This window comes from Ailuropoda melanoleuca, chromosome 9 (genome assembly GCF_002007445.2).
Source record: "Ailuropoda melanoleuca isolate Jingjing chromosome 9, ASM200744v2, whole genome shotgun sequence".
Classification (NCBI taxonomy): domain Eukaryota; kingdom Metazoa; phylum Chordata; class Mammalia; order Carnivora; family Ursidae; genus Ailuropoda; species Ailuropoda melanoleuca.
In genome coordinates, this window is record NC_048226.1 from 59183941 (window position 1) to 59256029 (window position 72089).

General features: G+C 37.5%; 2 protein-coding genes and 1 long non-coding RNA gene across 4 annotated transcripts in view; 2 read left to right on the forward strand and 1 right to left on the reverse strand.

Annotated features, from left to right (window-relative positions):
* The first annotated feature begins 7988 nt into the window (after window positions 1-7988).
* Window positions 7989-52309, forward strand: DECR1 (2,4-dienoyl-CoA reductase 1). Of its 2 annotated transcripts, none has more exons than XM_002923301.4 (10): window positions 7989-8091; window positions 24362-24564; window positions 26942-26999; window positions 27125-27211; window positions 28178-28325; window positions 44673-44772; window positions 49026-49098; window positions 51394-51540; window positions 51989-52051; window positions 52154-52309. In XM_002923301.4, the coding sequence occupies exons 1-10, from the start codon at window positions 8041-8043 to the stop codon at window positions 52211-52213; spliced, it is 990 nt and encodes a 329-aa protein (XP_002923347.3). In that variant the 5' UTR covers window positions 7989-8040; the 3' UTR covers window positions 52214-52309. The 2 variants fall into 2 exon arrangements, with proteins under 2 accessions (XP_002923347.3, XP_034524174.1); XM_034668283.1 differs by lacking the exon at window positions 7989-8091 and adding an exon at window positions 21719-21737.
* Window positions 16862-19000, forward strand: LOC117803766. Its single transcript, XR_004627837.1, has 2 exons — window positions 16862-17016; window positions 17336-19000. It is a non-coding gene; the product is annotated as an uncharacterized LOC117803766 (long non-coding RNA).
* A 6172-nt stretch (window positions 52310-58481) lies between the features above and the next one.
* CALB1 (calbindin 1) overlaps window positions 58482-72089 on the reverse strand; it is a 21936-nt gene continuing 8328 nt past the window's right edge. Inside the window, exons 4-11 of the mRNA XM_002923296.4 lie at window positions 67375-67458; window positions 67205-67261; window positions 63794-63871; window positions 61341-61396; window positions 61220-61259; window positions 61038-61091; window positions 60463-60534; window positions 58482-60136 (exon numbers count right to left, since the gene is read on the reverse strand). Coding sequence (XP_002923342.1) covers window positions 60023-60136; window positions 60463-60534; window positions 61038-61091; window positions 61220-61259; window positions 61341-61396; window positions 63794-63871; window positions 67205-67261; window positions 67375-67458 — 555 coding nt within the window. The 3' untranslated portion in view covers window positions 58482-60022. The remainder of the gene's footprint in view (window positions 60137-60462; window positions 60535-61037; window positions 61092-61219; window positions 61260-61340; window positions 61397-63793; window positions 63872-67204; window positions 67262-67374; window positions 67459-72089) is intronic.

A 72089-nucleotide genomic window follows, 5' to 3' on the forward strand; every position in this document is an offset into this window, starting at 1 on the left:
TTACTAGAATAAAAAAATTAACTTCTATGTGTCTTAATTGTTTTATCTTTATATGGGAGTAAAACAGTATATATCAAGTTAATCTATAAATTATTAGTAGAGTTACCTGAAGCATCAGTGGATTACTGGAATCAAATTGGTTGGTTAAGTATAGTTTACTTTTTCAATTGAAAAATAAATGAATGTGAGATCTCAAATTGCAAAGTATAAGACTTGCCTTTACAGTATGAGAAAAAAATAAGCCTTTGTTTGGGATCATGGGTAAGCCTTCCTTCCAGAGGTCATTCAAGAAGCTAATTAATGATTGTAAAGCACTTTAAAATATGAAGCTTAATATTCACCTAAAATATGTAAAATTAGATGAGGTACTCGAACACCAGAGATACACATGAGTTAATATGCTAAAGAAAGAATATTACCAGTTTTTTTTTTTATCTTAATTGCATTTCACAATGACCTTCTTAGTACCACACCAGGTGGCCTATAATTACTCTGCCAAATCTAATTTATTTGTAATCACAGATTTTTAGAACTACAAGCGATTTTAGAGATAGTTTACACTAACACCCAGTTTTATGATGAGGAAAATAAAGCTGATGAAAGTTTACTTGCCCAGTAGCAGAAAGCCAGTCTGTAGCAGAGTCATGACAATCATATCTTCCGCTTCTTGGTGCAGAATCTCTGTAGATCCCTTCAGGAGCAGCCTGGACCAAGTTCTCTGAGCCCTAACTGTGCACTAAAACTGCAGTAGGTGAGTGATATCAGCCTCCCGTGACCCTTTCAAATGAGCTCCAGGAGAAACCAAAAACAAGAAGAATCAGAAAATCAGTCAAGTGGAGGCATGTGAGCAATATTTTTATCAGATATGATAGAAATGTAATGAATGTATTAAGATGACCTAACGGTCTCCCATGTGTCTATGTGGAAATAATAAACCTTAAGTTTAACAACTGAACAAATTATACCTTGTGACATGCAGACCTTGGAGAACTGCTTGCAAGCACATCCACCCTCTCCCCCTTTTATATATAATCCCCTGTAAACTGACAAGCTTTGGAGCAATTCTTTCAGACCAATCAGAAATACTGTCTCCTGGGCTATAGTCCTCAGTAAGATGATGAATAAAGCATTTACTAACCTACTTTGAGGCTGGCTTTTCTTTCCAGCTGATACTATAGTTTAGCAATCCCCCCTCACTGTGCAGCCAGAAGTGAATGCTGGATCGAAAACCCGAGGCAGGAACAATATCAATTGTTGTTCCCTTTTCTCAGACTCAGATCTGTACCTTTAAGAATATTACTGGTCCCATGGCCAGTACCTCCCACCTAAAGTACTCATGAGGTCCCCCTTTCAAGGACCCTTCCTCCTATTCTTCAGGAGTGAAACAGAAACCAGTCAAAGGACTGCTCATGCCCTCTCCAAGACAATGCTAAACAACTCTCTGGCCTTTTCTGGAAGACATGGTTCTTTATTACCCTGGCAGTCAGGCCTGAGCTGATGTAAACTATGTGACTTTAGACCTGGGCACCAAAGGGTTTGCTGCAGGTTGAAGTTCATTGCTATTGGGAAAACATAATTAAAACAAAATCTTCTGACACCCCAATCTAGAAGAGAAAGGAACTGTTTTATTATTGAATAAGCATAAACCAGAATCACAGGCAATCTGCTAAGGAGATTGCTGAGAGAAATCTCACCCTTTTAAGTAGGTAAGCAGATAAAACCCATTCCATACATGTTCTCAAGGTAAACAATGGCTAGTCCTTGAATAAGAGGCTAGTCCTTAAATAAGAGGACTTGACATCGTCATTTGTCACACATAGTTCATCCTAAATTCACTTGGCAGTTGGAGTGCCTGTTGTGTTAGCTAATTGCCTTTATTCAAAGGACAAATAAACTTCTCAAATCTTTATGACAGGAGATAGTTTTGCAGGTTGAAGTAGGAAATGGCCCTATCTTCCTTGATGGTTACATTTCAAGGAGATGGCCCCAGGTCCTTGAGAAAGACATTGCTGGGTTGTAAAGGTGGCAGAACTTTATTTACCCTTTTAAAAAGGATTTATATACACTTCAAGAAAGAATTTATAATGACAAGTTTTCTGAAGTAAATGTTCCAAAAAAGGGGAGTCTTTTCCCTTATTTTCAATAGGAAGGATTGTCTCTTGTTTTAATGTGTATCCCAAGTTAGGGAATGTGATCGAAAATGATATGACCACCAATTGACCCGTGAGCTGGATCAGGGCACTTCGAAGGCTCCTCACCCCCTTCCCTGCCCTTGGAATGTGGGTTTGACTTGCTTTCCTGCTCCCAGCAGCTGCTCTGAGGACATAGCCTTGAGAGGTGACGTGATGCTGAAAACGCCGGCACGGTATACATGACTGAACCCAGTTAAGGCCTATTTATAAGCTTTTAAGATTTGGAGGGCAGGTGCAGGGATCCATCTGTCCTGCTGTCCATTTGCCCAAGACAAGCTTCATATATAAGCTCCTTTTGCTATTATTAAAATTGCTACCTACCAACATGGAGTAGCCTGTCTCTTTCTTCAGTCTCGCCCTGCCTCTGCGACAGGGGGCTGGTTTCTGATCCACCATGAAAGCTCCCTGGGTGGTTGAGAACCTACACTGCTTAAATTGCCAAGCTGATTGAAACTGATGATCACCCTTTTCAACCTCCTCCCCTGGGGCAGAAGCTGTAGGCCTCAATTTCATCAAAATACAACTTTGTAAACTTATTTTGGACACTTCCTATTAGGTGTCTGTAGAACTCTCTAACAAAAATATGAAAGAGCACTGAGTGTAATTTCTAGACAACGCTTGAGCAAGGCATTTTGTAGGTCTTTCCTTTTTTTTCTTCCACAGGTAGTTTATCTTCTGGGTAATAATCTTGTTGAATTTGGGGTGCCTGGGTAGCTCAGTTAGTTAAGTGTCTGATTTCAGCTCAGGTCATGATCTCAGGGTCTTGGGACAGAGCCTTGCATAGCACTCCTGCTCAACGGGGGGTCTGCTTATCCCTCTTCCCTTGCCCTGCCCCCTGCTCATGCTCTCTCTTTCTGTCTCTCAAATAAATAAAATCTCGGAAAAAAAAATCTTGTTGAATTTGCTTAGTAGTTATAGCCTGTGGTTCCATGAGAAAAAAAAAACAACACCCATTATATAGTGATTTCAGAGGTTTCCCTTAACTCTGGGTTACCTACTGCTCAGTCTCTAAGTGCAAGATAATAGTGAGCATTTTCTGCTGGTTTGTTATGTGCCAGGCCCTGTTGCAAGTGCTTTAAATATATTATTTGGTTCAAAACTGAGTAAAACCGTTTGAGGTTAGCATTCTTAATACCTGCACTTCACAGATAAGGAAATGAAACAGAAAAACTTCTTAATTGGCTAACTGTGACACATCTAGTGAGCCTTATAGCTCTGCCTGAGGCCTAGCAGTCTGACTCCCACGTGGAGCCCCACTAACACAGAGAACAATGCAGTGGCTGAAAGCCGGAGCCCCAGAGGCAGCCTGGGCTGGCTCAAACTCCATCATTGTTAGTTATTAGCTTTGCAGTTTGCCTAATTGTTCTGTGCCTCAGTTTCCAAATGGGGATAATAATAGTATACCACAGATGCTTGTGAGGACTAGGACACATGTTGGGTGCTGAGCACTGCCTGGCACACAGAAAAAGTTGAGAAATATTAGCTTTCAGGAGTAATATATCCTCAGGCATGGAAGTCGAACCCCATGGAGCCTGCCTAATTGAAGTAACTCCTTACATGTGGAGTGGCCTCTTTTTTTTCATGTCCCCAGTCTATTCTTTAGTCATGCCTAACAGTGCTACAAGTTCTCTAAATTGTATTTGTGGTACTGCCTTTAGAAGATGGCAACGGCCTCAGTGCTTATTCATTCAGCAAATATTTGTGGAGGGCTCACTACGTACCAAGCTTTTGTTAGATGTGGGGGATAGAAGGCTTAAAAAAAAGACACTTTCCCCACACCCTAGTATATAAAAGAGAGATGCTACTGCAATTGTATTATGAGCTACAACAGGAGAATTTGGAGCTCTGTGAAAACGTGTAGTAAGGGTAGAGGTGGATGTACCTGAGGCTGGTAAACTTCGGTGCCCCTTAAGTGTACAGCCCTTCCAAGGTGCCAGGGCCGTGTATTTTTCAGTAAAATTTGCAAAAGTAAGATATCGTACCATTAGTGGTTAAAATAACCGTTTTCATTCCTACTTTTTTTTATTCATCTTTGTGCCCTGCTCTCTCCTTCCCTCTCAAAATCATGAGAAGGGCCCCAGGTTTTACACAAGCCTTTGGGGAGACCTCTCTAGTGTTCAGTTCACAGTGATTATTTTTTCCCTCGCTGGCTTGTTTTCTGCCAAGGTGTACCAAGCTTGGTGCAGAAACAGTTAAGCCAAGTGCCCAGTGCCTAGCCTGCCTGAGTGTATCTTACAGCTCTTCTCCTCTGACTGGTGGTAAAGTGTGGGTTTACCTAAAATGTGTGCAATTGCCTTTCCTTCCCATGTATGGCATAGTAGTTGTAGTAGGCAGAATTTTAGGAGGTCCCCATAATCCTTAGTACCTGGTATTCACCCCAGATATAATCCCCTCCCCTTGAATATGGATGGGACTTGTGACTTGACTCTAGCCTACAGAATGCAGAAAAGGTGAAGGGACTTTACAGATGTAAGTGAGGTCCTAAGTCACCTGATTTTTAGTTAATCAAAGGAGATTGCGATTATTCTGGGCGGGCCTCACTTAGTCAACTGTTTATCCTTAAAAGAGGGACTGGATCCTCTCTGAGATGAGAGATTCTCCCTGCAAGCTTGGTAAAATAAGCAGTCACACTGAGGAAGCTCATATAGAAAAGAATTGTAAGTGACTTCTAGAAGCTGAGGGTGGCCAACAGCCAGCAAAAGCTGGGGCCTCAGTCACATGGGCACAAGGAAATGAATTCTGCCAACAACCTCAATGAGCTCAGTAGCAGATTCCTCTCCAGTTGAGTTTCCAGATGAAAACATGGCCTACTGGACAACTGAATTACAGTCTTTTGAGAGCCTGAGCATACCTGGATACTCCTAGAGTCTGTCTAGGACTGTCAAGGACCATGCCTGGATTTCTGACCCATTCAAAATGTGACACAATGAATATATATGGTTTTAAGACACTTGTGTTGTAATATCTCTGTGGAAACAAGATGGATTCCTACCCAAAATTTAGTTTGGATGTCAAGACTGATGATGCCCCCCCCCCACCAAGACACATACACCCCACAAGGTATAAAAATGTTTATTATTTATGTAGTGAGACTGTTTGGGAGGACAGAGCAGGCCTCCTGAGCTGATCTAAAAATGCTTTGAGAGAGTAAGTATTATGGGCTAAATTGTGTCCCCTTCAAATTCATATGTTGAGGTCCTAACCCCTAATACCTTAGAATTTGATCAATAGATCAAATCATCTATTCTAGAGATAGGGCTCCCGCCAACATCTTGATACCAGATTTCTAGCCTCCAGAAATTGTGAAAAAAATAGATTTCTGGTGTTGAAGCCACTGAGTCTGTGCTGCTTAACTATGGCAGCCCTGGAAAATTAATATACAGTGAGGAAAAAAGAATGGCCACGGGGGGTGCTTTATTGTGGTTAGGGGCTGCTTAGGGGTTAGAGTGCGGGTATCCATGTGTGAGAAGGGGCTTGGCTGCCGTGCCAAAGGAGAGAGCTTCTGGGCTTTCCTCTCTGCTTGCCCAGCTGACCCAAGACATAAGAGAAGGTGGGGGGGGGGCAGTGAGGCTTAAAAGCTACCAGCAGTCAAACATTAACAAATGAGGACAGATTTTTGTTACAGCTAAGTTGGTGGTAATTTGCTACATTCTAACAGGAAAAAAATACAGTGGTAAACAGCACAGGCTCTAGCGCTGGACTGCTGGAATCACATACCAGCCCTATCACATAAAGGCTGTGGAGCTTGAGGCAAGCTCCTCAGCTACTCTGGTATATGCTTCTGGGAAGTAGGGAAAAGAATAATATAAGCCTTACAGAGTTGTGAGATTAAATGAGGGTGGTTGACAATGGGGCATCCCACTATTAGATCCCTTGGGCCTTACCACTTCAACGCAGCATGTATACCAACTACAGTGCCTGCATTTCTTTTCTTGAGGTCTTTCACTGAAGCCCTGATGCCAAGGCCACAGGAGAGAAGGGTTGGAGAATCAATATCTATACCTAGCAACCCTCAGTCATTGAAAAAGGAGTGGTGTGTAAATACTCCAGCTCCCTCATTTCTCAGGTGAGATTTCTCTGAGGCAAGTCTGTTAGTCTGTTCAGGCTGCTATAACAAAATACCATAGACTGGGTGACTCATAGTCAGCGGAAATTTATTGCTCGAAGTTGCAGAAGCAGGAAGTCTGATGCTAGCATGGTCAAGTTCTGGTGACAGCCCTCTTCCGGGTTGCAGACTGCCGAATTCTCGAATTCTCGTGGCAGAGAGGGATGAGCGAGCTCTCTGGGACCACTTTTATTAAGGGCACTCATCTAATCACTTCCCAAAGGCCCCACCGCCTAATACCATTACCTTGAGGGTTCGGGCTTCAAATTATGACTATTCAGTCCATAGCAGCATGTTTTCTCATCTTCTCCAGTTTCCTCTGTAGCGTTAGCTCTAGTTGCCCACAGTGTTAGCTAGCTGAATAACTTACCCTCTATTGGCTGCCTCTCTTTCTTACTGGTGATTCCCAAAGTTCCCAAATGAGTCACTTGCACCGGATCCTTGTTTTCTGATCTGCTTTTGGGGGAACCTAAGATGAGACAACCAGTTAACACTGTAAAGGCGTTGTCAAAGCCCTCCAGCCAGAGTCCACCAGGGACACACCTACAATTGAACCAATTAGGTTCATTATTTTTTGCAGCAAGGAAGGACACACCCCATGGCAAACCATGGGGTGTCTAAGTAAAGGGTGTTAGAAAGAACCTGTTACAGATTTGGACTTTGGTTGGATGATTAGAGAGATGGTCTAAGGAAGTAGGCAGTTCACTCTAGGTTGGATGCTGTCAGAAAGTAAGGGTAATTCTATGAAGGAAGATCTCAGTAAATCTTTAGAGTGAGGGGATACTAGAATGAAGTAAAAGCTGATATTGGTAAAGAAATAGTCACTCATTTTAGCCAAGAGACAGGTCGTTAGGTATTTTGTGGGTAACTACCGTGATCTTCTTTGTGCTTAGACAAAATTAAAAAGTTGGCTTGCTTTGTCTCACCTTCCGATTCGTTGTACAGTTGTGAGGCTGGTAGATGGTTTATATTTAAAACATAGCATGGACTACTTGTGAGTGCCAGGCCAGGTTCTGAATGTCTGCTTTTTGTTTTTCTTTTTCACCACTTTGTAAACTCTCAGGGTCACCGACCATCAGCCTGAGCGTGGGGCTTCACATCCATCCTCTTTCGATTTTCACAATAATGCTGAGTCAGGTGTGAAAAGTCACATTTTAGAAGTGAGGGAGAAAATTGTGATCTGAGTTATGCGGCGTGCCAACAGGAACACGACATTGAGATGGAGAATGATCAACTAAAGATACGCCTTGGCTTCTAACGTGTGTATTAACTCCCTTTGCGGGGGGGGGGGACAAAGGTGGGACCCCAGGTCAAAGCCCCGCTGCCTCTAGGCGATAGGGGGCAGCGTGTCCTGAAAAGTCAAAGCCCCCCGAAGGCAGTAGCTTTTGTGATTTCAAGCGGTTCGCCCCTGGACAAGGGAGGCTGAGTTTTAAATCCAAGATGTTCCTACTCTGATGATTCAGCGCCACACCAACCACGAATTAGACTAGGGGTAAAGGGCGTGGGGCGTCGCAGACACCGAAGCCCGTGCCGGCTCCTCTCTCCCGGCTCCAGCTCGGGCCGCCCCGGCTTCCTTCACGCGGCTCCAGCCCCGGCCTCGCCCTCTGCGTCCAGCTCCCCTTTTCGCCCCGCCCCCGCTCCCGGCCCCGCTCCGGCCCCCGCCCCGGCCAGCCCTGCTCCCTACAGAGCCCCGCCCTGCCCCCGAGCCCCGCGGGTTTCCGGACCGAGTTCTAGAGGTCCAAGATGGCGCTGTTAGGCCGGGTTTTCCTTGTTCTGGGCCACGGTCCTCGGCGGGTAAGGCGACGCTGGAGGGGCTGAGGGCTCGGTTCGCCCGCAGCGAGCGCCCTGCCCGTGCAGGTCTCCGGGACGGCGACCAGGGGCGCGCACAGCGAAGATCCGGATCCCGGGATGCGGGGAGCCAGGACGGGATTCCGGGGCGCGGGGACACGCGGGGGGAGCGGGAGCCGGGGGTTGGGGTTAGGAAGGAGCAAAGTCACATTCTGCCGTCAGAGAAGGTGCGTGTGTGAAGGGCATGCTGTGGTTCTCAAAGTTTTCATGTCCCTGGAAACTTGAAAATTGTGTGTAAATAGGTAGAAAGACTGGAGGACACTGCATACGTTGGCCCTTTGAGGGATGGGAGAGGAACTGGGCTGGGAGTGGGGTCCGGAGGGAGCACTGACCTTGTATGAGTCCTTGTTTATGAGGAAAATCCATTCATGTGTTAGCTGTGCAAATTAAACATTAATACAAACATATTCACTTAAAAATTTTTATAAGAAGAAAAAACCCAAACCCAGCTATCTGGACTCCCCTTCCTCGAGATTAAGCTGGGAGAGATGTATCTTAGGCTGGCTTCCACCTCTATCTCCCTCATGCTTTGGGAGAGAGAACTTTTTGTTTGTTTTGTCAACTTAGGTATGTCCACCGGACCCATAGTCCAAATAAAAAATGCAAGTGAAGACAGCTGGAGAGGGTAAGAAAGAGAAGGGAAGAGAGAAGAAAAAAGCAGTAATAGCTAAGACAGACCCTTACCCCAAGCAAATTAAAAAATCTTATAAACTAAACTAAACCAAAAAGTTCACTTTCCTTAGCCAGGTAGAAAAATTATTCTGCCAGCTGTGAAAATAACCTTTTTTAGTCCAACGGAATGGGCAGCAATGGCATTCTTTTTTGAAAAAGTGGGACAGTAGTTCCAAATGTGAACATGAGGAAATAATATGTATGGTAAGTCTCTCAAGTAAGAGAACTTTCTTTAAAAAGTGATATTTGTTCAACACTAACGTTTTGTCAATACTGTTTTCCTGTAAAGATTTTGATTATAAGTCATTGTGGAAGAAGCCTGTGTTTTCTGGCGTCTTCTTGAACTATTTGTGCAACAGCTCTGTGTGGTAGAAGGTCTTCAGAGGTCGTTCCCTCCCCCCTCCAACAATACATTAGGACTGTAGTAATAAGGTCACACAGACCATATCCCAACACTTCTGACACCATTAGACAATACAGTTAGGGAGAAAATGAACTCATTTAAAAATTAATTGTAATCTGACAATTTTGAAATTCTTTTGCTTAAGAAAATTAGAAGTTTTGAGGATCAGGGTTCACACCCAATAGAGGCCCCTTTTGGTGTGTTTTGTTTTCCTGGCACATGCAGCCTTGGGTTTGAATTCCTGGGAGAAGCATTTTCACATCTGTGAAGTGGGAGGTTGTTCCAGGGAACAACATGTTTTTGTGGGCAAATACTAGTTATTATAATTAAAACTCCTAATTTGAGTATTTTTGTTACCAAGAACCAAGAGAAATGTTTCATTTGTTAAACGTTGTATTTATGAAGTGTTCTATTAAAATTGTGCTGTTTAGCTAGTAGGCCTCAATTCAGTGCAACAAACATTGATTTTGATCTCCACAAAGATAATTATAAAACAGTTTACAGAACTGGCTCTGTGCCCCGCTCTGGGGTTGCAAAAATTTNTCAATTCAGTGCAACAAACATTGATTTTGATCTCCACAAAGATAATTATAAAACAGTTTACAGAACTGGCTCTGTGCCCCGCTCTGGGGTTGCAAAGATTAAAAAAAAAAAATGACCTTTGTTCTAAAGTTGCTCTCAGTTAGGAAAATGTGCACACATTCAGTTGTTTATCAGGAAATGCTAATTAAGTGCCTATTAAATATTGGGTATTCTTTGGAGATACTTGGTTGAAAAGGTATCTGTACCATCATTAAGCCTCATACATATTTTTAAGCTTTGGATAATCATGAGTGGACATGGAAATCAATTTTGTGGAGCAAAATGAGTTTAAGAAAAATAAATTAGAATAGAATATGAAATATGAGAATTCATCTTATATAGTAAGGTTAAGTTTACTTTGTGAAACCTGGTTTTTTTTTTATTATTTACCATTCATCCTTTTGTGGATTAATTATTAGATATCTGCAGTGCACATTGCCATACTTTCCTTTTGTTTTTATCAAGAAAAATAACTTTAGGATTTTTATAAAAATGTTATCTGACCATTATGAATTCAGTTAATATAGTTTAAAAAAATGTAACCCAAGACCCTAAACTGACCACCCAGAAATAACCAGGCTTGATGTTTGGTGAACATCATTCCAGGTGTCTGTGCTGGTAAAAAGGATGGGTGCATAGGCATAATTTTGTTTGGATGTATTATGTTTATTTTCCCCTTAGAACTGAATCAACATTGTTTTCATTGTCTTCTAATTCTGAATATTGTCAGGGAAAAATGGAAGTCCAGTGAATTTTTTTTCCTTGTATGTTTTGAGTTTTCTTTCTTTCTGAGCTTTCCTATCTGGAAAGCTTCAGAAATCTTTCTGTACCCAACCTAAAATTCCGGAATATAAGCTTCTTGGAGGCAAGGATTTATATCTTGTTTGTTCACTGCTCTGTTTCTAGGCCTAGAAGAGTGAGTAGCATAGAGTAAACATGTAATAAATATCTGTTACATGAATGAATGTGTGTACTGTGTTGCAATATAAAGTGTATTTCTTGCTATGCTTTATAGAATATATAAATGTCTGAAAAAACTAGTAGATCACACAGGATATGAGTAGACTGAAGATGCAGAGGTATGTTAGAATGCATAGATAAACAAAATGGTGTGTGTGTAGAGGAGGCAGGGAAGGCTTCATGGAGGAGGTGGCTTCCAGGGCTGACTTTTAAAGGAGGAGTTGGAATATATGGGGCCTCAAATGTGATCTAGACCTAAGGAATAGCATATATCAAGAAGTGAGGGAGCGTAGCCTATTTCTAAAAAAAGTGGTATTGTGGAGTTTAAAATACAGGGTCAGAGAAAAGTCCTTGGAAATGAGACTGGAGAGGTTGCTGGGGTCAGGGCATGGTGGGCTTCACTCACTCATATGGCAAATTGGGCATTTACTGTGTGCTAGGCAGTGTACTAGGGTTATGAGGATGAGAAAGAGCTGAATCCTGCTCTCAGGAAGCTTATAATCTAATGACATTATGGTATACTATGGTAAGTATTACGATGAGTGTTCTTGACCTCAGAAGAAGTCCCAAAATAAAGCATCTCTCTTCTGTTTGAAAAACAAGAGTAAAGACGGAGGCCAAAGTATCACTTATTACCATTCCACGTGAGAGCCAACTGGCCCTGTTAACTGGACTTCCTGAATTAGACAGACTTGCTGCCTCAGAAGGATAGTAGAATTGCTCTCTGAGGGCAGCTAACTCTCAAGAGGAGGAAGGCTAAAGGACTATTCGTGCTCACTTATTCTTTCAAAATTTACCAGTCAGATAAACTGTCTCTGGAGACTGGGAAACTAAGGGTGTGGAAAGAAGCCCAGAGTTACACGAACTGAGCTCCCCTCTGGGAAGGAAACATTGGGATTGGGGAAGCAGCATTTCCCATTCCCAGTGGGAGGAGTGTACAATTTAATGGGAATATATTTTGGGGTACACATCTAGGCTGAGACTTGAAGGATAAATAGGAGTTAGCCAAGGGGAGGAATATGAGTAAGAAAGTTCTAGGTGGGGGAGAGAGAGGCCTGTGTGAAGGGCCAGGCTAAAATGTATAGGTAGAGAGTAGGGAGGCAGATGGGGAGAGGCTAATGAGCAGAAGCTAATGAGCAGCCAGTGGGCCACATTAAAGATGAGAGCTTTGTCCTGACAGCATGGGAATAGGGGTAAAAACAGAGGCATGTAGTCAAATCTGGGTACTCCTTTCTCCATGGTGGCCTCAGAGAGGGAATGGCTGTGGATGCAGAGAAACTCAAAATCAAGTGATATTTAGGAGGTAAATTGAGAGACCTTGGTGATTGGTTGGTGGTGGGGGTGAGGAAGGAAGATTGGGCCATATTGAGGTGATATAGCACCATCGCAATTGTGAGCAGGGAAGTAGTATTATCAGGTAAGACTTGAGATAGGGAGGCCAGAAGTCCAAACAAAAGTGATAGGAGTCTGTACTAAGGGCAGCATTGGAGCTATTTAGACTAAAACAAACTGGACTTTGTGGTTTGGATGTGTGGTATGAGATGAAGCCCAGATTTCTGTCTTTGGCCCTTGAGCTAAGGGCCATGCCACTGAGAGAGGGCACTTACCAGGGGGAACTGGTTTTAGGGATGGAGATGAGAATGTTAAATCTGTCTGGGAGTGTTAGGGAAGGCATCAGAACTCTTAGAACTACCTTTGAATGATGAATGTTGAGTGATGTAGCGATCAATTTGGTATAGATAGGGAGATAGGGAACAGTTTATGTTTGGGGAACCCTGAGTATTTTGTTTTCCTGAGTGCAGAATTCAGGGGGGTAAAGCAGAGGGAAAAGAGGCTGGAGAGATGGACAAGAGTCAAGTCACAGGGACTTGACATGCTGTGTGAAGCTAAGGAATCTGGACTTTATGAAGCTACCAGGAGCCATAGATCGATTTTAAGTTGAAAAGTACCATGAGCAGGTTTGCAGTATTCTGGAGGGCAGCATCGCAGACAGGTTGGAGAGAGGAGACACTGGAGGTCAGAGACAAGAGATGATATAAAGTGGGACCTCTGTATTTGTGGGTGACGGGAGATTCGGGCCTTTGAAGTCAAGCAGTGAATAGAGAGGAAAGATAGTGACTGGGAGGTAAAATATGTCAGACTGGAGATGGATTGGATGTATCAGGTGAAGAGAAAGAGGCCTTGAAGGAGTCACTAGAGGGAGTCCCATGGATGAATGGTGGCTTCAGAGCTCCAATATGCATGTGAAGAAATTTCAAAACAAACTTCACCCCAAAACTATAAAGCTAATTTTATAATATTAAAAATATATGTAGATCTCCACAAAGATCATTATAAAACACATCAAAGAGGAGAGAATTTCTAAAGTTAGGGTTGCCTACAGTCCATAATAGAAGGCATTCCATCAAGGTTTGGCAACCCTTGGTTTTTAAAGAAAATTCCTAGGTAGAAAATGATCAGCATTCTCAGCTATCCTATGCTGTTCTCCTCCTGAGGTGAAGATTCACCTTGGAATCAGAAATGCCTGGGTAGGGGCGCTTGGGTGGCTCAGTCATTAAGCGTCTGCTTTTGGCTCAGCATGATCATGGCATTCTGGGATCAAGCCCCACATCAGGCTCGTCCACTGGGAGCCTGCTTCTTCCTCTCCCACTCCCCCTGCTTGTGTTTCCTCTCTCGATGGCTGTCTGTCTCTCTGTCAAATAAATAAAGTCTTAAAAAAAAAAAAAAGAAATGCCTGGGTAAATATAAGTAAGTTAAGAGTAAGGGGCAGCTATACTTTGGTCCTTTCCAGTCTGGAGAAACTCCCATGTTGCATTGTATCAGTGGTAAAATTGCAGGCTTTCACAATTATTGAATAATGTTGCCATTTACATTTAGCCCTGAATTATTTTCTAGTCTCCAAAACTATATTTCCAACCTCAGGTTAGATATGTTCACCTGAATGTCCCCCAGGTGTTGCAGGTATGGTGTTTCCAATATAGAACTTACTGTCTTCAATCCTCCAACATGGGTCTTCCCATGTCAATCCTGTCATTTATAGCAGCACCCAGCAAGTAGCCACATAAACTAGAGAACTCGTTCATCTTCAGTTCTCCCTTTCTTGCCCACCACTTCCAGCTGGTTGGCTTCTGAATTCAGGCTAGACTATATGTTAGATATGTGTGGAAAGTGTGGTCTTTATTTCTGCTGCCTTCGTTACTTCTCCCCTAGACCAATACTTTCTGTCTGACTGATCTCCATTTGCTTTTAGCTCAGACTTAAATCTTACTTTCTAAAACACAACGGCAGTGCAAAGAGTAACAGAATATTGAGGTAAAGGGGAGAGAGCTGGAGAAGCCTCTCTCAGCTGAATGGGCTTGATCTTTTCAAGAAAGTGGTGGACCTCTTTATCTCCCTTTAGTGAAATAGGTCAATGTGTGCTGAGGTTGGGCTTTGAAGCAAGAAATAATTGGACCAGACAATATTAAGTACAGTGATAATTTATTGCATCCTCATTTCTGGGACTTTCCTACCAGCAAGTAATTTCATTTGCTAACTTCCTACTCCTTCTGATGATGGCATCCAGGTCTAAGCCATCATCACCTCTTGCCTGACCTGCTACAACCTTGCCTCCTACATTCCTTCTCAGCAGAGCAGGCAGAATAGTATAGAGCAGTCCTCTAAACACATAAGGTAGGTCTTGTCAATCCTCTGCTGAAAACTTCAGAGATGTTCTCCAGTAGACTCAGTAACTAAGTTTAGTCCACATAGTGTGGTTGACTCAGCCTGTGTGATCCAGTCATCATCATCATCTCCTCCTCTTCCTCCTCCTCCTCCTTCTTCTAAAGATTTTATTCATTGAGAGAGAGAGAAAGAGAGAGAGAACACATGAGCCAGGGGGAGGGGCAGAGAGAGGGAGAAGCAGGTTCCCCACTGAGCAGGGAGCTCAATTCCAGGACCCAGGACCCAAAGATCATAACTTGGGCTGAAGGCAGATGCTTAACTGCTGAGCCCCCCGGGTAACCCCTGATCCAATCTTATTTAGCTGATTGACCTCACCTCCTGTCTATCCCACACTTGCTCTTTCTACTCCAGCCACACTGGCCCTCTGACTCTTCCTCAGCCTGCCAGTCATGCTGCCATCTCAGAGCCCTGGCATTCATTCTTCCCTCAGCCTGAAAGAACTGTGGCACTCATTCCCTCATCTTTTTTGGGTCCTTGTTCAAATTCAATGCAGTGAGACCTTTTCTGATCACTCTACTTAAAATAGCAACACTCTGCCCTATTCTATGCCTTATTTTTCCTCACAGCATGTATTAGCTTTTAATATACTATGTAAGTATATATATATATTATTTAATTTATTTGTTCCCCTTCCTCCAAAAATAATCTTTCAAGGTAGACTATTGTATCTATTTTGCTCACTTCTGTATTATCGCTTCCTAGAACAGTGCCTGGGCATAGGCGATGCTCCTTAAAAACTTGTTAAAAATAAGATAAATGAGTTAACTATATACCAAATCATAATATGTTTATCTCTAATATATTTTCATATATGCAAATTCCCAAATCAAAACAACACCTTTTCAAGAACAGGTGTTCTATTTTTTGGTTCAAAAAAGATAGTCGTGTTAGTTATGACTAAGGTGATGGGCATTAAGGAGATTACCCAAATGAGAGGTAAGCAGGAGTGAAGACCCCAGTTCAAAATTTCAAACTGCCTGCTAATTTATCTCCTTGATTTCATCTCCCTTTATTGGAAAGTATTGGTGAAGCATCTCTTTGGTCCACATCTAACTGCAGGCAGGTAAGAACTAATAAAAATTGGAAGTTGCTCTGAAGCTCAGAGCAACTACTTTTTCAAAGACTCATGTTCATTGCTATTAGGTGTATCATTACTTAAAAACGTAATTTCTGTCTTGCTACCGGCAACGACTGCATCATTCAGCCTAGCCACTGCAGTTGGAGTCCAGCTAACTTTCCTTTATGTTTGCTCAGCCTTACCTTCAAGTTGCTATGGCAATGAGATCTGTGTTCAGCAGAAGCTTAGAATATCAGTGGCTTCTGTGCAGTGCCCTGCTTTAAGTGAAGGAGAGATGGAGGTACTCAAGCAATCCACACATGCACAGAGCTTGAGCGCAACATGGCCTGTGGCAAGCCAGAGCTGTGGGTAGAGTTTGGGCTCTTCAGTTCTTTTACAGTTTGTAGGATCGCTGTTGGTATTCGTGGGTGGGACAATTCTTCATTCTGCAGCATTGTCTGTTTCTGTCTGGAGCATCACGTAGAGCATCCTGCCCAGTTCCCTCTTGTATTTCCAGATGCTTCCAACTAAGAGGCACCTCTACTGTGTTGAAGTGGCAGTGGTCGAGACACTGAAAAGTGCAGGCAAGGCACAAACATGTGCCTCCTAACAACTGGACAGAATACATCGGCAAGTAGTTACTGGAGGCTTACTGTGCGCACAGACTGTTGAGTTGCATTGGGAATGCAAAAATATGCATTTTTCTTTTTTTTTTTTTTAAAGATTTTATTTATTTATTCGACAGAGATAGAGACAGCCAGCGAGAGAGGGAACACAAGCAGGGGGAGTGGGAGAGAAAGAAGCAGGCTCCCAGCAGAGGAGCCTGATGTGGGGCTCGATCCCATAACGCCGGGATCACGCCCTGAGCCGAAGACAGACGCTTAACCGCTGTGCCACCCAGGGGCCCCATAAATATGCATTTTTCAAAGTCATCCTTTGAAACCAAGAGGTACTTAGAACCTCCCCCCCCCAAAATAAATAGATATGGTCATGTTTCATTTCCTTATAAGTATATAGCTCACACTTAAGTGTGAAATATATAGCACTTAACACTTTAAATAACATCCTTATAACATTGATCATATGCAGTGTTCTTGTAACTTTGTTTTCCTCTATACCCTTTTTATATTGTGTGCTTGCATATATGATTTTATTTTGTGTTAATTTTTTTTTAAAAAGATTTATTTACTTATTTTAGAGTGAGAGAAAAAGTGCTCGAGCGGGGGTGGTGGGTAGAGGGAGAGGCAGAGGGAAAGCAGACTCCTGCTGAGTGGGAAGCCCTATGCTGGGCTCTTGATCCCACAACCCCAAGATCATGACTGAGATGAAACCAAGAGTTGGGTGCTCAACCGACTGAACCACGCAGGTGCCCCTATGTTAACTATTTTTAATAAAAAATTAATTTATGAATATATGCAACACTCAGTAGTACAAAAGGATATGCAGTGACTGTACGAAGTCCCTCTCCCAAGAGGTTAGAGCTANTTTTTTTAAAAAGATTTATTTACTTATTTTAGAGTGAGAGAAAAAGTGCTCGAGCGGGGGTGGTGGGTAGAGGGAGAGGCAGAGGGAAAGCAGACTCCTGCTGAGTGGGAAGCCCTATGCTGGGCTCTTGATCCCACAACCCCAAGATCATGACTGAGATGAAACCAAGAGTTGGGTGCTCAACCGACTGAACCACGCAGGTGCCCCTATGTTAACTATTTTTAATAAAAAATTAATTTATGAATATATGCAACACTCAGTAGTACAAAAGGATATGCAGTGACTGTACGAAGTCCCTCTCCCAAGAGGTTAGAGCTATGAATAGTTTCTTGTGGATCCTTCCGTTTTTGTTCTTATATCAACATATGTTGATTAAAAGACACCACAAAAATGGGAGCATTTTACATATATTTCCCTACCTTGGATTTTTCCCTTAACATGTAATGCCTTGCATTCTTGGTATTCAACAAATATTCGTTGAGTGATTGAATAACTACATATTGTTATTGAAATAGAATATATTCTATTAGAAGATACACAGTATTTTGTTATATGGATATGCCCTTAATTGGTTGGATATATCCCCTATTAAAATGCTGATAGATTATTTTCTAGTCTTTTTGATTACAATGCTTTCATATATTATATGTTTGACTAGTATGCATCCCTTGCATTTCTGAGTCCCTAAAAGTGAATTTTGACTTTTGCAAAAAGCCAACTGGGATTTTGATAGGAATTGCATTGAATCTATTGATCAATTTGGGGAGTATTGCCATTTTAATAAAATTCAGTTTTCCAATCCATGAACACAGGATGTCTTTTTATTTATTTAGGTCCTTTAATCTCTTATGTTTTTTAGTTTTTAATTTATAAATCTTGTACTTTCATTGAATTTATTAGTAAGCATTTTATTCCCATTGATGTGATTGTGAATAGAATTGTTAATTTCATTTTCTTCTTAGTGCATATCTTTGAACATAGCTTCTCCCTCCCACCCTAATGAATGAGTATATCTATTGGATTAGTTCCTAAATGTGGAGTTGCTGGGTCAAAGGGTGTGTATAGTTTAGATAATATTTTGATATATGTTACCAAATTGGCCTCCAAAGAAGTTACCCCAACTTGTTATCAACACATTGTAAGAGTGACTTTAATAAGCTATTTTTTGTATTATTACCAATCTTGTGAGAGAAAAATGATATGTTCTTTGTTTAAGTAAATTCACTCAGTTATAAATATGGTTGTATTTTTTGCATGTGGACTATCTTTTTAAGGCCTTTGCCCAGTTTTTCTATTTGCAAATAACTTGTTAATCATGTATCAGTAGATTTGGATTTTTTGGGTTAAACTAATTTTTAAGATGGCATAATTTAGAGTCATTGAAAGTGACTTGATGAAACAAGTGGCAGAGAGCTGGACTTGTAACCATAGCTCCATAATACTCTACTTGTCTGCCCTCATGCACTTTTGATGGCATTGGAGCCTGGCCAGTCAGGTTACAGTCAATAAAACAAGCATTTACTGAATGCCTAATTGGTATTAGAAACCCTATTTTAGTAATGAATGGAGACTGTTCTGTTTTCCTGGGTGTTCACTGTCTGGTGCAAAAAAACAGATCCTGATGGAGGGAAGGATTCATTTGGCCCATTTTTAACAGAGACTCATCTTTAAAACTTTGGCTTGGTTTTGAAGGCTAGTTTGCTAGGCTGACAAAGTGGGAAGTTCAGGCAGATGAGAAATCAGGAACAAAGGCCAGGAGAAAGTTGGTGGCAAGTTTCAGGAATGCTGAGGTGTTGGTGAACATAGAGTATACCTCTAAGCAGTGGAACTGGTAGGAAGTAGGGCCAGGAAGGTAGGCTGAGACCATGTTGTCCAGCTTGAATGCCATGCCAAAGAATTTAATTTTTGTATTTTTGACTCTAGAGGACATTAGGTTTTTTTTTTTTTTTTTAAGATTATTTATTTATTTGAGAGCGAGAGAGAGAGAGAGAACAGGAGTGGGATGGAGGAGCAGAGGGAGAGGGAGAAGCAGACTCACTGCTGAGCAGGGAACCTGAGCTGGGGCTCAATCCCGGGATCCTGAGATCATAACCTGAGCTGCAGGCAGACGCTTAACCAATGGAGCCATCCAGGCACCCCATGGATGTCAGTGTTTTTGAGGTATGGGATTTTAATGTGGAGGCCCAGTCAATTAATAATGGTGACAATGATGGTAAGATCGCTACAAGTTATTTAAATATTACCTTCTTTAGCTCCACAAATTCTGTGTGAGGGTCTGTTAATAGTGATTTTTTACAGATGTGAAACTCAATTTTCGTAATAGTATACCTAAACATTAAACGATTATTTTTTTATTGGTATGTGAAAAAAAGAAAAACCAATTATCCCCCTTTCAATTTTGTATTGGATTCTTGGGTTTTATTTAGACGAGGAGTCATGCACTCAAATGCCTCAAGTTCTGGATGGCCCTATAAATGACAGTGGTCACCCAGTGAAAAGGGTTCACTTTACTTGTGTGTGAGGACTGCGCAGAGCTAGGCCTTTGTCTCAAGGGGGCATTAACTCAGCCTTATTAGAAGCTTGACTTAAGTGTTGGTAGAGCTTCTGATTTTTATCTTAATTCTCCTGGTTCCCAAATATGGGCTCAAAAATTTCAAAACATTGGGCAGGCCTAACAAAACATCTGTCTTGGGTCACGAATCTGCCTTTATTGTAGGTGTTTATTCTAGCATTTGAGACCAGCCAAAATACTTAGTAATTTAAGATTAAATCTCAATGCTATACAGTCTTCATCCTCTAGGGGAGACACAGTCAAGACTCTTAAAAGAATTGCCATTCTGAGGATTAGAAGTATGAGCCCTTTTCATTAGTTTAGATGCTATCATTTAGGAACACATGGCAGAGGAAGATATTGTTTATATGATGTGGGAGAGTCATGAGTATGGAGGGGAAGGCAGATGCTAGCTGATTTTTTTTTGTGGGGGGGGTAGAGATTTTAGAACTTCTAATAAGTAAATATGTTTGCCAAAATTGAAGATGTTAGAGAGTTTTAAGAATTTTAGATTTTAAAGCTGTCCAGAGAAAGACAAATGCTGTATGATTTCACTCATACGTGGAATTTAAGAAACAAAACAGATGAGCATAGGGGAAAAGAAGGAAAAATAAAATAAGATAAAAACAGAAAGAGAGGCAAACCATAAGAGACTTAGCTATAGGGAACAAACTGAGGGTTGCTGGAGAGGAGGTTGGTGGGGGAAATGGGGTAACTGGGTGATGGGCATTACGAAGGGCACTTGATGTGATGAGCACTGGGTGTTATATGCAACTGATGAATCATTAAATTGTACCACTGAAACTAATAATACACTACATGTTAACTAATTTGAATTTAAATAAAAAATAAAAAAAAGATGTCCAGAGATATCAATCTTTATATGAAAGGTGTTATATCTATTTTCAAAAGACAACTTATTTCTAGAAAAAACACAAAGCAAGACTTGAAAACTTAAAAAGTCTATTTTGTATAAGTCACTTTTTATGAGTCAAAAAGAAATGGCCAAATGCTATTTCAGGTTATTCAGGATCCTTCTTTGTAGAAATAGGAGGCTGAATACAACATGATTCTTTGAGGTGTGTTCATCTCTATGGGTCTTAATATTGAAATGAACAACTTGTTTTTAGGCAAACAGATAGTTTGAATAATAGCATATATGCTATGAATTATCAGAAGGTAATATGAATTAACATAGCATATCAATTTCTTCAGTTTGGTTTGGTGGGAAAAATCAGTATTGATCAGATCAAATAAAATACAACAGGTAAGCCTGTGCTATGTACTAACCTGACACCTTATAGACACTTACTAGGAATTATCATCAAAGTGATTATATTTTTACCTCTATATTCTTTCTTCTATTATTGGGGTGGTTGGGAAAATGTTTTAAGATAATTAAAAAAAAGTTTGTATATACAAATATTTTATTTGTTTACTTAATTTATCTCTCATAAAGTACCACATTGTATTCCCTATACAAATCAACACTAAATAAATAAAAATTTGTTTTAGAGCCTTTGAAAAATTAGAACACATTTTTTCATTATTAATGGGAAATGAGAAACTCACTAGCCTACTTGTGAAAATTTCCTGATTCATCATCTTAATGTAATAGTCCTGGAGGCAGTGGCAACCTTAAGTAGAACTGCCATTTATGTAGAGAAAGATTATTACTGTAGGTTGCTTGGATTATTATGCTTTGGCAAAAGGATACAAAAAGAGAATGCTTTGTCAACATGAAGCTAAAGGAAATACAATGACCAGCATGGAACATAATCAGATTTATCTTCACTAATTATTTTATACATATTTTCAAATTTTGTCTTTCAAACCTTTTTTCCTGATTATAAAAGCAAATCATACTTATTGAAAATATTTTGAAAATACTAAATACCAACCAAACAAAAAGGAAAAATAATCATATATCATCTAGAGATAATAACTGTGTAAGGAAGGAAATGGATGGACTCTGAAGTCAGACATATCTTGGATTTGAGTCAAGCCTTTTCTACTTATTATTTGTCTTTAAAAGTTAGTTACTTGACCTTTCTATGTTTCAGCTTTTTCATCTATAAATTGGGGATAACCATAGAATTTACCTTACAGGATTCTTGTGACGTAATGCATTGAAAGTCTTTAGTAGACCTTGGCACATGGTAAATATTGAATCTATCACTTACTGTTGTTATTTTCTTAGTCTTTTTTCTAAGCATATATTTTTGCTTATAGTTAAGAACATATTGTATACTTTTTTTTCACTTGACATCATATCATATGCATTTTCTTGTGTAATTTCCAGTTGATAAACAGCCTTATCCTAAATCATTGACCACGTTACCAGTTGTTTCTTTAGGATAAATTTCTAGATATCCCAGACCAACTGATGGCAGCCCACTTAGCTTACAGGAATATTCTAGCAGGAAATGATAGATTCTGGAGTTTTAATTTCCAACCATGACCTGATGGGGAATATCATGTCCCTCTATGGTGTGATCATTAAGCTCTTGTAGGAGTTAAGTGAGTAGAGAGGAAATATATAAGGTAATGCTGAGGGAGGGCCCTGGAGCCTGTCAGACCACATTTGAATCTTGGTTCTGTGACTTGGGCAATATATTTAACTTCTCTGAGCCCCTCCCATACAGTGGGGTAAAAATAATACTTATTTCATAGGGTGGTGAGAATGAACTGGTTTGATATCAAATCCTGACACATGGTAAGCACTCAATGAAATTAGCTCTTTATTGTTTGTTATGTTCAACACTTAAAGTTTGTTTTTATAATTAAATGTGAGAATGGCAGTGATTTTCACACGTAATGTGAGAATGTGAGTTGTAAAACATAAGATAGGGCAATACAAATATTTTTAGTGTAAAATGTTGTTATTTTCCTATTTCAAATATAACAAATAGTTGTCTGTTCTACACATACATAGGAAGAGGCATTTGATTTCATAAACCTTATGAGGAAATTTTAATAGTTTTTTTTAGTGGTTCAAACATGGAATGTGATTTTTATCCAAATTATTCTTGTTAAGGGGCGCCTGGGGGCACAGCGGTTAAGCGTCTGCCTTCGGCTCAGGGCGTGATCCTGGCGTTATGGGATCGAGCCCCACATCAGGCTCTTCCGCTATGAGCCTGCTTTTTCCTCTCCCACTCCCCCTGCTTGTGTTCCTCTCTCGCTGGCTGTCTCTATTTCTGTCGAATAAATAAATAAAATCTTTAAAAAAACAAACAAAAAAAACCCCCAAAAAAATATTCTTGTTAAAAGATGAATATGCTTTGTTATTTTTTTGCATCTTTTTTTAGAATGCATCTTTCAACTAGGATTTTTTTTATTTTTTATTTTTTTATTGGTTTGAGAGGTAGAATTTAGTGATTTATCAGTTGCATATAACACCCATTGCTCATTACATGCCCATCACCCAGTTATTCCTTCCTCCTACCCATCTCCCCTCCAGCAGCCCTCAGTTTGTTTCTTAGAGTTCAGTGTCTCTTATGGTTTGCTTCCCTCTCAATTTTCATCTTATTTTTCCTTCCCTTCCCCTATGTTCATCTGCTTTGTTTCTTAAATTCTACATATGAATGAAATCATATGATATTTGTCTTTCTCTGACTGACTTATTTCACTTAGCATAATACCTTCTAGTTCCATCCACATCATTGAAAATGGCAAGAGTTCATTCTTTCTGATGGCTGAGTAATATTCCATTGTGTATATCTACCACCTCTTCTTTATCCATTTGTCTATTGATGGACATCTGGGCTCTTTCATATTTTGGCTATTATGGACATTGCTGCTATAAACATTGGGGTGCATGTGTCCCTTCAAATCACTATTTTTGTATCTTTTGGATAAATATGTAGTAGTGCAATTGCTGGGTCATAGGGTAGCTCTGTTTAACCTCCATACTATTTTCCAGAGTGGCTGCATCAGTTTGCATTCCCCAACAGTGTAAGAGGGTTCCCCTTTCTCCGCATCCTCGCCAACATCTGTTGTTTCCTGAGTTGTTAATTTTAGCCATTCTGACTAGTGTGAGGTGGTATCTCATTGTGGTTTTGATTTGTATTTCCTTGGTATAGAGTGATGTTGAGCATTTTTTCATGTGTCTGTTAGCCATTTGTTTGTCTTCTTTGGAGAAATATCTGTTCATGTCTTCTATTTCTGGACTGGATTTTTTATGTTTTGGGTATTGAGTTTCATAAGTTCTTTAAAGATTTTGGATACTAGCCCTTTATCTCATAATTTGCAAATATCTTCTCCCATTACATAGGTTGCCTTGTAGTTTTTTTGACTGTTTCCTTGCTATGATAGTGCTTTTTAAAGTTAAATTTAAGCAGAACCCCTGTAAATAATAATACTAGCATTTATAAAGTGCTTAGTATATACTAAACAATGACCTTGGTATTTTACTTATATTTACTCAGGTGATGCTTACAATGTCCTATGAGTTAGGTTCTATTTGTTGTCTCCATTTAGAGAAGAAACTGAGGCACAAAGAGGTTAAATCACTTGCTGAAGGTTATACAACTAGTGAGAAAATTCTGTCCTATGTGGTCTTGCTCCAAAGCCCATGCTTTTAACCATTCCATTATGTTACTTAACATTCCAGTAGAAGAAGAGTCATAATTGATTAAATACAATATCGATATGTTTACAGTGAGTTTGTTAACCCAAGAATTTGATTAATAGTAAATTCAAGAGTAAGTTTTTTTTGAAATTCATCTATTTTGTGGAATTGCATTTATGAAAATTTCATTTAATCTTTTTTTTTCCGTTTCAGTTTTTCAGTTATGGAACAAAAATATTGTATCAAAACAATGAAGTTTTTCAGTCAAAATTCTTCCCACCCCTTCAAAAAGCCATGTTACCGCCTAATAGTTTTCAGGGAAAAGTGGCATTTATTACTGGGGGAGGTACTGGCCTTGGTAAAGGAATGACAGCTCTTCTGTCCAGCCTAGGTGCTCAGTGTGTGATTGCCAGCCGGTAAGTCATGCTCAGCAAATTGCCTGGCAAGAGTCTGTTATGAAACAGTTCTGTGCCATGATATTGAAAACACTGTTTACCAGAGTCTTTTGTTTTTCATCTTAATTTTGTGTGAAATATCCTTTAGATTATTTAAATAAATTTCCTTGGAAAAATCAGTTATAATTTGTAATGATAGATATGCATACAGATGGACCGTGATTTACATTGATTCAGTTTGGGATTTTTTCAACTTTACAATGGTATGAAAGTGATACAAATTCAGTAGAATTTGTACTTGAAAATTTGAATTTGGGACTTTTCCCAGGCTAATGATATGTGGTAAGGTGCTCTTTCATGATGCTGGCAATGAATTGCAGCTCCTGGTCAGCCACTCAGTCATGAGGGTAAACAATCGATAATACAACCATTTTGTACCCATACAGTCCTTCTGTTTTTCACTTTCAGTACAGTATTCAATAAGTTTACATGAGATATTCAGCACTTTATTATAAAACAGGCTCTGTGTCAGATGATTTTGCCCAACTATAGGCTAATTTAAGGCAGACGAGGTTGAGCTATGATGTTCAGTAGCTTAGGTGTATTAAATGCATTTTCACATTATCTATTTTCAACTTATGATAGGTTTACCAGGGATGTAACCCCACGGTTAGGTTGAAGAAGATCAGTAATGATTGATTATGGAACTGATAATGTATACATTTCCCAAATTCAGTGATAGAATATTTTTTCTTGTACCTGAAGCTTAAGTTAAAAAGTTCTATATTGAGGCTGCTTTGTTTTCAGTAGGAGTGATTATAGTTAGTGTTTCAAAGGATAGTTAGCCTTGAACTAGGATAATGGATATAATCCTTCCATTTTCTATAAGATGAGCAGATGTTTCAAAACATCTATTGTGATAAATGTAAGAAGAATAAGGCCGTGTAGGTGGAATTTCCTATTGAGGCGTATCCTGGGACCATATTAACTATGTAAGTCTAGAACTTTAGAGACTGGTCAAAAAATCTACACCTTCTCCCTATTTTGAATGGTGTAAAATTTTTAGATAGACTGAATAAGAATCTGAATGACAAGTGACAATGTAGTTTACAAAGGGCCAAAGGAATTTCTTTCAGATGTTTCCTTTAATGCAAATTGGTCAGAACATTTTTTAAAATATTGTAATGTTTTTACAAATATTAAAATATTATTTTCTTTGTAACATTACATAATTTATGTTTATGGTTTATTTTTCATGTTTCTTTCAAGAGTATGAAACAATGCATATAATGCTTTTATATCCTTAAATTCGGTCTAAAGTCTACTAACATAAATTTTATACATAACAGATTTTATATAGTATAATGTAAGTTTACATTATATCACGAATGTATTTTCTTTCTAAAGCAGGCTTGGGTAAGGGAACAGAAATTGTTGTAATTAAGGAAATAATTTCATTTATTTTTTTCATTTTTCAAGTTTTTATTTAACTTCTAGTTGGTTAACATATAGTGTAATATTGGTTTCAGGAGTACAATTTAGTGATACATCACTTACATATAACACCCAGTGCTCATCACAACAGGTGCCCTCCTGATTACCCATCAACCATCCAGCCCATCCCCCACTCACCTCTCCTCCAGTAACCCTCAGTTTGTTCTCTATAGTTAAGAGTCTCTTATGGTTTTCCTTCCTCTCTCTTTTTAACTTCCCCTATATTCATCTGTTTTGTTGCTTAAATTCCACAAGAGTGAAATTATGTGGCATTTGTCTTTCTTTGACTGACTTATTTCCCTTAGCATAATACTCTCTAGCTCCATCCACATTGTTGCATATGGCAAGATTTCATTCTTTTTGATGGCTGAGTAATATTCCATTATATATATATATATAATGGAATTATATATATATATAATGTGTATATATAATACATAAATATATAAAAATATGTATATAAATAAAGAAGTGATACACACATGCACACACACACATACACATACTGCATTTTCTTTATCCATTCATCAGTTGATGGATATTTGGGCTCTTCCCATAATTTGGCCACTGTTGATAATGCTGCTATAAATAGCAGGGTGCATGTACCCCTTTGAATCAGTATTTTTGTATTAAGGAAATAACTTTAAATCTGTGTGTAGATATAAAACAACTAGTTTAAAAGTAAATAATTCAATAATTGAGTATTAGATATATAAAAATTTACTAATTTAACCTTTAGGAAGTGAATTCATTGAAACTGATTTGTTTGTAGATACAGCTTTTGTATTTTGTTAAGATTGCATCTGTTTAAGCAATAGATTGTTTTTAAATTTATGGAATTAAAAAGAAAAAAAATATGAAGTCATTTCAGAACTCATGCAAAGTACCATGTGTTTTTTTCTAGGAAGATGGATGTTTTAAAAGAGACTGCAGAACAAATTTCTTCTCAAACTGGAAATGAGGTACATTAAAAAGAGTTATTTAATTCAGATTTAGGAATTAAAACATGCTCAAATAACTTATTCATGTTTTTGGCTTAAGAAGTCTGAAAAATTTAGGATTCCTTTTTCTCTCTGATATTTTTCAGGTTCATGCAATTCAGTGTGATGTGAGGAATCCTGAAATGGTACAAAACACTGTGTCAGAATTGATCAAAGTTGCAGGACATCCTGATGTAAGTGTAATAGTGATGAGGCCAAAGTATGAGGCTTTTGATGTTGATGACACCCACCAAGATGCACTAAGGATGCACTGAGGAAATAAAATATTGATGTGAGCAAGTGCTGTGTTGAGAAGCACCTATTTTCTGTCCTTAGGAAAGAGCCAGCTTTGTTCAGAGCAGGGAACAGATTAGGTGAACTGCTGCACCATTGCTTTTCAGAAATCCTTTAAAAATGCATTTACAGTCATATAGAACAAACTTGATTTCACTTTATTTAATAAGATTATGAAATAAGAGCAGTTATCCGAGAGCACAATATCTAGTTTAAATGATTCATGCTCTTTGCTTTTCCTAATAACTTTTGATTATCTCTATCAGTAGAGGAGAATGATACAAGTAAAGAAATCTGTAAGATACTCCAAATTTTTCCTTTGAAAACCTGAGATGTGCTGTTTTTTTGGTTCACATATTGGAAAGAAGCAATTTCCTCCAGTAGTCTCAAAGAGAGCACTGTTCTAAGTTAAAGGTATTTTCAGATAGACTGATAATATTGAATCTGCTAATAGAACTAAGTAGAATCTTTATTGATAGTGAAGAAACATGTTATAAACCAAGAATTTCATTGGGTAAATTAAGTCAAAATAGCACCAGAAATTAAAAGACATTTTGAGATTCCTTGAAATACAGTATAGACAAATGGTAGATATGCTTAATCTGTGTATGTTTTCTTAATCTGGATTCTACCCTAATTTTGAGACAGAGATTAGGATTATGAAATTTGCTGAATAACACAGGAGATTTTCACAGGCTCAAAAAAAGTAAAACCAAACCAAATCTCATGGTATTATTTTATAGCAGACTATCAACTTTAGCTTTATTGTATTACTTGGAGTAGTAAGTTTCAGAAGTAAAAACTCTTCAGGGATAATGTTCTTCCTTATCTAAAAATTTCTATAACTTGCCTTATTCATTTATTAGATTGTGATAAACAATGCAGCAGGAAATTTTATTTCTCCCACTGAAAGACTCTCTCCTAATGCTTGGAAGACCATAACTGACATAGTTCTAAATGGTACTGCCTATGTGACACTAGAAATTGGAAAGCAACTAATTAAAGCACAGAAAGGTATGTTTATTAATTTTTCATATATTTATTGGGTCCTGACTGCACACAGGTTCTGTGATAAGCCCTGGGATATTTTCAAAAGTCAATAAGACAGTGTCAATACCTGTACAATTCATAGTCTAATGGAGAAGAAAGATACTAAAATAATTACCACATGCTATGATAAGCTATAATAAATACATATTTTATGTGTATTGGAAACCCAGAGACAGGAATGACTGACTTTCCCTAGGGATGGTTATCAGGCTGAGGAATAAGATGCAATTTGGGCTGAATTTTCAAAGATCTAGATGTGGAGAAGTAGGGGTGGAAGGAGGGTGGGAAGTAAATGTAAATGCCCATGGAAAGAGGCCTGATGAAGTAGAAAAACGAGGGTTTAGGGATTGATGACAAATTTGATGTGGTTAGAGATGAGGAGGGAGAATGGTGGGAAATGACTGTTGGCAGGTGGGTTGGGTGTAATTGAGAAAGTTCCCAGTACCAAAATAGAAAATTTGATGTTAATTCTAAAGGAAATGGGGAGTTATTTCCTTATGGATTTCTCTTGAAGGTGTTTCATGAAGAATGTGTCTGGATTGGAAAGGATACTGGCAACAATGTGGGGGATGGAAAAGATTAGGGAGACCATTCCAAAGGGTTTGACTTTTCTTTTGGCATGTGCCTGCATGACATGGGGGATAAATTAGAATACATTTAGCAGACAAAATCAACAGGCCTTACTGGTTAGATGAGAGAGTTTGTGCTGAGTGAATAGTTTGGATGATGATGACATCAATGTGATTGAGAACACTGGGGAATATAGACCTAGAGGGAAGTTACTAGAACATTTTTGTTTAGTACTGTGTACAAACTTTATAAAAGTTCATGCAATATAAGTAGTAAATATATGTGCAATATATGTGTGTGTGTATGTACTTATATGTCTCGGATCACTGTATATTTTTTCATTTAAGGGACATTTATTGATGACTTTTGTGTAGCAAGTCCTGTGCTATATGCCCACATGACAGAGGTGGATGAGACTCTGTCCCTGAACAAGGAGGGTGGGTTGGGACTTGAAAGATAAGCCTATTTCTTGGGGTGGAGAGTATTCTGAGCAAGGAAAAGAAGGAAGAGTCCTTGTGCTCCTTGAAGGATGTCCTTTGGGTCTTAAGGGGAGAAGAAAAGGCATGGAGCTGGCCAGTTTCTTTTCTCTGGTTCAGAATTCTTTGCTTCATTAGATTCAATTTCTTCTTCTTTACTGTGTGGGTAATTCTCAAGCCAGCTGGAGGAAGGATGTAGGAACAGGCAGAAGGCTACTAGAGAGGTGCCAGCTGTTTCTGTGCATGTGTTAACCTCCATCATTTCTCCATGAATTCACTGAAATTGAAGCCCCATGTCACTCATTCCCACTACAGCAAAGTGAATATCAGTTGTATTTGGAGTTTCCATGATTTTTTTGGTTTGTTTTTGATTTTTTTTTCCCCCCAGAAGAGATGGATGCTTGGGAAGGGAGACAGAGAAGAATGGGCTGGCTCTTCTCTCTTCCTTTCTCTGTCCAAGGATCCTTGACCTCTGTGTCTCATCTTTCTCCCTCTGTCTCTGTCTGATTTTTCTCTCTCTCCTTATCTCTTACTCATTTCTCTTTTTCTCTTTCTGTCAGCTCTTCATTCTTGGTTCCCTGTTTTGCTCTTCATTTCAGTCTCTCTTCTCTTTGTGTTTCTCTGTCTCATTGTCTCTTTTATTTCTTCCGCTAACTTTTGATTTCTGTCTGACTCTCCCTTCTTTTCTCATTATTGTCTTTCATTTTAACAGACTATGATCTATTTTTATTCATCACATTGGATTAAAATTCTATGGGCTTCATTAAAAATATATTAGCTAAGACTTTTTAAAAGATGGAAGCCAGTTTTTATTCTTCCAAGATTCCTGTCAGTTATTGATGCCATAACCTGATGGAGTTTGAAGGACTTGTACCCCGGGGCTCTGGAGAGTACAGTGCACAGGGTCTGTTCTGGTATTAGAGCAATAGTTAAGGAACTCAAGTGCTAATGATCTCTGAAGTAGGTCAAAGAGGAAGTCAGTTCAGGGGGCAGGCAATCTGTGGTAATCTGTTGTCAGAAGTATGTTTGGTGATCTGGAATCTAAGAAGTCAGTCAAGGTAAGATATCTAGGGAAGTCAGACTAGAAAAGATAAGGGTACCAGCAACTGAAAGATAAACATTTGCTTGCAGGAATTGTTGATGAGGATTAAGAGAGTGGTGGCCATAGCTAGAGAAGCTAAGAATTAGAACATTATTAAAGTATGTTTATAAGTAGCATTGATGCAAAATTAGTAATTATGAACAAATAAAAGATTTAGGAAACTCCTAAAGACATTAGCCCAATGTGCTCTTATAACCACAAAGATCAGTAAATACATGGCTGATTCTTATTGTGAAGGATATTGAAAATATGCTGAGATCCATTCATCTCTAGGATATCAATGTAAAAATTAGTGAAGAGTATAAAAAAGAATACCTAATTTTTTGAAGAATGAGAGAACTTGTAATGAGAAGAGATTTTAAAAGAGAGACTAATATGGGGTTTTATTTAAATCTAGTCACAAAAGATAGGATAAATACTAAATTTTTCCGTTAAACCCTAGATCACTAGAAATAAGAGATACCTCTTGAAACTCACAAAAGCTGAGGTGCCTGGGTGGCTCAGTTGGTTAAGCGACTGCCTTGGCTCAGGTCAAGATCCTGGAGCCCCACCCGCATCGGGCCTCCTGCTCAGCAGGGAGTCTGCTTCTCCTCTGACCCTCCTCCTTCTCATGCTCTCTCTCTCTCTCAAATAAATAAATAAAGTCTTTTTTTAAAGAAGAAACTCACAAGAGGTGATCTTAGGGCATGTAAGATGTATTTTTTTTAAAGATTTGTTTATTATTTTAGAGAAAGAGAGAGTGTAGGGGGAGGGGCAGAGGGAGAAGGAGGGAAAGAATCTTAAGCAGACTCCTTGCTGAGCACGGAGCATGACTCCACGCTCCATCCCAAGATCACAGTCCAAGCTGGAATCAAGAGTCAGATGCCTAACTGACTGAGCCACCCAGGTGCCCCAGGACATATAAGAAATACTTTACTGAGGTAGCTCTAATAATACTTTATACCTCTTTGGTACTTTTTAATTTACAAAGTACTTTCATATACCAGGATGCCAACAGTATGAAATCAAGAATTGTCATAAGTTGATTAAAGAAAAGAGTAATTCATAACATAACATAACTTGAGTGTATTAATTTTAGTTTGCTAAATTTGAGATAAAATTTATATATAGTGAGATCCACAGATTTTATATGGTCAAATTGAACTTTTGATAAATGTATACACTTAGATAACCATTGCCCCAACCAAGACATAGAACATACATTTCTACTTCCACCAAAGATTCCCTTTTGCTATCTTCTACTTCTATCTTAGCTTTTTTTTTTGAGAGAGAGAGAGAAAGAGCATGAGGGAGGGGAGGGGTTAGGGAGAGGGAGAAAGAGAATCTTAAGCAGACTCCATGCTGAGCGTGGAGCCAACAAGGGATTCAATCTCATGACCCTGAGACCATGACCTGGGGCAAAATGGAGCCAAACACTTAACCAACTGAGCTACCCAGGCACCCCCACTATCTTAGTTTGTAATCCATTTTTATTGGGTTGTCTTTTTTATTATTGACTTTTAGAAATTCTTTGTTTAATGTGGACTGAATACTTTGTCAGATATAGTATGTATTTAGAATATTTTCTCCCAATCTGTTGCTTTTCATTTCCTTATCAGTATTTTTTGATGAGCAGAAGAAACTACATTTTGACAAATCCACCAAACTGTTTTCCAAATTGGCTCTAGGAGGTTGCATTCCCAACAGCAATTTATAAGATGCAATTATGACACATTCTGGCCCACACTAGATTGGTTCTATTACATTTTAGCCTTCCTCAGTTTGTGTAGTGGTCCCTTATTTGTGATATTAACTTATATTTCCCTAGTGACTAATGAAGTTGAGCATCTTTTCATGTGATTATTCATCAGTTGTATAAATTCAGAAGTGTCTGTTCTAATCTTTTGTCCGTTTTTTTAATTAGGTTTGTCTTCTTGTTATTGAATTGAAAAGTTATTTTATATATTCCAAATATAAATCTTTTATCAGATATATGTTTTGCAAATATCTTTTCTCAGTCTATGATTTGTCTTCGTGTTCTTAAGAATGTCTTCTGAAGATGAAACATTTTTAATTTTGATGTTGTCGAACTTAATGAAATTTTTCATTTATGACTCGTACTTTCTGATNATATTTCCCTAGTGACTAATGAAGTTGAGCATCTTTTCATGTGATTATTCATCAGTTGTATAAATTCAGAAGTGTCTGTTCTAATCTTTTGTCCGTTTTTTTAATTAGGTTTGTCTTCTTGTTATTGAATTGAAAAGTTATTTTATATATTCCAAATATAAATCTTTTATCAGATATATGTTTTGCAAATATCTTTTCTCAGTCTATGATTTGTCTTTTCGTGTTCTTAAGAATGTCTTCTGAAGATGAAACATTTTTAATTTTGATGTTGTCGAACTTAATGAAATTTTTCATTTATGACTCGTACTTTCTGATTTATAACTAAGAGATCTTTCCTTAACCCAAGGTAACAATTAACTTCTCTACTGTTTTCTTCTGGAATTTTTATAGTTTTCACTGTTACATTTAGGTTGTCCATTTTGATTTAATGTTTGCATTTAGTATGAGATAATAATCAACGTTAATTTTTTGTATATATCTGTCCATACTTTCTTCAGTGAAATACTTTGGTACTTTTGTGGAAAATCAGTTGATATAAATGTAGGTCAATTTCTGAGCTCTCTATTCTGTTCAATTGATGTATCTGTAATTATTTGATTACCTAGCTGTATAATATATACATATATCATATATAGATTACTTTAACTTTATATTAACTTGACATCANAGTGAAATACTTTGGTACTTTTGTGGAAAATCAGTTGATATAAATGTAGGTCAATTTCTGAGCTCTCTATTCTGTTCAATTGATGTATCTGTAATTATTTGATTACCTAGCTGTATAATATATACATATATCATATATAGATTACTTTAACTTTATATTAACTTGACATCAGTATTCTGAGTCCTCCAACTATTCTTTTTTCAAAATTGCTTTCATTGTTCTGTGTTCTTAGCATTTTCATATAAATTTAGAATTCAGTAGTTTTTACAAAAGAGTCTACTGAAATTTTGAGGAGGGTTGTGGTAAATATATAGATTATATTGGAGAGAAGTGGGATTTTTGACAATATCATATTTCAGTCCACCAGCATGCTGTGTCTTTCCATTTGTTTAGGTCTTTAATTTCTGTCAGTAATGTTTTGCTATTTTCAGTGTGTAGGTCTTATATAAATTTTGTTAAATTTCTGCCAAATAATTTTATATTTTTGGTGCTATTTTAAATGATACTTTTTTCCAAATTTTATAATTGTTTGCTTCTAGTATTTAGAAATACAGTGGGCTTGTTTTTGTATATTAACCTTTTTTCCTGTGAACTTGCTAAAATCACTTAATAGTACTTACAGCTTTTTCAGTAGACTCCTTAGGATTTTCTATATTCTTGATAATTATTTGTGAAAAAAGACAGTTTTTATGTCTTCCTTTCTAATTTGTATTTCCTTTTCTTGCCTTATTTTACCAGCTGGGGCCTCCAGTACAATGCTGAATAGCAGTGGTGAAAGCAAATGTTTCCTCTTGATAGCAGGAAAAAAGTACTCAGATAGTCATCATTAATTACGAGTTTACCTGCAGGTTTTCATAAATGGCTCTTTATTAGTTGAGGTAATTTGCTTCTGTATCTAGTTTGCTGACAGTTTAAAAAAAATCATGAATAGGCATTCAGTTTGTCAAATCTTCTATCTTCTTGAGATGCCCATTTTTAAAACCCCATTAGTGTATGGTAAATTCCATTTATTAATTTTTGAATTTTTAAACCAACATTGCATTATGAATCTAAATCCTGCTTGGTTATGATATAGTATCCTGTCTGTATGTTGCTAGATTTGTTTTGCTAAAATTTTTTTAAGGCTCACTTTTTCAGCTTCCAGATATTACTTTTAATTGAGTGTCTTAGAGCCATGACCGTGCCCGTTCAGCTCAGGGATGAGCCAGGTGTTTGAGGGGAGTTTACATGCAGATGTTGCTTCCTCCTTTCCCCCTGCTCTGGCAATTCTCAGCTCTTGTTTTTTGTGAACAGATGATGTGTTGGCTACAGCACTGCCTTTTGAAATTGATATCATGTTTAACCTACATCCAAAAAATGTCTCTTGTGCCTCTGTAGAAAACATATTAGATGAATGTTCAACACGGCATGATATACGTCCTATTTGGCTGTTTATCAGAATCTTAAATTACTTGACATTCAAGTGAAAATATTGGCCACATATCCATGATTGTCTTTAAAAAACATATTTGTTTGGATTCTATCTAAATAAAACAATTTTTTCTTAAGTTTTATTACAGGATAGACTACCCAGATATTTTATTTGATTTTGGACTAGCTTTGGTAACTGAGTCACATGGATTACTTCATACCAAGAAGCTAGAATTCCTTCCACATAAGATCATATGAGAATTCTGTGGTCATTACTGCAATTTCTATAACTATTAAATAAAGGTAGATGACCCAGCAGGTGTTAGAATACTGAACAAGCAAAAAACAAAACATTATTTATAAGGAAATGTTTTAATTGTAACGAAATTTTCTTCCTCTCTCTCTCTCTCCCCCTTCCTTTCCTCCTTCCTTCTTTCCTTTCATTTTTACTTCTTTTTTTTAAACACCAAACATTTATTGAGCGCTTTTTTGTATCAGGTTTTGTTCTAAATGCTAAACATTTATTAACTCATTTAATACTTGCAGTTACACTGTAAGATATGACCTATTTTATTCCCATATAGTTACAGGTGGCTCAAAGTTAGTCTTTTTTTAATATATGAGGTAGATGTTTTAAATTCTCAGTTCTACAGGTAAGAAACTGTGGTTTATTAAATACCTAATAAGCATTAACTATCATTGTTAAAATTGACAATTGGCTTTTATTTTATTTATTTATTTATTTATTTATTTTTGAGAAAGAGAGAGAGTGTGGGCATGCACGTGTGCATGCAAGCTGGGACAGGGGTGGAAAGAGAGGGAGAGAGAGAATTTTAAGTAGGCTCCATGCTCAGCAGGGAGCTACGTGGGGCTCAGTCTCAGGACCCTGAGATCATGACCTGAGCCAAAATTGAGAGTCAGATGCTTAACTGACTGAGCCACCCAGGTGCCCCTATAACTGACATAATATTTTTTAAGTCTATTGAGAAAAAAGAAGGAACTGTAGTTCAGTTTAAGTCATAGTCACCTAGTTTACATGTGATACTTGGACACATGGGTAGTTATGATGTGTTTACCTTTACTCAGCTTTCTCATCTGTAAAACAGATTGCATAATTAATTACTTCTCCAAAATTTAGTAAAAAAACAAACTGATAGATACAAAAGCTTCATGAAAAATATAAATTGCTTTACCAATGTGCATGTGCTTCTTCATGCATCTGAATAAACATATGGTAGCCTAGATAATTTAAAGAATTTGGTGGAGATAATTTTCAGAGCTTCGGAGTATCTAAGGATCAGGGACAGTCAGAAGCAGTACAAGACAGCTTGAACCATATGAAGCCTGTATAGGGGAAAGGGAGGGAGTAAAAGGTCACTGTTTAGGCAGATTATTCATGTAAAATGAGGGAAAAGAGGAAAATAACTAAGAAATATCTCTAAAGGAAATTGTCGCTAGATGGATGTCACTGGAAGTATTTCTGAGGTAATCTTACCAGCAGCCTTGTGTCGAGGAAGAGTAAATTGAACCAATTCACTAACTGAAGAAAGAATAAAAGAAAAAAAAAGAGAGCATCGTTTTGGTCAATAGATACAAAGAAATAGTTGAAAGCTTTGAACTAGGTAAAATACTTTATACCTTTCATATGCTAAGTTTTAATAAACTATCATAAAACCCAAGGTTTTTAGTGATCTTGCTGTCCTAGACTACCTAGTGTGTGAACTGTAAACACAAAAATAAATTTTAAAATAGTCTTATTTCCAATCCATTGCTATTGTTCCTGGCCAGTTCCTTTCCCCTCATTCTCCGTCATCCAGTGCCCTCAACGTGTCCAATCTCACTTCCTTCCATAACCACCCCTTTGTTTGTCTGTTCTTTCACATGTACTCTGACTAGAACCATTTATCGCTAAGCTGTACAGAATCTTCATGCCCAACTCCAGTTCCACAATTCAGTGGAAGATGCCCCGTTGAGAGGCCATAGTGCACATATTAGCATTTCAAAATACGCATGCTGCATGTTGTTATTATTTCCTGTTGTAGGTCTTCTTATCCCATCCATCAAGATTGGAAATGCTTTTACCTAACAGGCTACATTACTCATATCCCACGTGCAAACCCTTTCCTCCCTGTCTCCATTCCTCTCCTCATGAGTTCCTAATTCATTACTAAGCACAAAGGTGATGCTTTATGAAATGAAACATTTTTGAGACCCACAAAAACAAGAGTTGAGGGCATATTTAACACTTCTTTCAGTTGTGTCCGTCAGGTTCACTACTAGAAGAAAAGAAGATGACCAGTCATTCTGAAAAATCGAGTGGTATAGAAGCAGTGCTGCTTGTTTTACAAGCAAGGAATCGTAGACCAGGAGTAGAATGTGGCTTTCTTATCTTTTAGTAGTATGACTGCAAGTTAAATGCTGTTTAGATTTTAAAGTATATTAGGACCATATGGCTACATTTCTGTGTATTGTGTCCATGCCTTCCTTAGAATAGTGGGTGCATTTAAAGAATGTTTAAAAACATTTTTTTTTTTTAAGATTTTATTTATTGGACAGAGATAGAGACAGCCAGCGAGAGAGGGAACACAAGCAGGGGGAGTGGGAGAGGAAGAAGCAGGCTCATAGCAGAAGAGCCTGACGTGGGGCTCGATCCCAGAACTCCAGGATCACGCCCTGAGCTGAAGGCAGATGCTTAACCGCTGTGCCACCCAGGCGCCCCTAAAAACATTTCTAATCATCAGTTGGAATTTATTAAGATAGCATTAGTATCCTTTTTAAAATCACTTTTTGCTAGAGTTATCTTGCTAGTTTGATGGAACATTTAAACTTCATTTGTTAAAATTTCTTGTAGCAACCATATGTACCTTACTTTGGTGTGTTATGAAGATAATGTAAAGGTAAGATGATTTGGAAATTTTGAAAGGGATCTTTTTTTCTTTTAAATTATGTAATTGGAAATTTCTTGGAGAGGCAATTTTATGTAGTGGTTAAGAGTGTAGGCTCTAGAATCATACTGTCTGTTCTTATCCTGGTTATACCTCTTACTACTTGTGTGAGCTTGGGCAAGTGCCTCAGTGTCTTCTTCTGTAAATCGGGGATAATAGAACCTCCTCCCAAGGATTGCTATGCTGATTAAGTGAACTAGAACCTGTAAAGTGTTAGGAACAGTGCCTGGCCCAAACTAGTGCTCAGTGAGTGTTGGCTATTAAAATATTAGGTTCCTCCAAGAAAAGTGTATTTTTATTGCCTCTTTTACAAGGGGACCATATAGTGTCTGAACTTGAGATGAGGACCTATAATTAAAATAGACTAGAAAAACCAGAGCCCTGATACCACTTATTGTAATTCAACTTGCAAGTTTCAGCCTATATGAAGGATGTGTTTATATTAAATGTTCAACTGAAATAAGTCTTTGCTTAGTAAATAATATATTTTTAGGAAGTTATTTTGTTTTTTAAAGTTATATAATCCTCCTTTGATAAACTTTTAGAGCACTGATAATTTTTAGATTTAAATTTAATCTGAGCTTCTATTGAAAAATGGCTAAGAGACCGTCTTCTGTGTCCTAATCCAAAAGACAGAGAAGCACAGTTTTCTCTTCTTGCCATGATTGGCAGCAAGATTAATTGCTGGCAATAGTGGAAGAGTTAAAGCTGCAAACAATACCTCAAATGTATGTTTAGGAAGTATAAGGAGTTCAGTGTTACTTATGTGTAATGTATAATGCCAAGAGAGGTAAGAAATGAGGATAAGGGGTATGGAGTTTACCCTCTGGAGATTAGTAAAGTTTGATTGAAGGATCTTAAGAAGAGATACACTCTCAGTGGAGATTGAAGCATGATTAATGACTGAGGGAGAGCCCAGTGAAGAGAAGTGTTAAAGGAAAAAGAAGAAAGAACCAATGAAAGAATGGTCTAGTCCCAGGAGCTGTGAATCAAAAACACAGGTGGAGGGTCCTACTCTGAATGCTGAAAAGAGTTGATGAGTGATGTTGAGAGCCTAGGTGAAATGGCAGATGTATCTTTCCAATGGCATTCACCCACAGTTTGTAACAGTGTTAAAATCCCTTCCTTGTAAGAGTGGAGAAAGCAGTCCTGTTATTGAGGAGTTGATGTCTTGAGACATCATGGTGGCTAGGCATTAAGTGATTAATTCATGTAATTGTCTCAGTGGTAAATAAACAAGTTAGAGCAGGAGGGAATTATAAGCCTAGAGAATATGAGAGGAAAAACCCAGAATTATAATGAGGTCTCAAGGAACACGTGTAGTATGAGGGTGTGAGAGAACTGGAAGGATAGGATCTCGAGAGTGAGGCACTGTATCAGTATTTTGGCATGATGGCAAAGCTCAGGTTGTGGCCCTGTTGGGTAGCAGTGAAGGTTGTTGGGAATGGGGAGATCAAAGAACTGTGAGATTTCTAGTCTTGTCCCCCTGGTTGTTGAATTCATTCAGGATGATGACAGCTGTTGGGTTTGAGATGTGGCTACAGATGCTTGTGTGGGTTTAAGGCCAGGAGTCAAATTTCAGTGCAATTGGCAAAGTAACCGGGAAGTCAAACATCAATTGAAGTTACAGATAGTAGTTCAAAAGCTGGATATTACTGGTTTCAAAATTGTTCTTTTTTTCACGAGGGTAAAAGAATAATAGGTAGAATCAACAGCAACAATAAATTAATGAGTAATCCGTAAAATCTAATGACATTTGCTAGACACTGCCTATTTTCCTATTTTACAGATGTTTAAAACTCAGCCCAGAGCAGGGAAANATGAGTAATCCGTAAAATCTAATGACATTTGCTAGACACTGCCTATTTTCCTATTTTACAGATGTTTAAAACAGCCCAGAGCAGGGAAGTGACTTGTTCAAGGTCACACAGCTGTACAACTAGTAAATAGTAGAATCAATATTCAGGCCCAGATATCTTTTTTTTTTTTTTAAGATTTTATTTTATTTATTCGACAGAGAGACAGCCAGTGAGAGAGGGAACACAAGCAGGGGGAGTGGGAGAGGAAGAAGCAGGCTCATAACGGAGGAGACGGATGTGGGGCTTGATCCCATAACGCCGGTTTCACGCCCTGAGCTGAAGGCAGACGCTTAACCGCTGTGCCACCCAGGTGCCCCAGGCCCAGATATCTTTATACTATTTTACCTCTGTTGGTTATGGGAGCTAAAATTGTTTATTATTTTAGTTTTCATAACTTGGATTGAAACTAGATTTTAAAAATTTTGAGTCTTTTGAAACTGGACATAATCTTACATTTTATTATTTTTAATAGACAATGTGATTTTTTTTAAAGATTTTATTTTTAAATAATTTCTACACCCAATGTGGTGCTCGAACTTACAACCCAGAGATCAAGAGTCATGTGCTCCACTGACTGAATCAGCCAGTTGCCTCTAGACAATGTGATTTTTAGTGTTTCTTTGCTACTATTTTTTCCCATTTTGAAATAATGAAGCCACTTGCAGCTTGCAATCCGTGATGATGAAGAGTTGGATTTTCTTATCAAGGCTACCATCACTGGGGGTGGTGTGATCCCACACATCCACAAGTCTGATTGGAAAGAGAGGACAGCAGAGACCAACCCCCTCTCTCCCCATCATTATACCGTAGCTGGGACAGAAGAAATAATGGGGATATGTGGAATTTTTAAAAGAGGTGGGTAGACAATTATTGTAGACGGCGATTAGAGACGTTTGTATGTTCTTAGTCTCAAAGTTTGATAAAGTCCCTTTCCATGTGGTGGCATTTGTGTGTTGATTGGCTAGGTTTCTCCTGTATGTTTTGTACAAAAATAGAATTGATAAACTGTTTTTTACCAAAAAAAAAAAAATGATAGGCTATTGCTCCCTTCCTCCATTTACTTGACTTCAATAAATAACAGATTCATTTCTGCTTGTCTGCGCTGGGATGTTAGAAATTTGGCATTTCCAAACCTCTTTTATAGGAAGTTATTCTAGTTTAAAGAATTGGCTTGGGATGCCTGGGTGGCTCCATCGGTCTGCCTTTGGCTCACATCAAATCCTGCATCAGGCTCCTTGCTCAGCAGGGAGCCTGCTTCTCCCTCTGCTGCTGCTCCCTCTGCTTGTGCTCTCTCTTTCTCTCTCTGACGAATAAATAAATAAAATCTTTAAAAAATGAAAAAAATAAAAATAAAAAATAAAAAAAAATAAAGAATTGGCCTTTCTTCAAAAAGAAAAGTATATCGGTGACTACCCCTGGGAATCTGACAATTTTTTGTTTTTGAGCTTTTAGCACCACTGTTCTTTTTTTTTTTTTTTTTTTAAGATTTATTCATTTATTTTAGAGAGTGTGCATGAGTGGGGTGGGGGCAAAAGGAGAGAGAGAGAAATCTTCAAGCAGACTCCATGCCGAGCGCGGGGCCTGACATGGAGCTCTATTCCAGGACTCTGAGATCATGACCCAAGCCAAAATCAAGAGTCAGACACGTAACCAACTGAGACAACCAGGCGCTCCACCAGTGTTCATTCTTTAAAGTCCAGCTGTGTTGTCCTACTCAGCAGCATTAACCCAGCTGGGATAGTACAGTTTCAAAATTTTACCTCCTTCTTACACTCAGAGGCAGCACTGTCTCATTCTAAGCAGTGGGTGACCCAGATCTTCGAGGTTGAGATAATAAAACCTAAAGGGAAAAAGAAGAGGACAATATCTTTCATTTTCAGTGTCTGAATTATATAAAATGGTTTAATTCCTCCTCTCCCACACCTGAATAAACATTGTTTAAATCTGAATCAGAAGTTAGAGTACTTTCTACTGCAGCATTTACTTTATATAAGTAATTACTACTTTTTTAAGTAGTTCTTATGATTTTGCTGTAAAAGTGATGCAGTTAGCATCTGTTGTCAGTGTGCTGTAATTGTGTACATGATCGTTCTGCATCCCTCCTTTTCCACTGAGTGATTTTGGAAGCACAGTAATTTTCAGAGCTCTGAAAGAGGCAGAGTTTGATATACAAAAGGAGTTACCATAATGACTAACTAACCATTCTTATTTCTCAAAATGGCACTCCTGCCCCCCTTTTCACTCCCCCTGTTGTCCAGGATGTGCTGAGTTTTGTTATTACTTTGGAAAATGCAGAGGGGATGAGAGACTAAACATTTTTGAAGCAGGAATAAAAATGTATCTAAATATTCTTCGAATTATTTTTATTGTCTTTCAAACTTGCAGTTCTTTAAATTTCTTAAGGTGTGTACTGTTTTATAAAATATATATAGTTTCATCCTTTTGCAAATATTAAACTTGCAGTATTTTCTAGTGTAGCAGCTAATTAAGAAATAGAAAATCACTGATTTCTTAGCAGCTGAAGATTATTTTAAACTTTCATTCAGTCAATTTATTGAGAACCTATTATGTCCCAAGCACTGTTGATTACTGTAAGTTTGTTGTCACTTTTTAATATAGCTTTTTTCAGTTATTTTCAAAAGCAATTTGGAAAACAAAAAATGTAAATATTTACTGACACATTTACTGTTGTTGACAGCCATCATTCCATCTGAAGATTTGAATTTCTATTTAGTATCATTTTCATTTTACCTGAAGATCTTTTTTCACTATTTCTTGTAGTGCACGTCTGCTGGCATTGAATTCTTGCAGCTTTTGTTTGTCAGAAAATATCGCTTTTATTTTTGAGAATATTTTTGCTGTGTACTGAATTCAGGGTTAACAGGGTTTTTTTATCCTCTTTCAGCACCTTCCAGATATAATTCTATTGTTCTCTAGCTAACATTGTTTCTGATGATGTCAGGGAATATTTTTAATATCCGTTCCCTTATTTATGTTGTTTTCTGTTTCTTCTGATTGCTATTAAGATTTTCTCTTTTGGGTGCCTGGCTGGCGCAGTTGGGAGAGTGGGTGATTCTTGATCACAGGCTTGTAAGTTTGAGCCCCACATTGGGTGTAGAGATGACTTAAAATAACATGTTGAAAAAAGAAGTTTTCTCTTTAGTACTGGTTTTGAGTGACTGATTACAGTATGCCTTGGTATGGTTTTCTTTGTATTTATCCTGCCCTAGATCTATAGCTTATAGTTTTTGCCAAATATGAAAAATTTTCAGTCTGTCTTTCTCCAAGTGCTTTTTCCACCCCTTCCTTCTGGGACACCAGTTGTACGCATATTAGCATGCTGGATACTGTTCTACAACTCACTGAAGCTCTGGTTGTTTTTTTCCCTTCCCAACTATTTTCCTTCCACTGATTCTCCATTTTGAATGATAGGTGTTGCTATGTCTTCAAGAGCATGGATCTTTTCTTCTACAACTAAGCCCATTCATTTAATTTTCATTGTATTTTTTTGCTTTAGATTTTCTGTTTGGTTTTATTTTTGTATTTTGCATTTTTCTTATTACACTCATGTTCCTTGAAATCTTTAAGCATATATATAGTATCATTTTAAAGGTCTTTGCTAATTCCATCTATTCTGTTATTTCTGAAGCTCTATTAACTGATTTTTCTTACTGTTACGTTTCTGTGTCTTTTTTGTGTAGCTATTTTTGATTGCATGCTATGAATGTTATGTTGTTGAGTGTCGTGTGTGTGTGTGTATTAAAATTTTCCTTTGAAGTGTATTGAGTTTTATTTTAGCAAACAGTTACTTTTGGATCAGCTCGATCATTTCAGTGTTCAGTTTTAAGCTTTATTAGGGTACATCTAGAGTAGCCTTTACTTTTGAGTTAATTTAACTCTCATCATAAGGCCTGGCCTGTCTGAATTCTCCACTGAAAGTCCTGGATGTTCAGTGGTGCTATTAGAACTCACCTCCCAGCCTGTGTGAGCTCTGGGAATTGTTCATCTTACAGCTCCCTCACGGTTCTTTGCCTGGTGTAATGGAATCTCACCCTAAACATGTACAGCTTGATATTTGGCCAAAGACTTGATGAGATACTATGCAGATTTATGGAGCTCTATCTCTGCATACTTCCCTCTTTGCAGGAACTCTGCTCACAAATTCCAGCTTCCTCAGTCTCCCCAAACTCTGATCTCTGTGTCCTCAACTCAGTGAGAATGCTATGTTTTGCTTGTATTTCTCCTCCTTATCTCACAGTCTGTATAGTGTATAGTATGGATACAGTGTGTATCGAGTATGTGTAGTGTACAGTATGGATATATGTACTATATATATACACACACACATATATAGTATGTGTATGTTTGCAGTATACACCATAGTGTATTGTATAGTATATAGTATATGTATAGTGCCTTCAGGCAAAAATCTGGGGTGACCTTAGGGCTCATTTCATGTTTCTTCTCTCAGGGATCATTGTCTTTGCCTACTTGCTGTACAGTATCTGAAAGTAGTTGTATCATATAATTATATATCTTATACAGTTTTCTTGATATTTACAGGATGAGTACAAGTCCATCATGGCTGGAAGTCAAGTCCCTGCTAATATAGTTTTGATTCTGATTTAGTCTAATTTTTTAAAAAGATTTTATTTATTTATTTGTCGAAGAGGGAGAGCACAAGCAGGGGGAGTGGCAGACAGGGGGAGAAGCAGGCTCCCCACCGAGCAGAGAGCCCAAGGTGGGACTACATCCCAGGATTCTGGGATCATGACCTGAGCTGAAGGCAGACGCTTAATCGACTGAGCCACCCAGGTGTCCCTGATTTATTCTTATTTAAGTGGGTGCTTAGTTAATGGAAATCCCACCCAGCTGATTGTGCAGGGGGTTATAGGGCCATGCCTCTTGAGTTTTGGGTCACTGTCTTGACTCACCTGACATAGAATTTGAAGTAAGCACAGGCTGGGTCATTTGAATAGCAGCAAGATTACTAGAAAGATGTAACAATTTTATTAGATTTCTCTCTCATTAATTTAGGGTTACTGAAGTTTAAAGCATGATACATTTTTGTTATATCCTCTTGAATCAGATCCCATTCTTGTAAATCATGTTTCCCTGATGTGAATTGACTTAGCTCTTTTGTTAATTACACTGTATCCCTTTCAAATTTCAGGAGCAGCATTTCTGGCTATTACAACCATCTATGCTGAAAGTGGGTCAGGTTTTGTAGTACCAAGTGCTTCTGCCAAAGCAGGAGTGGAAGCCATGAGCAAGTGAGTACTACTATGTTAATCCCATCACCGAAGATAGATAATGTACTTGGGTAGTTCATGGAGCTTCATTTCTCCTTTCTCGTCTCCATCCAGAGAAAAGTAAAGCAAAGATGGACTTGGATTCACTTGGAAACAGACATTCTATCTCTTGGATGAGTCCTGTTTGTCTTTATTAGCACTGTCCAATAGAACTTTCTGCAGTGATGGAAATGTTTTATAAATCTGCCCTATCCAATAGCCACATATGAAACCCTTGAATTGTGGCTACTGTCACAGAGAAACTAAATTTTATTTAATTTAAATTACTTTAAAATTAAGATTAAATAGCCACATGTAGCTAGTAGCTGCCATATTAGATAGCACAGGACTATAGCCTTTTTGCTCTCCCATATATCTTTATCAGTGCTATTTCTGATGTCTGTTAAACACACCTTCATTCTTTTATTGTACCTGCTGTGCCAGATTAATAGGACTAACATAAATCAGTGACCACTTGTCAGATCTTGCAGCCTTTTCTCAGCAGCATATGATTGCTTTTTGAATTTGTTCCCCATTGGCCTTTTCCACTGTCTTTGTTATAATGTAGGTTCTCATCATGGCTTACTGTAATAACCCTATAATGTGTTTCTCTGCTACCAGTCTCTCCCCTCTTTATTTTTTATTCATATTCCCACCAGAATCATCTTTCTAAAAATACGTCTGCTTATGATACTCCGTAGCTAAAATCTTAGATCATTTTTTCATTCCTCTTTGGAATAAAAGCCAAACCTCAGTATGGTATTCTAAATAAACTTGTCCCTGGCCTTTGTTTATTCATTGATTAATTGGATAAATGTTTATTGTGACCCTTTTGTGTGCCTGGCACTGTGCTAGGTCCAGGGATAGGGTATTGATAGAAGTAGAATCGTTCTCATCCTCAGCTGGGTGGATAGCCTTATACTATTTTTCTTGTGTTTTAATCTCCATTGAACTGCTCTGTATTTCCCTAAATATGCCATGCATTTTCATCTCTCTCTGTCTGGGTTAGGCTGCTATTGGAATTTGCTGTGCTATTTTCCCTACTTTCAAGGCTCTCATCACATCACCTCCTCTAGGATGTTTTCTTTCATTTCTTTAGAACAGAATTAATTATTCTCTACTCTCTGCACCTTAAAACTTTATTTCAATCTAGTGAGAAGACTAACACGCTAATAAATAAATGCTATCCATTGTTACAGGTTCTAAAATGAAGGTCATGTACCAATATGGTAGGGACACAGAGCAGGACATGCAAGCCTGCTTTCAAACATATTGTTAAAGCTATGTGACCTCCCCACTAGGATGTGAGTTCTGTGAGGGAGGGACCATACCTTATTCATCTCGGTATACTTATTTCTTAGCAGGACCTGGTGCATGGCTGGTGCTCAGTGTCTGCCGAAACATCATTATTCTCTTCTTCCAGTAGTCCCAGAATACTTTTCAACATTGAAATCAGTAATACACATTTGTTTGAGATAAAAAGACATGTTACTATACTTAGAAGTGGAATCTTAGTGTGAATAGAGGTAATTACCTTTTTTTAAGGTCAGATGACATTGGAAATAAGGAATTAGAACCTGACTATTTTGGCATCATTTGTACAGTATCAGTATTTGTCTTCTTAGGACCTTTGGTCTTGTTAGAGGTGTCAGTGTCGTATCCTTTAAAACTGTGATTCTGTGCTGCTTGGGTTTGGTTTTGTTTTGTTATTGTGTAGCATATTGCATGGAGTAGATGCTCGGTAAATGTGTACTTCCTCTCCAGCCTGAGTTCCCGTCAGTCCTCTTCTCATACTTTATAGGACACAGTCATACCGGATGAGGCCTTGTAGGTTCCCAAATATGGCATGTTGTTTGTGCCTTTGTCCTTCACTCATACTGGCCCATATGCCTGGGCTGTCTTTTTTCTCCATTCTATGCCCTATTATGTCCCATCTTTTCCTCCATTTTGCCCTCCCACAGTAAACTCCTGATCCTTCTTCAAGTGTCAACTCAAATGTCACCTCCTCCAGGAAGCCTTCCCTCTCACTCTCAATAGACTTAGGTACTTTTTCCTGTAAGCAGCCATGGCACACATTGCACAATTCCCAGCAAAGTAACTAGTGTATTATACTATGAAGCTAACCTCCCTTGAGAGAGAAAGACTGCTCTCTTGAGAGCAGAAACTGCCTTCCTTTGAGCGTAAATAACACAGAATGTTAACCCATACTAAGTACACAATAAGCATATGTTTTTTTTTGTTTTGTTTTTTGTTTTTTGGTTTTTTTTTTAAAGATTTTATTTATTTATTTGACAGAGATAGAGACAGCCAGCGAGAGAGGGAACACAAGCAGGGAGTGGGAGAGGAAGAAGCAGGCTCATAGCGGAAGAGCCTGATGTGGGGCTCGATCCCAGAACGCCGGGATCACGCCCTGAGCTGAAGGCAGACGCTTAACCGCTGTGCCACCCAGGCGCCCCACAACAAGCATATGTTGATTTAACAACAATAATGGCTAGCATTATTGATATTGTGCTTACATCTTAATATGCAGAATAAACTAATGAGGTGGATTTCTTATCATGTTACAGTAGTTCTTTAGAATATAAGCTAATTTAATGAGAGCTAGGACTGGACAAAGGGTATCTGTTGGCACCTCTGAGCAGTGACAGGATGGCTTTTTCTCTAGGCAGATTTCCTCACTAGGTTACTTAGTTTTTCAGGACGCTATAAACTTGCTCAGCCTGTAATTCTGTTAAGACACGAAGTTGCTACTTCCCTAGCAATTTGGAGCCGGCTCACTATAAGTACATGCCAAGGGGAGGTATGGCCGTGGATTCTGTCAAAACCATCACTCAGGGAAGCAATTTTTATGTATGATTTGCCTGAAAGGGATGCAGTTGACCCATTCTCTAAAATGCCCCTGTGGGTTAAGATAGATTAACAGACTGTACTTGGAGCACTTGTCCCCTATCCTGTAGAATGAGTTTTGCCAAATTAGCCTTTCAAGTGATCTTGTCAACTATATTAATTGATATCTTATAGTTTCATAAGACTTAATCTCTTTGTATTTATGGCAAAGATACAGTATTGTCTTACTGTATTACACAATTTTCATTTTAGAATTCTTCTTGAAAGAAATATTTTTCTGATTTTTTTTTTATCAGGAACGGTTGTGCTTTTCCTGAGAAATTAGTTTCCCTTTCCCTTATGGGCACTTCAAAGTGTGTAACTGATTAGGCTTACCTTTTTTGCATGGCATCTTGGAAAGAATGGATGCAAATTTGTGACCCACCTATTGTGATTGTATGGAATGCCACAAAACATTTAGGTATTAGCTCAGTTCTTGGCTCCTTTATTGTTCCTTATCTGTTTTTCAATTCCTTTCTCCCTTCCTGCTTCCTTCTTTTTTTCTGTCTCTCTTTCCTTTAAATGATTTTATCTTCCTCATTTGTGTTTATATGTATTTTTGAAAGTTGTTACCTTAAGTCGTTTTTTAAAACTGGATTCAGTATATATACACACAGATGTACAAATGAATAAAAAGTCCTAAAATGAGTTAGATATTAAAAGTTAGACCTGTCTATCAAGTAGGATTTTAAAACAGATTGCTTTAAGTTTCTGTGTTTGCTATTGTTGTATTTTGCTTCGTGACATTTAGTAAGATTTTGTTAGATTCCTATTTCCCTTTGAGTGCAGTGCAGCAATTGTATTAAAGCCTCGTTAAACATGGATGTGGTTAATATTTTATATCTATGTAATCCATCTCTTACTTAAAAGGACTCATGATGTTGCAAACATTGTAATCCAATGTACTATATATAAATAGTACATGTTGCACTGAACTCCAGAAAATGTAGGGGAGGGGCATGATTCTCTCACCTCTTTATGCTAAATTTTGATACTTAATGTATTTTGATATTAGACTTAGTTCTAAAATGTAAGTGGTGGGTAATATAGCATTGTGATTAAGGACACTAAGATGCAAATGGTAGATATTACAGCAGAGTGATTGAAGCACAAACTCTGGAGCTAGACCATTTGAGGTTAATTCACTAGCCATATGACTCAGCAAATGATTTCATCTCTCTGTGCCTCAGTTTGCTTGTCTGCAGCATGGGGAATGATAATAGTCGCTACTTGTTGCAGTTGTAGACTCTGGCATATAATAAGCATACAGTGAGTCTGGTTATTAGTATTTTTAACGTATAGTATAGTATTTTAGAATATTAAAATATTGGTGATATTTTAATTTTTAGGTCTCTTGCAGCTGAATGGGGTAAATATGGACTGCGATTTAATGTGATACAACCAGGGCCTATAAAAACAAAAGTAAGTTTTAGTTTGCCTGTTATCTCCTGAATGATTAAGGAATGAAACATTGATAGAAATATTCTGACTGTTGTGTGCAGGACTTATCAGAGATGCCTGAGTTTGGAGCCTTGGTGGTAGGGAAGAGGGCTTTGCCATTGGTCAGTATAAATAAGGAGGTGGGCAGGAATACAACAGCTATGTAACTTCTTGATAAGATCTATTTCAACAGCTTAATCTTCTGGGATCTTTTGTGCCATCCATTTTGGTATTTTGTCTGATTTGCTTCAGTAATCTGTTATTAACCTATATTTCTTAATCCTCACCATATTTTATGGATTCTTACTTTGATTGACATCTTTTTTTTAGTTCATGGAAATGTAAGTATATTTTTATTTTAAGAGATCTTCTAGAAAGTTTTCATACAGCCTTGGTCTTGCTAGAGGTAGCATTTTCTTTGACTCATGTCTGTGCCTTTCACTTTCACTCAGATATGCATGTCTTTTAACTCCCACCTCTCTCTGATTACAAATCTTTCTGATGGTGTGCATTTCTCCTGTAATCAATAATGCTTACAGATACTCATTGCAACTCGTAATGATCACAATGCTGTTACAGTCAGAAGGCCCACACTTTCTGTGTTCTCTCACAGTGCCTCAGATAACTTCACTCTCACTTTTTGTTTTTATGTAAAGCAGGAATTTACAATCTCAACTGACCTGTAGCTCCGAAGGCTTAGATGAAGTATGATAACTTGTTTTGGTTGTATGAATACCTTAGAAAATAATGCTAAGGAGCATTTGGAATGTAGGTTGTTCTGGGTATTAAATATCAATATGGACATGGCTGCATTAGTTTATTTTATTTATTTATTTATTTAGTTAGTTAGTTAGTTAGTTAGTTATTTAACAGAGAGCACAAGTAGGCAGAGTGGCAGGCAGAGGGAGAGGGAGAAGCAGGGTCTCTGCTGAGCAGGGAGCCTGACGCAGGGCTCGATCCCAGGACCCCAGGACCCCAGGACCCCAGGTTCATGACCTGAGCCAAAGGCAGATACTTAACTGACTGAGCCACCCAGGCGCCCCGTGCATTAGTTTATTTAGCAGTTTAAAGGGTGGAAAACGGAAAGAAGGACTACTTGAGTGAGTGAAACTTGATTATCTTGTTTGTCACTCCAGTAATAAAGAATCTAATACAATTAATGGAAAAATAACTCAAAAGCATACATTAAAACACGTTTCAGGGCAGCCCTATGCTGGGCACTCTCTGAAGAGAACCTTGGAGTCACAGAAGCTTCTTTTTAGGACCCCGGTCTCTAGGAAAGATCACCTGCATTTTATTTATTTATTTAAAATGTATTTATTGAGTGCTGTGTGCAAAGGTATTGAGAAAGATACGAAACATTTGTGACAGAGTACCTACCATCAAGAAGCTTACAGTGTAGCAGTAGCGGTGTCAGTTGTACACAAGTAACAAGCTTTAAAGAGATGAAAACTGAAGTGTAGAAACTCCATAGCAATCCCAACAGCGTCAGGATTGGGACCTGTTGCTACCCTTCGTCTCTGCAGGTTTATACCTGCCCAGGAAGGGCAGGAGGGCTGGAGGGCTCACAAGAAGTCTCCTGAGAGCTTGCTCTGTCTCTTACCTGTTTTATTGAAGAAAACTATCACCTAGACTTTCAGGCACTGGTACAGAGAAATTCAATCTTTTTTTTTTTTTTTTAATCAGTGCACGTTCATACTTCATCTTGGCCTTCACCTTCACATCATTAGCAGAAGACAGACATTGATTGGCAAATTAAGTTACAGGGTTGTTTTTTTTTCCCCGCTCTAGAATCTACTTGAATTTAATATTCCTACACACTTGTTTTCTTCTTTTCCAATTATTTTGAGAAGAAAGAAGAAAAGGAATTTCCTTTTAAAGGTTTTCTGCTTAGGTCACTCTTCTGTGATTATTCAATCAAACAACATTAGTACCACTATGTCCACCACACTAAGCTTGAATGGATTTCAGAGTACTTTCATATACATTTTCTCATTTGATGCTTCCAACAGTTTTGCAAGGTAGTGAAAGACAGGTCTCCTCATTTTACAGATGAAGGTAGAAAGGTAGAAAGTTTGTATTTTCTGGTGATTTTTTAGGTCAGTATTGATAAAATGACCTGTTTTGAGCTGAAGTGACTATGGAAGAATTTGGCAAAATTATCTGTTGTTTACAAGGCCTGAGGTATGAACAGGCTGCCATAGTAATATTCCATTTCATGCAAACTTGTTTCTTAAATTTGTTTAATACAACCTCACTATTTTCTTAATTTCTAAGGGTGCCTTTAGTCGTCTTGACCCAACTGGAACATTTGAGAAAGAAATGATTGCTAGAATTCCTTGTGGTCGGCTAGGAACTGTGGAAGAACTTGCAAATCTTGCTGCTTTCCTTTGTAGTGATTATGCTTCTTGGATTAATGGGGCAGTAAGTATTGTGTTCTCTTGACTTCTTGGGGAGATGGACTTGGTGTGGGAAGGCATATTGTGGAACCATTCCTGACAATATTGCATATAAATATGATTTAAATATTTATTTAGCTGTAAATAATATAACAATATTAATATAGATTGTTTAGCCTGTGGAGTTTGTTCATTGATAAATTAATTTTATTAAATGCCAATTACTCTGGTAGACATGCCTTTAAGATGATCTTTAATATCAGGTAATATTTGAAATTGTGGAGATGGGGGAAAGAAGATTCTAAAATGAGTAAATCAGGTTACGTTTAATCATGACTTTTGTCTTCAAACTTTGGGCTTTGACTGAAAGTGCCAAGGAGATGTTCCATCCAATTAAGATAGGAAAATGGCTAATGGTTCAGAAACTTTTTAAAAGGAGTTAGTTGCAGAGTTTTTACTATTTTTTTTTTCAGGTCATTAGATTTGATGGTGGAGAGGAAGTATTTATTTCAGGGGAATTCAACAGTCTGAGGAAGGTAATGTCGCTTTGTGAATATAATATAATATTAGCAGCTAAGATACCAAGCTTTAAAAATATGCAAGAACCACATAAAATTGCCTTTTTCTGTTTGTGTTAGGTCACCAAGGAGCAGTGGGATGTAATGGAAGGACTCATCAGGAAGACAAAAGGCTCCTAAGACCACTCTGGCCTTCATCTTGGTTACGATGGAAATGATACAGTCTATGATCTTTTGAATTATTTTCAAGTTTAATAAATTGTTACTTAACAAACATGGACTGAGTGTGTATCATGTGCCCGGCCAGCAGTAGGTAGACAGTGTATATTAAGAGATATGTAAGATGGGATATTTTCCCTTCAAAATTTTTCTTAAGAGTTAAAAGAAGGCAAGTAAGAGAAGGCTTTGGTAGAGGTAAAGTGCTTGGAAGTGCTGCGAAAGAAATGTATTATAACCTGGAAAAATCAGGAGAATATTAATTGAAATAGCATTTGAGTTATGTATTAAACCACGCCTCTGGTGATGGGGCCTAAAACAAGGAAGTAGAAGGTTCACAGTAAATTTAATGGACTCTGATGTAATGGACTCGGCCCTTCCATTGTATTTCCTTTTCACTGGGCTTGTGAATTTTCTTCTCTAGAGAGCTCATCAAACAAACTTTTGCTGGGACCTATTTTATAGACTGGCATTTTATTTGGTACTGAGGATACACCATGAACAATCTACAGCCTTTGCCTTCTTGAAACATTATCTAGAAGGAGAGAGAGACCTACAAATAATTATTTGTGATGCAATGTGATAAATATTATTCCAGTCGTGTTAAAGCGTGGAGGAGGAAGTAATTCATTCTGTCTCCAGAGTGTAGAGAAAGTGACACCTAGGAGATAGCATTCCATCTCAGCTTTAAAAGAAGAGTAGATTTCTCTAGGTAGAGACAATGAACAAGCTTATAAAATATATGTGTGTATAATTTCATTTCGTTTTATATTTGGTTTGACTAATTTATCATCCTGAGAATCAAATAATAAACCCACAGTCTCAAATGTATATAGTTATAATTTTGAGCTTATATTAAAAAAAAGGTCTATTTTGCTTTCACAGGAATCACTCATAAACATGCTCACTAGACTGACTGTCTCCATTGCTCAAATTAGCAAGAGAGGGGACCAACCTCCATCTAAGCTCCTCTGAATAGATCTGCAGAGGAATCTAGTTTCCCTGTTTGAGTATATATGCTGTAAGCCCCACATGGAAACACTTACTACATTCACAGTTAATTGTGTACATAATTTACATTAAATTGTGTATGTAAATGGGTAGCGTTGTAGGTTTGGAATAAGTGGCCTTGACATTCTCAGTCATACTGGGCTTTTCTTCACACTCTCGAAGTGCAGGCACATTCTGCATTTTATCCTTAACGCATTTTCTTCTTGTCTGCCTACATGTTCTTTTTCAAATTATCAATACCTCTTACAGTATAGCAGAAAAAAAAAGGATGCCAGTAATTATATAAATGAGCTTGTATAAGTTTCATTGCTTCTTATTCTTCTCCTTGCAAAATTCAAGATTTCAATATCTGCTTTGTGGAGTTCTCATAAGGATTAAGGGAAGTGAAACAAGTGAAAACACTGTAAAATGTAAAACATGCAAATGAAAGGTGGGCCCTTCTGTCATTCTATCACTTTTAAGACTTGGTTATCATAAAAAACTTGAGAAATGAATACAAATGAATAGAAAACATTAAAGACTAACTTCCTAAAGATAATTTCTGTTAATAGTTCGGTATATTTATTTTCAGTCTTTGGCTTTTTTATTTAATTTTATATTTTGTGAAAGTAATTTGTTTATATAATTCGCACAGAAAGAGTACTACCACAGTCCTCTCTCCAAGCTCTCTTTCCATAGTAGGCTCTTTAGCTTTTTTGAGTTTGGGTTTTTTTTTTCTTTTTTTTTCTAGAATATACTCTGTCCCTCCACTAAATCTACCCATAAAACCATATCCCTAATTTTGTTTAAATTACTATTCAGTGTTTACATTTTTATAACTTTATAAACATCATTTTTCCAGTGTTTTTTCAACTTTCCTCTTTTTTTTAACAGTTTAGCTTGTATGATAAATAAGATATTGTTTTTCTCATAAAGATGATTTTTTGTATTTCATGGTTTACGTATATCATACTTCACTTAATTCTTTTTTCTTGGAATTAGGTTATTTTTATTTTCAGTATAATATATAAAAAACTGTGATGAATATCTTTGTGTATGAAACATTTTAGAATTTGGAATTTTTTCCTCATGACAGATTTCTGGAAGTAATATTATTAATCAAAGGTTATGAAGCTTTTAAAAACCTTGAAACACATTTTCAAGTTGTTATTCCTAAGATTTATATGGGTTTAGAACACCCTAAGCTGTGTGTGATAGTGTCAGTTTCAACAAATAGCTACCAACATGGGATATTCTCATTTTCAAGCTATGTACTAATTTCATAAGTAAAAAAGATACCTTCTCTTCAAGCTTGTGTTTATTTATTGGGTATATTGAATACTTTCCTACACTTCTGAATGTTCTGTTTGCCTTTTTTACCTATTCGTGTCTTAATTGGGTCTTGTAAAAATTTTGTTTTGTCCAATTTTTAAACACATTTGTCTTCTATTAATCTTCTCTTAGAGTTTGCTTCATTATATATATATATTTATATATATAAATATAAAAATATATATTATATAAATATATAATATATATATATTTAAGATTTATTTATTTATTTAAGAGAGAGCAAGGGTGAGGGGCAGAGAGAGAGGGAGAGAGAAACTTTAGCAGATTTCTGCACTGAGTGTGGAACCGGATGTGGGACTGGATCCTAGGACTCTGTGATCTTGACCTTAGCTGAAACCAAGAGTGGGATGCTTAACTGACTGCGCCACCCAGGTGCCCCCTCATTGTTATATTCTATTATAAATGATGAATGAGGAAGAAAAGCTTGTAAGCATGGAAGAGAAGGCCAGAGAAGAGAAATTATGAGGATATCAATTGATTGAAATTTCTTCCAAACAAAGAAATGTTTTTAGGAAGTGTGAAAGAGATATTATTGATGAATAGTCACTATATTTAATGACATACCACCTTGGGGCTGTAACCATATTAATGTTTCACCTTAAGAATTGTTACTTTGTCATTCTACTTAGTATCTTCGTGAAGGGTCTTACTTCCATGCTCTAATGGAAGAGTTAGTCCTTAGTAAATTAAAGTGAGGACTGTTGGTAACAATATCACCAATCTTACAATTAATATATGAAAACACCTCCAGGAAATGTTTCAGGTATGGAGTAACATCTGTTGTTATATTGTTCTTGTGGAAAAAACTAAAGCGGCAAAAATTTAAGTGACTTTGAATAATAGAATGTAGAGCTGGGAAACCTTAGAAGATATGTCTTAACCCCTTCATTTTATAACTGAGGAAACAGAGCTCAGGGAAGTTATGACTTGTCTAAGGTCACTCAATCAGCCGATATCTTATCCTTCCCATTCGACTATTTCTTGGGATCATATTTTAAAACCTAGAGGCAATAACAGGGTCTTTATGAGATGTAGTTCTATTGCAAAAGCCTTCAAGGGAAAAAGCTTATAAATTTCTTTTGCTCTTGATCAATTTTATTATTTTGTTTATTGGACATAAAACTATTTATTAGACTTTAATAAATTCATTCTCAATTTCAAACCCTTTAACTTGAATTTTCTTCTGAAGTCTTACATTTCTCAACTGTGAGGTAAAATAATCCGTATGTTTGGAGACAGAATCAGTGGCGCTTGGTATAAAATCTCAGTTGACCCTGGCAGAGGAGCTCTTGCCTTCTCTGCTTCAAACATGCTGTCCCCTGGACCCAGGCTCTGCCGCAGTGCTTTCTTTCTGTTTCCTGGCGTTGTTTGACCTAGAACCTTTGCACTATGTGCTACTTTGTCCTAGGAATGTGCTTTTCCTGATCTTTGTAGGGATGGCTTCTTCAGAGAGGCTTCCCTAAATTCCTGCTCATCATTAATTTTTTTAAACTTTTTATTTGATGTATGATTTCTTAATGCACACAAATCATGAATTATCACAAAATGAATACACTTGTGTAACCACCACCCATGTAAAAAACAAAATATCACCAGAAATCCAGAAGCCTTTCTTGTCTCCCATCGTGACTTCCCTTCTATAAAACTAGGTACTATCTTGACTTCTAACACCACAGCTAAACTACTATTGTTATATAAGTAGAATCACACACCATATATTCTGTTTCTGGTTTTTACCTGTTTATCCATTGTTTATGCATTCTCCTTGCTACATAACATTCCATTGAATGAATATACCACAACTTACATATTCCTTCTGCTGTTGGAGACATTTGGGTTTCTAGTTTGCAGCTATGCCAAATACAATGCTACTGTAAACATTCTTCTTTTCTTTTGGTGGCAATACAGGCCTTGCTCAGTCAGGTTGATAAAATCTAAAAGTGAAAATTGCTGGGTTATAAGGTGTGTGTGTATATTCAAATTTAGTAGATACTGCCAAAGTGCTTTCCAAAATGTCTCAATGTAACTTCCCACCCAGCAGTAAGAATTTCCATTGTGCCACATCCTCACCAATGCTTAGCATTCAAAATCTCTTTAATTTTAACCTTTCTGAAAAGTGCATGGCAGTATCCCATTTCTTTTAATTTGCATTTCTCCTGAGTACTAGTAGATTCCTTTTATTTATTTTGGCTATTTAGAGATCTTTTTTATTTGTGAAATGTTTGTTCAACTTTCCTACACATCTACTGGGTTATGCTTTTTAATTTTTTTTAATTTTTTTAAAAATATTTTATTTATTTATTCGACAGAGATAGAGACAGTCAGCGAGAGAGGGAACACAAGCAGGGGGAGTGGGAGAGGAAGAAGCAGGCTCATAGCGGAGGAGCCTGATGTGGGGCTTGATCCCATAACGCCGGGATCGCGCCCTGAGCAGAAGGCAGACGCCTAACCGCTCTGCCACCCAGGCCCCCCAATGGGTTATGCTTTTTAAAATTTATTTTTGGAGTAATGTTTATATATCTCTGGATATGTACCTTTGTCAATTATATGTGTTACAAATTGTTGGAGGAGGTCAAGAGTACATGACCGCTGGTTGACCGGGGAGCGGCACCTGGGCAGAGGCTTCTCACCCCTCCCCCACCCTTAGAATGTTGGTTCCACTGGTTTTCAAGGACGCAGCCTGGAGACAGTGATGCGTTGTTGAAACCAGCCGGCCTGTATACACGTGACTGAAGCCCGTGAAGGCCTCTATATAAGCTTTAAGATTCTGGTGAATGTATGTGTGCGTTTACTCCTGTGGGGCTGCCTGAGACAAACCTCCTAAGAAAGTTCGCTTGCTTATTAATCTGGTACCTACAAGTTGGAGTGGCTTGCTTCTCTCTTCAGTCTCTCCTTGCTCTCCACATATGGGGAAAAATTTCAGATCTCACCTGGAAAACTCCTGAGGTTTTGAGCCAACCCAAGTATCTTTTTACACGCTCATGTTTGATTTTTCACTTTCTGAGTAGTGACTTTTGGGGAACAGAGTTCTTGAGTTTTTCCAATCTGTTTTTTCATAATTGGTTGTTAAGGAATCCAATTTTTCAGTCTGTGTTTTCATAACTGGTTGTTAAGAATTCTTCCCATGCATGATAGAGGAGAGAGATCCTGATACATTGTTGTCTGTGTACCTTTGCATTTGGATTGGTAATATACCCGGAATGAATTTGGCTTCTGATATGAGGTATGAGCTGTTTTACATTTGTCCTGTCAGATTCATTTTCTACTCTTCTGTTTCCTGCTCCAGGAGGCAGGCCTGTCACTTAACAGGTAAGTGTGACTGATTTAGCTGAGCTGTAAGAATTCCTTTCCCTGATAATGCTCAGGAGTTAAAGTTCACCACAACAGGCCAGGTGCTGGATTCATGACAATTATTATTGGCTCTCTAGGAAGTCCCCCAGACGTACTCCTCTCAGACTTTCTGTTGCTGTTGTTTTTCTTTCTTCTTTGGTGCTACAATTTTAAGAGTGCCAAACTTGCTCTTCTCTTGGTGTACACTTAGTAATGAACAGCTATTTCATCCGTAATGAACAGATGAATGTAGGAAATCTGTATATTCCTATTTCTTTGGAGAAAATCTTTCACGAAGAACTATTTGATCATGTCAGTTAGGCAAAGAACTCCCAAATACTTGGTTTTTTTTTTTTTTTGAAGTTTCTTTGTAAATCTTGATGTCTGAGGCTCCTATTAAGGCATCCCATAATTCACTGCATCAGGCAGATTTAGATTTCTTAGGCCATAATAACTTGAGCATCCTACATTTTCACCTGGGTTGATTACTAGTTACAAGTCAACTGACTTTTTGAGAAAGAAACAAAAATACAAGAGATGAAAGTTATTTTCCTTTTTATTTATTCTTAAATTCAACCTAAGGTCGGTGCTTTCACTTACACGCTAGAAGCAGAGCCAATCTAACACATCATTTGATAAATTTCATTTTTTGGCAAGTCTTCTGTTCATCCTTGGGGGAAAGAGATACTTCATTTTTATTTTGTTTGTGAGTTCTATGAATTGAGAAAAGAAGTACTGAATTTGTAAAATTGGGGACATTTAAACTAATTCAGAGCCATTAACTCTTTGGTGGTAACTTTATAAATTTCATACAGACACATATCTCTTAGCTCTTTGCTTCACAATCAAGCATCAAATTACTTCCCTTTACATGTAAAGTGTAACCAGCACAGGATGTTCTAGCAACAGATCTATGAAACTGACTTGGATGTAGGTCAAAAGAATGTTTTAGAATCTCCCTTGCTAAATAAGTTAAATGATTACATTAGTATTTCTCTTCAGATGTTATTTTAACTCATTTGAAACTATTTGCAGATAGAAATAGAGCTATCTTGAATGCTGATCTCAGTACGAAATATATAGAATTCACAGAATACACAAAATCATTGATGATATAACATTCAACAATCAGGGTGCTATGAATTTTACATTAAAATTTAATTATGTAGTAAAAAATAGAGTTGTTATAGCTAGAAAAAAATATTATCAGAGGCAGCGGATACCCTTGGTGGAAATGGAGAGTCCTACATAGAAAGAAAATCCAGGAAGTATGCAAAGTAGACACCAGGATACTCGGCATATATAATTTAATCGGAGATCACACAATATGACATAGAAACAGCAGTTGACTAGAATAATTATAATCTGCAACACGTGGAAACAGTTTAGAAAATGGATTAAGGTCATACACTCGGACCGTAGGCTTCTTGGAAAAACAGGTGTAGAATCAGACAGATTTGTTTCATCTGGTGCTACCTTCCCTTGTCATCAGATTAACTTGAACCACTAGCCTGGTATGGATTCAAGCAGTAGACGTGTTGTTGATTAATGAACTAAGTCTTGTCTAGTGAGACTGTTAACCTCATAGAGCCACAAAAAACTAACTATTGATCGATATTTTGGTATTTTAGATGCAAAAGCACATTCTTCCTAATAATCGGAAATACAGCTTAAGATGATTTTGTGAAACAGACCTATTATTGTCTGAAATGGTAACTTGTTAGGTATAATTCTATTCAGTGACAAATGTGCATTTACACATCAGAGACTAGAATTTTAGAGATTAATCCTAGTGGAATTTTCAGGGAAATCTTGTCCAACTATATTTATGAAAGCAAGAATATGTTCAGTTACTTTTTTTTTTCCAGTTGGGTCTATTGGCTGGCCTAAGCCTGACTTTCTCCTTTTTCAGTCGTGTAGTTACAAAAATTGTACAAACAGTGTAGAAACAAGCCGGAAAGAATGTGCCACACATCCTGGGTAATCATCTATATGCAGTTAAATTTACAGATACAAAAGAAAATACAGCCTACTCCCTTATAGTGCACAGTTATTTTTTAGATACAATGTATCGCTAGTAAATGGTCATGGTCACCAACTCTAGTTGTCTCCAGCAGAGAGAATGAGAGCAAGATCCGTTCGGTACAGCTTCCCCCCATCCGATAAAGCCATTATGCTTTTCTTGTATGTTGGAATATTATTAATATCCAGATCCTGTAAAGAATATAGATGGCATTGTTATCCAGCTAAATACGGAAGTTAATTAACCACTGTCAAGTGATAAAATGTAGGATGAAAACTGCTTGTTACATCAATCCATTAAGAGCTAGATTAAATTCTGACACAAATGTGAATAATCTCAAGATTGTTTTGAAATCTATTTATCACCGTTACACTGTTTTAGGCCAGTACCAAATCAGATTAAGAATTGAATCCTACTCTATAAATCTTTAAAGTAGATTTCCAAAAACGGATGTGTGGTGCTTCTTGATGGATCCTTATAGTCGCTTAAAAAGTAAGTGGCGTGGTAACTAGATTACCTGTTTGTTCTTCTCACACAGATCTTTCAGCAAAGCATCCAATTCATTTTCATCTATGTATCCATTGCCATCCTGAGGGAGCAGAAATAAACCAGTATACAACCAACTCCACAATAATGGGGAATGTAATAAAATGGAAGTAACTGATTCTTCAGAAAGTCTCCCCCACTGTAATTACTGACATCACAAACGACTTTCCTCATATACATGATATTACCGTCTATTACATGGAGGAGGATTCTGCTGGATATTTTCAACTAACTTAATCCTCATTCCACCCTGTAAAGTGGGTATGATCTCCTGTTTACAAATGAGGAAATTGAGGTTTAGAGGAGTTTGGTATCTTACTCAAAGCCTCAAAATAGATAAATTGTAGCATGGGATTTGAATCCAGTTTCGTTTAATTGGGACATACCAGAATACATTTCCTATGACAAGAATAAATTGGCTGAGTAATTTTAATAGCTCATGTTTCTTTTAATATGGACCTTGAGTTTGAGGGCTCCCCCCACCCCCCATAAGTGAGCATTTTCCAAGTTCTTCTAAGCAATCAGATTATGGATAAGAACTTTTACCTGATCATATAACTCAAAAGCTTTATTGAATTCTTTCCCACACATTTTGACTCCCTGGATGACAGAGAAGAGAACAAAGGTTAAAGTGCTACTATTATATTTCATTGTGTATCCCTTGGCAAATCTCCCACCGTCTACCTTTTCAAGGAAAATACTGTTTATGGTAGGGAAAAGAGAAATACCTGAAATTTAAGAAGAAAATTCTCCTGTACAGGTAGTAACCTTTTGAGAGAGAAATATTAATAGGTTAGATTTTTTTGGACGAGGATGAACTTATTATAATATGTGTACTTCCTAACTTACCTGGCCATCTCCGTTAATTCCAGCTTCCCATCATTATTTGAATCAAATAATTTCAGCTGAAAGACAGAATGTTATTGTAGCCACTGAAGAATGATTTATTGCAGGAAGGAGAAGAAAATTCAATGTAAAGTACTTTGAGTTATCAATCAGTCATATAGACAGCAAAATTGTAGAAACTAGCTTTTATTAAACTTTGAGTGCAAATTTTCAGTTCTATAAGTTGGGTCAATTGCCAAAGTTTATCAGGGCAATATAGAATAGTCAAATAGGGTAATAGTGATATTAGCTAGATTCTAGAATACCGTAATTTATTTTTCTTGCAAATATGTGTATGTGTCAAAATGTGGGAGAGTTGGTGTCTGGCAGTATATAGCATACTCTAAAACTCTCTAAACAATTATAGGAAAATAAATATTTTTAGAGCCTAAAAATACAAGGAGAAGCAATAGGCAGATAGTATGAATAAATTCTTAGAGAATAGAATTTTTGACCAATTTTCACTTGTTTTATTTTCCCTTGGATACTAGATAGCTCCTCATCACACTTACATTCACATCATACACCAAGACCCATATAAATACACTCATACCCTTATTCAGGAAGCATGAGTGTTTTTAGAAAGTAGCAACTATTGCTGTAGTATAATACATGGAGGGACTACAGAGGAGATGCATTAAGCTATATAAAGTTTGCATGCTACATATGTGGAAAAAGCAACACTATTTTTGTTTTTTCAAAAAGGAATGTGATCAGGGTCATAATGGTTATAGGTTTAGTGAACACTCTTTTGGGAGAAAAAGAACAGTCTATGGTTTGAAATGTTCTAAGAATCCTTTGTAGGAGGCACATTTTTTTCAGGGTCTGATACTGACACATTTTATAAACCGTTGACCATAAGTTCTGATATCATCAAACTGTCTACCAAGACACTGGACACCTGACAACGCAATTTAGTGTCCACAGGGGAATATTTCCCTACATATATATTTAAATCTTAATTAGCTCTTGATTAATTTGCCTTTCAAATTTGAACTGGTTTATGACATTGGATCAGATATGCCAAGCCAATCCAACAGGGGGAAAACTCCCATCTGAGTGGTTTTTAAAAGACTGCTTCAAATTTCCACCTGGAAAGGAGTCTTTACTTTAAATAGACATCCCATAAGGCTGGCACAAAACAGAAAATTGATAAATGTAGGTTATTGTCCATTTCCCATTAGTTATTTGGAGCTTAGGTCTGTCCACTGTGACACATTTGTATGCTAGTGCTGTAAGTGGATTAAAGAGGATGCTTCCTTGCAATGAAAAATTTTTAATTTTGAAATTAAAGATTAGTTCTACTTTATAATATCATTGTATATTGAATAAGATAATAGTAAAGTTCTAGTGTGTTTTATTTTTCCCCCCATACATAAAATAGGGCGACAGGTTGAAAATAAGCCTCATAACTGAGGTTTATAATCAAACCTTGTATAAGATGACTTTCCAGGGTAATTAAAAAGTCTAACTCCTTTATCAATCTAATAGAACATAATTTTTATAATATTCATTTGTTTTGTGTGTTATTTATGTAAATCTGTAAGCTAAGAATTCACTGTACCTTTACAGTACTTAAAGCATGTCTAGATATATGTACTGATTTGGACAATTTAAAATTTTGCCTGAATTTCAAAAATGTTGCCAAAATATTGTCCCATAGCTGAATCAGTTTGGCAAAGACTTTTCCTCATAGTCCTTATGGTATGAGTCAAAATGAGGAAGCTACCCACTTGAAATTAATAAACTTCATAGGCACTGGATTATTCTATCTAGAACTTCATAAATTTGTTCATTCCTAAAACATTAAGGGCCTATGTGTAAAGCAGTTTCCTTGGCTTTATTATCAATATTCTATAAGAGATCTTGGTTACACTATTTATCGCAGCATCAGGCTCAGGGTACATTTGGAACTCCTCACCCAAGCACCAAGACAGTATTCTAAAATACCCATTTTTTTTTTTAGTCACTCAATGAATAAAGTAGCTGTGAGTTCTGTTTAAATTCTAACAAAATTTATGATTTTGTGAGTTGTGATCAAAACAGATTTGGAACCTCCATAGTGTTTTTGGTTGTCTGATTTATATATCTACAATGTAACTTACATGTGTCTAAATTATATAATTTAGTAATATACTTACACTGGCTTTGTAAGAAAAGTGAATGATCTTTTGATAGATAAAAATTACCTACCTCCTCAAGAAAGGAAATGCTCATGTGTTGAGTCTTAAAGCACTCACTCAGCCTTACAAGGTGTAAACATCCTTAAGGATTTAACTTTTCAAGTGAAATGCTACCCAAATGCATATGATGCCCATATGGTTTATTTATTTCATCCTCCATAGCCTTGAGAACTAACAAGAACACAGTAATATTTCATAGGGTCTTGGCTACTGTCTCTCCAAGATCAGTCTTACCATTAGGTCTGTATACTCAGCTAGCTTTGTATCATCAACAGTCTTGTTTGCTTTTTCCAGCAGGTCCTTTAGAAAGTTCTGTTAAGACAAAGAACACTCAGATAAATGTCCCATGTAACCTATAATCTGTTTCCATTTCAGCGTGCCTTGAAATGGAACGTCCCAAGAATGCAAAAAAAGCCTCTCTTTGAGGATAGAACTAGGTGAGGAGAGGACCTTAGAAGGGAGATCATTCCACTTGGTTCACTGGCATTCCAGCCATGACGCTGCCTTTGACAGGTATGATATCTGCCTTTTACTGAGACCTGATCTGTTGTAGTCTATGTTGCACTGCTTTTATTACCTCAGTTAAATGAGTATCTGGATTATGCACTGTGTAGGAATCTGACTACAAGTTTATATACAAGCCAGCCCAATGGATGCATTTCTACATAATGGTATCTTCACAAAAGCTCATCTGACTTTTCTGTAAGAAACACAAGGGCCCCCTCTATGCCGTTGTAACATGAATGAAAATTATTAGTAAGCCAGATGGAGAGCTACCTCTAATTTGAAGTGTATTTTCTGCCCTCACAAACTCTATTTTCACATTGTCTTACAGATAGTACGAAGCTTGTTTCACTGAAGGGTCAGTCAGGTGGCTTTTGGGCTGAATGCAGTCCCAAACACCTTGGTTAGTATGCTTCAGCTGACTGTTCAGACTAAGAAAGTTGGCCATAGATGATGTTCTCTAATCCTTGAAGGATATGTGAATCATATTAAAATAGAGATTATTGTGGGAAGGATGAAAAAAGATAATTATTAATTTGACAGTTCGAGTTTAGGAGGGAGTTAATTTTTTTTTTTAAACAGAGGAATAAATCAAAAGCTTTACAAAAGCCACATAAATGACAGTGTTAGCACTTAGGCATATAAAATTCGTTTTGTCTAGTGCTGTTCATTTGTGACTCCTTTATTTTTTTTTCAAAAATGAATTAATGTAGTTATGGAAAACTAAGCAGATACTGTATTTGGATATATTGAAGGATTGGGTTTCTTTGGTTCTGCAGTGGTTTATCTTCTTCCCAAATGTACCAGTTCTGGGCTGATTTAACTTTATTCTTTTTGAGGAAGGAGACCTTTTTCTTGGTTTGATTAAATGTATTTTCATTTCAAACATGCCATTTCAAATCCAAAGTGAAACACGGGAAATTCAAAGTTATCTATTGGGGGTGAATTTTACTTTTGAGCCTTATGAGTCTTTTGTCAGAGATTAATTGGGTTAAAAAGCCTCATCAGAGACTAAAATGGTGGTCACAAAAATAGCCTGGGAGGAACCTCGGGACGCTGAGATTCAAAGTCGTGTCTGAGCGCAAGTGATGTTTTACTCTATTATGGATCTTAAAATTAGCTTTCTTGAAAGATCCATTAAAAAAGAATACCAACTTATCTTCAAAATTCCCCAGAGAGGAAGACTTCTATTTAGAATCTCTGAGAATAAAATGTAGAACAAAGAAGGTCAGTATTTAGAAATGAGCTAAGGTTTTCATGATGAACTTGAAGTGATTTTTTAAAAGATTATTTTTTGTCCTTTGGAATAAAACCCAATAGCTTAACTGTCACCTTGTGAGCTCTAGGTTGTGCTGCAAGTTTGTGTAAAATGTTTTCACATTAGAGGGGCACCTGGGTGGCACAGCGGTTAAGCGTCTGCCTTCGGCTCAGGGCGTGATCCCGGCGTTATGGGATCTTATGGGATCGAGCCCCACATCAGGCTCTTCCTCTATGAGCCTGCTTCTTCCTCTCCCACTCCCCCTGCTTGTGTTCCCTCTCTCGCTGGCTGTCTCTATCTCTGTCGAATAAAGAAATTAAAAAATCTTTAAAAAAATGTTTTCACATTAGAAATGTTTATATTTCCAAGAGGCTGCTGTTGACTGTATTTTAGCAATTTTATGGTGGTGCAAATGTCCGCGTTCCATCTCTAAAATTATATGTGACTCAAGCCATGTTAAACCGTGATGAAGAAACTGGGTTTGATATTCCTTTTTCCACACTTGACAAGAGGAGAGGTAGCTCTTGATGACTGAAGCTTGGAAGCATGTGGTGTTGTGGCAGAAAAAATATCACTAGCATTATCAGATAGTCTAGTTTCTTTCGTAAGCAGCTATGTAACTTTAAAAATTATCTAATCTCTCTAAATTTCAGTTTCTCTGTATAACGGGAATGATAATACCTGTCTTGCAGGTTTTCTGAGAGGATTAAATCTTAAAATACATTTCAAGCACCTAATGCTATACCTGCCACATAAGTATTAATTTGCCTCCCTTTTAGTTACTCTGTATCCTGCAGATTGACAAAATAGGGTCTCTGCACTGAGAAATCTTGGTCGATGTAAGGAAAAGCGAGAAAGAATGTTGACATACTTCTGAAAGACTAGTAAGTCATTGAATTCATGAATAATATAATTTATTGTGCCTTGTGTATTTCACAAAATCTTTCACGTACAGAATTTTACTTGCACTTCACAATAAATCTGAGAGGAAGGCATGATTACCCCCATTTAAAGATGAAAAAATCAGACAGAATAACTTCCTTTTTAGGTCTCTTTGCCTTCTCCTTTGTATCCTTTCCTCCCCCACCAGCTCCTCTGTTCATCTGGGAGAGATGAATTGACAAATTCATTTTCAAAGTTACAATTTTTCAGAAGTTTGATTATATTAAGACTTTGTTGTTGTTCTTGTTGAGAGGCAGGAGGTTTTATGGAATGGGTAGGGAATTTGGAGGCAGAGGAGTTTGGGTTTAAACATTGCAGCCCTGTGTCTTTCTGTGTGGCCTCAGGATATCACTGAACTCCTCTTCATCTTTTTCCTCAAGGGAAGTACTAATCTCAGAACTCACACGAAGATTGGATAAAATAATGTGCATAATATATAGGTGTGCATAATATATAGGTGTCCAAATAATGTGCATAATATATAGGTGTGCATAATATATAGGTGTCCAAATAATGCGCATAATATATAGGTGTGCATAATATATAGGTGTCCAACAATGGTGTCTTTGTCTTTCTCTTGAGAGAGAAATCTATTTATGTTAGTTGTTTAATTTCTAAAATAAAATGGCAAATTTCAGTGAAAAGGAGCATCTTATTTGGCTTAGTATATTGTTGTATCTGACTATCTAGTATAACAATTTGTTTATATCACAGAAAATGCTAATTTTTTTTGCATTGCTAAATAGAATTTGAAGAAGAACTTGAAGTCTCTTTTTAAATCTGGTACTTCATTAACAATGTGGAAGAGTGGGTGAAAATGTGCCATTGCTCAACATAAATTTCTTTTGTGGGAGGCTTTTAAAAAAGTTACAGAGTTCATAATTCTATTTAAAAGGAAAAAAACAGTATTTTTTCTAAAACTTAGGTTTTCACTTGCTTACCTTCAGCTCCTCAGTTTCTATGAAGCCACTGTGATCAGTATCATATTTTCTCCATGTCTGTAAATAATTTTGGGTAAGGAAAACCAAACACATTAAAAAAAAAAAAGCCAACAATTTTCCTACACTAAGTAGCTTTCTAAAGAGCTCCCTCATGGACAGAGCTGTTTTACCTTCATGAATTCCTCACAGGACTTCAGCTGCTGGCACCGGAAGAGCAGCAGGAAGTTCTCTTCTGTGGGTAATACATGAGCCAACTGAAAAAGATTCAAAAAGTTGTAAGGGAAGCAAGCTTCTGTCATTACTTCGTGCTTAATTTTTCTTGAATATATTTATTAGAAGCCGTTTTATTGCCTAGAAAACTAGGAGAGGAAAAATGTTAGGACGGACCTTCCCTTTCTGATACTTTGTTCCCACAGAGAGCCCTTGGCTTTTCCAGTGCTCGGGTGGCCTTGAGTGACAGGGCTGTCTGGTAAGTGAGGTGGCCGCAGCAGGTGTGCTCAGAAAGCTCCCATAGCCCTGGTTTGACCCCTCCTCATCTGCTGGACATCCAAGCAGATTCATGCTGGTGGCCTGACCCCTTCATCGCTTCTGTGCCACCGAGCAGTGTTGCTCTTCTCAGGGTGCACAGAATGTGGTATATGTGGGGACATACATGCCATGTAGAAGGAAAGAAACCATGAGAAATGTGAATGTAGGGGAAAGGAAGGAAGGAAAAAAAAAAATGCATTCCCAGATGGGAGGAGAAAGCCTAAGAAAACCAGGGAAGATAAAATGAAGACAGGGATGCCTGGGGGCTCTGTCTATTAAACGTCTGGCTTCAGCTCAGGGGATGATCCCAGGATCCTGGGATCCTGCCTGTGTCAGGCTTCCTGCTCAGTGGGGAATCTGCTTCATCCTCTCCCTCTGCCTCTCTTTCTCTCTCAAATAAATCTTAAAAAAACAAAAAAACAAACAAACAAAAAAACTGAAGACAAATATAAGGCAGTGGAAAGAGAAGTGGAAAAGACAATTCACGAACAGTGGAAATTGAACGGTAATAGGAAAAAACAGTTCTCAAACTGTTGGTTTTAGCTAAGAGGATGTCCACTGTCAGAATCCAGGCCTTGGGTTTATGATCTCTATTTCATGACCCTATGACCTGTTTCTTTAGATCTCACTTCATAACTTCAGTACCCCTCCTTTTTTCTTTTCTTTTCTTTTTTTTTTAAGGGGATAAAAGGGCTCCAGATCCCATTTTAAGATGACCGTAATCTGTTACGCATAGGGAGGGAGGGAGCTGGATTGATGGCCCCAGTGCAGGCATGGGTTCTATTCCTGGCTCAGCTGCTAATTAGCTGTGGTCCCCATCAACTCCCTCAGGCACTTCTGGAACTTAGTACCCTCATCACTAAAATAAGGAGTTGAAGTAGAAACCAATGTCTCTTAAATGCACTGGTTTCAAAATGACCTTGAGAATCTATTAGAATCACTGCATCTTCACTGTTAAAGAATGAACCTACATACTCTAGATTTCATTTAATTTCCTTGAAGTTCAGGCATGGACCCTCATCCCTGGACTGTGGATGGAGAACTTGTGGTATGGATCAACCTTAAGTTCAATATCCGTTCCAAAATTTCTACCAAATTATAGGAAAGTCTATCTCCCCCTTGCTCCTTTAAAAAAAAATTTCATCCATTTAGGTATATTAAAATTTTTTAATAGAAAATGTATCATTTTAACTGATATGCAAGTAATCTCTGTTTTTTTATGCCCATATAATATGTCCTTTAACTTGTTTTTAGGTCTATAAAAATAATATCTCAAATCAGATACATTCAGCTTATGGACACTACATATGGAAGTGAAACTAAGGTACAGGGCTATGTATCTTACTAGAATGTTAATAGGACTCAATCAGAAGACACTTTCTTATTTTGAAATAAAGATCCCTAGTATAGTTGTGCATTAACATAAGCATTCATTTAGGAAATAGGAAATAGCTAATGCCAATTCCTTTAGTTATTGGCATGTCAATTGTCAGATGCCACTTTGTAAGATATTGTTGGACCCTGTGTTTAGGGAGGGCGGGGACCATGCTTTGTCTGCATCTCCCGAACACCCAGTGTGGTGCTCAGCGTGTAGAAATGCTGGGGATTGGTTGATAATTTTACTTACTTAACATGACTTATAGTATTTGTTTTTACTATCTTCACGCAATTTTCTATATTCATTTATATACTTCTCTGTATATTTCTACATGTCAAAACTGTTTTGAACAAAGAAAATTTTTTTTTAAAATTACACTTATCAAAATCCTCTAACTACATGAAAACAGAAAAAAATGAACTAGTAAGCAATTACTAAATGTAAAATAAGAGAAAACTTAACCATCTTTGTTTCAGAAATTAAAGTTCATATTGCATAAAGTTTAGAGGTCTCTAGAATGTCAAATATAGAGATGGTAAAATTGTTCTGCATGTATAATGTAAAGGTATATTTCTTTTCTCATGCCATTTTGGTCCTACTTGTTTTCATTATTTAAAAAAGAGATTATATTTATATGCACATTTATAATCTATTAGTTTGAATGTTAATGTTAAACTGAATATAGAGCCATCCTATTTTAGACATTAGAAATGCATTTCAAGCATGTAAAAGATTATAATAAGACAAGTCAGCCATTAAAAGAGAAGCGATGAATATGTGCGGATAGGATGTTACTATAGTGAACACAAAGAAATCTTCTTAAAGGTGTGTTTCACAATGTAATGGTCCTGCTGTTGACGCTTCCAGCAATATATCGGGAATCAGTGTTCCAAGTTTCAGAGCCAGGTTCAGTAACTCTCCAGCTCTGGTCTTAGAGCATATGTACAAAGAAGGAGAGGTCTTTTATTAAAAGCGTCAAGTAAGGCTGCTTTAGTCTCAGATTTGCTAAGTCCCTGCTGTCCATGGAAGTATTCAGTACTGCCTGATCCAAGGTGTTTGGTAATTTCTTAATGCTTGGGCTGCCTGCCTGTTCTTTTACGAACTCCTAAAACTTCATTATGGGTTGGAAAAGAGGGAAGAATAGCAAGGCAATAAGTAGAGACAGTTACGACCAGAATCCCTCAGAACTTCTGTTGAGAACTGGTTCCTGTCTCCCCTAGACATATGAAGACTACACACATCTTGAGGATAGGGTTTGTGTCTTACTCTTGTTTCTTTGCCCAGCACCCGCAAACATGTCAATAAATACCTTAGTGAACTTATGAATGTAGGCACTTGACTATTGTCTAGGGTCAGCGTAAGCTATAAATAAAGTTCTTTTGGAGATAATTCAAATAACTTATTACTGAATTGTGGATAGGGTTGGGGTGGATATTGCAATATTCCTCCCAGAGCTTCCTTTAGGTGCTGGGAGTGTTACTTTGGGAGAGCCTTTGGGAGCATCTTTGGGAGATATCTAGGCTGAAGAGAGCTGCTTTCCCAAGGACACTGTGTCCTATGACTGATCCACATGAGGAGAAAAGGCACAGCCCTGTCACTCAATTTGGGACTTCTGTGAAGGACCCTTGCAGCTTTAGAGCCCACTGTAGGGTGAGCTGAAGCCTCTGTTGAGACCGTATCATGGCCCACTGCCTCCTTCTGCCCAGTCCTGCTCTTTTCATTTCCCTTCAACAGGTATTGGTCCCAAGAGCCTTCCTAACAAATTTCCTTATTGCTCATTTTCAACTTAGATCTGCTTCCCAGGGAACTGAACATGTCACAGGGGTTTTTACATCTTTGTTCTATGCCTAGGCATAATGCAGAACCCTTGTCCTGTGTTTTGGAGTAGGCTGAAATCCCTTGCTATAGCTCATGTAGCTATGATTCAGAACCTAGTAGGCACTGTGCTGGATACTGGGGACTCGTAGTCACCGTGGGTAAGAACCTTATAGGGAGGCAGAGAATTTCAAACCGTATTCCCACAATTTCAAAAAAGGACATGTAGTGATAAAGCGAAGGTGCAAAGAGAGCACACACAGAGGGCAATTTTACTAGAAACATAAATGAGCTCAATAAGTCAAAGCACACATGAGGTATGATTCTTAACTCCTAAAGACATTCATGGTGACTGTTACCCTCCTTCAACACATACTAACAAACTTTCACTTCTTTCATTTGGGAACCAGAGAAGTATATTTCCTAGGCAATTAAATGATTCCAGGAAATGTGGAAAGCAAATAATCTTATATAAATTTAAGGCTAGTTGAGTTTAACAATATGAATATGAGCAATTATATAAGAAGTAGTTACAAGTCTTGGCGTTCAGAAGAATGGTGTAGTATTTTCAGTTTTTAAAAATAATTATAGCAAATACATTTATTGAGCTTTTACAGTGTGCCAGGATTGATGTATTTGTTTGACATGCTTTATCACATTTGATGTTGGTACTTATATACCATCCCTGTTTACAAAGAAACAGGCAGAGAGGATAAACTATCATATAGTTTATAATATGAGCCAGATTTGAAATCCGACCATCTGACTTTCTGGACTTTTGAGGCCTTTGTCTATAATCATCACTCTCCATTGAAATCTTTACTCAAAAACCTTTTCCTAATCATTTAAAAATATTTATCCAGAGGGATGTTTTTGATCTGATTTTACTGTCCATTTCCCCAAATTCTGAGGTGGAAAAGTAGTCTGCCATGAAAAATTATTCACTATAGCTAAACTATTATGCTCAAATCCTACTGTGGAAGAAAAGAGGGAAAGTAGTGTCTGCTTCCCTGGGAGAGATGTTATGGTTTTAGGATTAAAATAGCTTTTAGATCTTTTTTTTTTCTTCTTCTTTCCCGCCCCCCTCCCCCAGTGGATGCACTGACCTGGACAAATACATACAAAAAAATTGAAGAGGATGGTAGGTTCCCACATGTTGCCCAA

What these genes read in the sequence shown, in the direction of transcription:
- DECR1 (XM_002923301.4), top strand. Translation starts at nt 8,041, where the DNA reads ATGGCGCTGTTAGGCCGGGTTTTCCTTGTTCTGGGCCACGGTCCTCGG. An exon ending in CAGTGTGTGATTGCCAGCCG is followed by an intron (nt 24,565 to 26,941) that starts GTAAGTCATGCT and finishes GTTTTTTTCTAG; the next exon opens with GAAGATGGATGTTTTAAAAG. An exon ending in GGAGTGGAAGCCATGAGCAA is followed by an intron (nt 44,773 to 49,025) that starts GTGAGTACTACT and finishes TTTAATTTTTAG; the next exon opens with GTCTCTTGCAGCTGAATGGG.